The sequence below is a fragment of the Sebastes umbrosus genome, chromosome 8 (genome assembly GCF_015220745.1).
Source record: "Sebastes umbrosus isolate fSebUmb1 chromosome 8, fSebUmb1.pri, whole genome shotgun sequence".
Lineage (NCBI taxonomy): Eukaryota > Metazoa > Chordata > Actinopteri > Perciformes > Sebastidae > Sebastes > Sebastes umbrosus.
The window spans coordinates 3554384-3615331 of NC_051276.1; the positions used below are offsets into that span (position 1 = coordinate 3554384).

General features: G+C 41.2%; 3 protein-coding genes across 4 annotated transcripts; all 3 read right to left on the reverse strand.

Moving 5' to 3' along the window:
* Nucleotides 1-1070: 1070 nt before the first annotated feature.
* On the reverse strand, nt 1071-5768 carry bmp10 (bone morphogenetic protein 10). Its single transcript, XM_037776771.1, has 2 exons — nt 4745-5768; nt 1071-3380 (listed from the first exon to the last, which is right to left on the reverse strand). Exons 1-2 carry the CDS (start codon nt 5151-5153, stop codon nt 2299-2301), a joined length of 1491 nt encoding a protein of 496 aa, XP_037632699.1. The 5' UTR covers nt 5154-5768; the 3' UTR covers nt 1071-2298.
* A 4571-nt stretch (nt 5769-10339) lies between these two features.
* arhgap25 (Rho GTPase activating protein 25) lies at nt 10340-26909 on the reverse strand. 2 transcript variants are annotated; one of them, XM_037776768.1, is made up of 11 exons: nt 26527-26909; nt 22314-22516; nt 20015-20102; nt 19684-19797; nt 17455-17659; nt 14620-14755; nt 14452-14525; nt 14077-14198; nt 13407-13561; nt 11937-12484; nt 10340-11096 (listed from the first exon to the last, which is right to left on the reverse strand). In XM_037776768.1, exons 1-11 carry the CDS (start codon nt 26588-26590, stop codon nt 10895-10897), a joined length of 1911 nt encoding a protein of 636 aa, XP_037632696.1. In that variant the 5' UTR covers nt 26591-26909; the 3' UTR covers nt 10340-10894. The 2 variants fall into 2 exon arrangements, with proteins under 2 accessions (XP_037632696.1, XP_037632694.1); XM_037776766.1 differs by having other exon boundaries at nt 22314-22537.
* Nucleotides 26910-34602: 7693 nt separating this feature from the next.
* cds2 (CDP-diacylglycerol synthase (phosphatidate cytidylyltransferase) 2) lies at nt 34603-56621 on the reverse strand. The gene is made up of 13 exons (XM_037776774.1): nt 56400-56621; nt 48593-48735; nt 45194-45290; nt 43292-43389; nt 42650-42789; nt 41276-41334; nt 39608-39690; nt 39265-39352; nt 38936-39004; nt 38117-38269; nt 36909-37028; nt 36686-36789; nt 34603-35403 (listed from the first exon to the last, which is right to left on the reverse strand). Exons 1-13 carry the CDS (start codon nt 56469-56471, stop codon nt 35268-35270), a joined length of 1362 nt encoding a protein of 453 aa, XP_037632702.1. The 5' UTR covers nt 56472-56621; the 3' UTR covers nt 34603-35267.
* Nucleotides 56622-60948: the final 4327 nt, after the last annotated feature.

Here is a 60948-nt window from a genome sequence, read left to right on the forward strand (position 1 = left end):
AGCTGTGTAATAAAACTCAACAATTCTCTGCCAATTGCCTGACAACCTCAAGACAAGACTCTAGGGAGGCTGATAACCCCCCAAATACAAATTGTTGTTGTTGTTTTTTAACTTAACTTTTCATGCGGATTAATCACTTTTTTTGGCAATGCTAGCCTAGCTGTTTCCTCCTGCTCCTAGACTTTATGCTAAGCTAAGCTAACTGTCTCCAGGCTGTTTCGGAGAGCGGTATTGATCTCCTCATCTAACTCTTGGCGAAAAAAGATAATGAGCATACTTCTCAATATGTCCAACTGTATCTGTAACCATTTTGTGAAGTAGCCTGGCATTTACAACTAATACTCACCTGCCTGCCACAATCCAATCTTTACAGTACTATCCATGTTTTGCGTTCTGTATCTTCGCCTTTGATTTTCAGAGCACAGACATCTCATTCATAGAACACTAGTGTGACACACATTCTTAATCAAAAAGAAATATTGTAAAGTTTTCTGTATCCTTTATTTATCTTCAATGTACGTTGGTACATGAAATGAACATCACAATGCTTTTTGCGCTCTGGTTTAACATCTATTGAAAACTAAGTGAAAACAGAAAGAGATACTGGAGACCAGATCTTTGTTAGTTTTTTGTTCACATTTTCTCTTCACAAACAGGTTTTCCATCACAGCTGTCTGCATCTGCTAGCTGTCAGTGTGAGCAGTAGGCCATCTATTTTGTTCATTAGCAGGCCTTCCACTCAGTTTCCCATGGTTCTTTGTTTGTGTGTCGTGTATAAACTATGACCTGTGAGCTGATACTGTCGGACTAAATGATCTGAATGTCAGCAATGCATTGTATCATTGGTCTAGCAGCTTCTTCTTAATATAATGTAAAGGAAAGTTGACAGACCATGATGCTTTGATTGATGATTGCAAATGTGGAAGATAGATCATGTACAATTAACTGGCAAAAACAACACCAGTGTGGCATCTTAGCTCCAAATATTTACGTTCATCTTGACGAGATGACATTTTGATGGGGTGGAAACTTTCTGAAACAGTAAGGATCAGTTAAGGAGACTTTGCATGTAGAATTTTTTAAGTAATTGTTCTTTATTGTTTAAGAAACTGTTACCATTTCTCTTCCCAACAGAATTAATGTTGTGCTGCAAATGCATTGTCATGGATACAAAACCTGCGCTACAGTAATTAACTTACAAATGTACATATATACTTATCTACGCTGTTGTAAAAAAAATTAATAAATTAGAACAATAAATAGTCTTTTATTTGACACAAGCAACAGAGGTATCGAAAGGCTTTTAAACAAAGAAACTGTATTTCTGAAACTGTATTTCCTTTGAGTTGTATCCATAAGGAGAATGTGACAAGGTGACCCCTTTTCCACTCTTGAGTTTGGCCATCAGATAATAACTGTCCAAAAAGGCCATTTTTACCATAAAAGTGATGGATGACTCAACTGAGGAGGTGCTAGGTCAGGGAGTTGAGTCAGTTAAGATTGTTTGTTGCCTAGGAATGTGGACAACCCCTGCCCCCTTGTCCTGTCCAACTCCCCCATCCCACCACCACCAAAGATGCCCAGAATGCCGTGCAGTTCTCCAAGCCTGAGTGGTGGCATACATGTTTCTCAACCCCCCACACCTTGCTATCGCTGTAGCTCGGGGGAGTGGAAAAGAAGCATGTGAAGTGGGAAACAGGATTGGGATAGATAACCCTGCCACTAGGACCCCTGCATAGCGCCTACGTATCAGGAGGCGGCAGGAGGCAGGAGGTGGGCCTGGAGAGTTCATGTCTTGTCAGGTTGCCTCATGGGGGTTATTTCACTGAGCCAGGACACAAGAAGTGCTGATTAGTGTTTGCATCGAGTGGGGAGGCCAGAGATAAGTGGAGAGGAAGACAGATGTCAGGGGGAAGGAGAGGGAGGGGGACAACTGGCCCACTGGTTCCCACCAGGCCGCACACACCGTAGGATGTGCTTGGTTTGGTCCTTTGGGAAATCTTGTGCCTTTTCATTCTTGTGGGTATGAGGACACACCTTGGCATCACCGTTGGCAAAATGTTGACTGTAGATCAGCCGCACACTATCGTTCCACTGTCTGAATTTGGAGTGCACATAGTTTCATGAATAAATAATATGCACTTACAGTCTCACTGAGTAACCCTTACAGAGATTCCAACGATTGTCCCTTTGCTGAAGACAGTTTTGGCTAACCTCCTTTTTCAGCTTACTGGTAGTTCTGTGTCTTTCCTCTTATTGTAAGACTTTATGAAACGTTAAACTCTCTCAAAACATGGACTATCTGCAGCCACACTCAGCCACCACCATACCCTCAAACTTGTACTTGTAGGTGACCACGCCTGTGTCATCCAAGTACAGCAGGGAGATGGGGTCCAGCTTGGTGGGCACGCAACAAGCTCGCGCAGCCTTCTGAGGACTGTTGATGTTGATCAGTGTCTGGACAATGGCATGCTTGGTGGGCGTGACGTGCTTCGTTAGTGGGAAGGAACAAATGCCAGTGCACTCAAAGGCGTCGTAACCAGTGGGTGCCAGGATCCAACTGTCCCATCCAATATCTTTGAACTCTACGAACAGAGATTGTTTCTTGCAGTGGTTTCCCTTGGCATTGCGGCGAATGCGGGATGCTGTGTCGTAGATCAGATTGGAGCGCATTTGGATGAGGTCCTCTTCATCTGGCTCTGCGTCTTCATCTCCCTCATCCCCGTCCCTCCCCAGGTCCCCCCACAGACCATTCAGGCCCATCCCCAAGTCATTCTGGAGAACCATGTCAGAGGTTTCGTGGTCAATCATCTCGTTCAGCTCACGCTTGTCATCACGGTGATCACTACTTGGGTCATCAGAGAAAACAATCAGCAGAGGTTTGTGTTTTTCCTCAGGGCTGGTGTCAATCTTCATGTCCCCTTCAGGTGGATTCCTGTCTTTGCTGTCCTCTGTCATACCTTGACCATTATCTTCATTAGCCATGCTGGCAATGTGAACTTCCAACCGGTGCGTGGTGCCATGGTCAGATTTGCGCCAGAGCTGAACAGCAGCAGTGAGATCAAAGGCCTCCCAGCCGTTATCGGTGCCGTAGACCTGGCGTGAAGCCAACTCCACCAGCTCTATCCGCTCTCCTCCCCCTCTGAATCCATCGCCTCTCACAGGGTTCTCATCAGTCGTGTTGTCATCTCTGACAGGCGACTCCAGCTCGTAGATAGTGACCTTGCGGTCGACACCAGCATAGAGATGGCGGTCAGTCTGGACAAGGGTGTAGAGGCGAAGCTCGGCCGTTGTGATGCGTTCATGATGGGGAACTGACACATTGAAGAGGAGAGGGTGATGCCTCACTCCTCCAACACCCACAACACTGGGAGATGAATCTGGGGAAGAGAAATAAATGGTCAAAGTTGGACTTCTGTATATTTTGTATAATCTTTATAATGAGGTTTTCAGTTGAGTTCTGCAACGTATCCAAACCCTATCTTAACCTAACCCTATTGAGGATTGCCTTTGGGGTCTGAAATGCAGATAAATTGTCAGGCCATCCGCCACTTTGGCAGGCAGGGAACACGCTGGGGATTGGAGCAGAGAATAGGTTCCTACTTGTCTGATTCTGTTGCATCTCATGCCTCTGTGACTACTGATTCCTCTTCAATGCTTTCTGACTGTTATGCATGCACAGTGACGCATACGCATGCCGTATCATTCAGTTTGTTTGGGACCGGAGCCATGGCAGAGAGAAAGAAAAGCACTCAACAGCATGGCGCTACTACTACTACACCTGGGCGAAGGTAAATTACAATGTTATCATGATGTGTTCAAATGTAATCTTGTAAAATGTAGTTTTTTGGCGAGGAACTTGAATAAATCCAGTTGATAGAGAGGGAATTATGACCTATCTAAATTCATAACACTAACATTAGCTCTAAGCAGCTTATAATACATAATTAAAACTACTGATGCCAAGATTTTTTTTAATCAAAGCAAATATTTAAATAATTATAATCATTTGAATTGTTTTTACTCAAATAACCACTATAGATGACAAAAACAAAATACAGTAAAGTACCGTGTACAGTACCCTCACAGCCCCGAAAAATAGGGCTCTCACAGAAGCTACGGTGTAATTCAAAACTCTGGAATTTACCATGCATATAATGTTTTTTTTATGTAAAATATATCGAACATTGAATGACATCAGAATCTAAAATGTTATTTGTTTATTTAGCGCAGAGATTTCAAAAGTGGCAGATGAAATTTCTGAGTGGCAGACAAAAACAAATACTTGCCTTCCACAGTAGCAGGAAGTGAAAAAAAAGTTAATTTCAGACCCTGATTGCATCCCCAATTTCATCCTTCATTGGGAAACATCTATTATCTTTTTTGCAAGCTGTTCCATTTCAAAGTAGGAATAGCATTTTGATATGATCATTATTCACCTTGCACAGAGAAGTAACAACAAACATCATCATGAATAAGGATTTGATTTAAACAACTACATTTTGGTTTAGCTACAGTCTACTTAAAAACTGGACACAAGAATACTGTCGTTCTCAGTTTCATTACTTATATTCTTTGGCATTGCAGACCAGAGTGTGATGAGGAAAATGCATAATATTTAAATAAAATGTCATAAAAATATTCAATAAACATGGCACCAACTAAAGAAGAAAGCGTAGTTCTCATTTTTAATCAATCTATATGCTCAACAGGGACATCATCATATGGAGCAGAGGATCTTTACCTTCATTTTTGAAGCTGCGGATGATGTTGGCGGTGGGCATGGCAGTGCGGTCATTAGCAAAACGGTTGTAGAGCTCCATCATGTACTCAGGTGGCTCTTCTCTTGTGCTTCCAGGAGGCATGGCAAGAGGACCCAAGCCAGACAGGTTGAAAGTCTGCAGAAACTGTTCCTTCAGGCTCTCCAGCAAGCTCTGCATGTTCATGTTGTTGTCCTGCTCCAGCAGCGATGGATCCACCACCCCCCCATGCCCGTCTCCCAGCCCCGGAGCGGGGCGATGCCTCTGATGGGTGTTTGTGGAGATCGGGCTGCTCTGTCCACAGAGCCCCTGGAGAATCAGGATGGAAAACAGAACGAGCAAAGTCCTGGAGCTGCAGATGGTTTCCAGTTGAGAGACCCAAATGCTCGCCATGGGAAAAACAATCTATTGTATGCCCTCTGGGGTTGTCTATGGATGAGCTGATGCAACAGTAAGACAAAATGATTTGTAATCTCTGAACGCCTTAATCCAAAGGTTAATTGAAATTGTGGTCAGTGCATCTGTAGCCAAAGAGAGTTTTGTATCCCAGTAGACAGTAGTGTTGTTGACCAGTGTGAGCCTCTCTGGAGGAGTGTGTGTTCCTGCTGCTCTCTTCCAGATCTCACAGCATTTATTCTCATGCACACCTTTTGATGTCCTTTGCGACAGGGCTGCAGTTCCGGTGACAGGGTGGCCTAGGCTTGGCTTCGTCCAGCCGAGTCATCTCTGTTGTGTCCTCTCCTCTGTCTGTCTCTCTCTTTCTGTGTGCTCTGCTCTCTTCTTTCCCTTTCTGTCCCTTATCTATGATATGGTGGGCTCTGCATTGCTCAGTGCTTATGGTCTCTTAGCTGGTGTGTGTGCGTGCGTGCCTGCCTTCAACTTTGTGTGATGCACATGAGCGTGTGTTATCTCACAACTTCCTTAATGAGGATTTTGTAAACACTGTCCTGTAGCCTCTTCCTTGTGGAAGCGCTATTTTGTTTGGGTGGGTGCTCCGGGGTTTGATATTCTTCATTTGTTTATTTGCTTTGTAAATGGTGGAGTTCCGCGAGCTGCCGTCTAGGCTCCATTGACCATTTATTTTTGACAAAACGCACCGAGGCTCTGTTGATATCATTGAATGTAACAGGATATATCTATTAGACAACACTCGTCCAAATGAAATTGAAATGCAATGAGGTGTGAGGCCTTAATGATCAAGGAGGAAAGATGCTGAGCTGAGTCTGGAGGTTATTTCAAGTAGCTCATGAGGAGTAGTTTAAGACAATCATTCATGTTCATTCAACAAAATGCAATCACCCCCTCTGTTTTGCATGCTAAAATGTTCTGTGTGTGTACTACCTCTTCTGGTAAATTGACACTGCATCTGAAATGGGTTATCTGGGCACAAGAGGCTCCTTAAAATGCAAGAGCAAGGACGTACAAGGGAATAAGAATAGGGGGTACCATTAGGGGTACACAGAGCTTTATAGAGACATGTTTATGGATCAGACTGTCTGGCACTGCTACCAACATGGAGTCAAGAGGCTGGTCGGATGTTTTCTGACCAGATTAATAATGACTCACTCCCCTGAATAACCGCTCCGTTCGTCACCTGAACCTTCGTCCCACTACGCAACTGTCCCTCATTCCTGAGCTTCTTTGTGTGACCCTGCAGATACACTCCTGATTGCGGCGCGTCACAGAGATGGGAAGGAATGAGCTTTTTCCTGCCTCCGCCACTCATCTGCCAGGCTGACAGTTGACAGACAATGCTGTTATCTGTCACCCTGTTAAACTGCTGCCGCAACAGACTATCACATCTTCCTGATGGCCGTAAGAAGGCTTGATAATGGCAATGTCCTTTTGCACGCACACACACACACACACCCACACTCACACACACACAGTCAGTCCCATCCATATGGTCTGTATTACGGACCTGAAGCGTAACAATTGTGGATTTATGAAGGCCTGAGTTGCTATTTTGGGATTGAACCTTCCAACAGACATTTTGTGCAGATACCAAATATCCGAATCTGCGTTTCCCCCACAGTGGTGTGTGTTTTTTAGGATGGGCAATGTATGGAAAACTAACCACTCCCAGATTATACCACCATCACGACAAAACATATTGTAAAATCAATGCAAGTTATGAGTTTTTTTAGTAATCCAATGTACTACTGATCAGTCAAAATTGTGTATATTTAAAGCAGTATTAAGTGATTGTAGTGGAACAACATTAACATGTTAGTACCCCCATATTATGACAAATGTGTGAGCAAAATGTTTGTGAAGGTTCTCAGTCATCCAGGTCATGGTATCTGAGGGAGGGTTAAATCAGCAGCAACTGAACTTGGTTTAGGTTCTTCAAGAACGTAAGTCCAGTTGCTGCTGATTTAACCCTCCCTCGGGTGTGAGCAAAAGGTTGCCTATATCCAGCAGACACAGAGAAATGTTAGCTTTCCTTTGGAGTCGTGTTTCTGGCTGCCCAACACATTAACGTCCAATATTCAGTCTATGTATCAGGGCGTCTGTGGCTCAGAGGGTAGAGCAGGTTGTCCACCAATCGGAAGGTCGGTGGTTCGATCCCCGGCTGCTCCGGGTCACATGTCGATGTGTCCTTGAGCAAGACACTTAACCCCAAATTGCTCCCGGAGGCATAGCCATCGGTGTGTGAATGAGTATTTAGATTAAATCCTGATGGGCAAAGTTGGCACCTTAGTAGCCTCTGCCATCAGTGTATGAATGGGTGAATACTGACATGTAGTGTAAAGCGCTTTGAGTGGTCGGAAGACTAGAAAAGCGCTATATAAGTCCAAGTCCATTTACCATTTACCATGTATGTGCCGGGTGATTCTCTGTTGGTTTTTGTCACTACAAGCGACCCTTCACATTAAACGGGTCATTCCTGTTGTGCAGCAACATTTCAGCCTCGTGACTCATGAAAAATTTGATAGATATTTTCATCTTTTTTGTATTATATAAGAATAGTGACATATTTAACTGTCAGGAAAACATATTGGCCAATCTCAGGCACTCAAATAATAATCCTTATGGGTAGACTGGTTTATATTGGTCTATAGACCTAACAGTGTGGAAGATTTGGAGCTAAGTTAGCAATATCTCTGAGAGTGATCCAGATTTAGCTCGCTAACCTTCTACACATAAACAGAACTTTTATAACTATATCAAATGTGTTTTTAATGTTTTTAATTGGACCAACGTTCTTCATAATTTAGCCGAACAGGGTGGAACTGAGAGTGTAACAAACAGATTAACATCATGAAACATGGGAAAAAAGACATGCTCACCCTACTTTAGTCCTTTGAGTTCCCTACAAAAAAATATGTCACATTAATTAAAGAATATTTTGCATATTTTATAATTGTATGGCTTATAGGTGTACTTTACACTGGGGACATGGTAAAATTGAGCACATGTATAAAAAAAAACTTAGTAAAGTAAAAAATATTATTTTTAAAAAAGTCATAATATAGCAGGTCTAAAAATGTAGTGAAAAAAATTCATAGTATGGTATGTCGAAAAATGTAGTGATAAAAGTAATAGTATAGTATGTCGAAAAATTTCCTGAAAAAAAGTCATAATATAGTTTGTCAAAAACTTTCGTGAAAAAAAGTCATAGTTTAGCATGTCGAAACATTTAGTGAAAAAAAGTCATAGTATAGTATGTTGAAGAATTTCATAAAAAAAAAGTCATAGTATAGTATGTCGAAAAATATTTTAGTAATTTAATGTGCATTATTCTTTGTTTATGTTATAAAGAACACCTTGATCTGTAATTTAAGCCATTTGTTATAAATATTTGTCACATTTTAAAGAAAATATGAGGAAGTAATTCATGGGGACACAAATGTTGCTGCATAACAGTTATTTGTTAATATAAAAAAAGTATTGATTAGTGCAGCTTGAATGAAACAAACTGCATTCTCTGTGGTGAATTATAGTGAATTATCTGATTGTTTCTCCTTCTTGCAGCATAGTTCTCTGGATGGCAATGTTGTTCAGTCAGTCCGTTGGACCAGACTATATCAACAACTACTACATGGATTGTCATAAACGTTTGACATTCATGGTCAATTTCGACAATTTCACCATGTCCAATACTTCATTTTATAACCAAATGCCTGCAAAACTGTTCCCATCAGCCCTAGCTGCACTTTGTGTTTAGCGCTACTTAGCAAATGTTAGCACGCTTACACCTTAAAGTTTAAACTAAGATGGTTCAACTATACTTGTTAAATATCAGCATGTTAGTATGGTCAGTGTGAGCATGTTAGCATGCTGACATTAACATTTAGTGCAGCACTATTGTGCTTAACCACAGCCTCGCAGAGACTTTTTCAGAGTCCAGTGTGTAGCATTTCGGGAGATCTATTAGCAGAATATAATATAATATTCATATCAATGTTTTCATTAGTGTATAATCACCTGAAATTAAGAATCGTGGACAATAGCCCAGAATGGGGCGGCTGTGGCTCAGAGGGTAGAGCAGGTCGTCCACCACTCGGAAGGTCGTTGGTTTGATCCCCGGTCACATGTCGATGTGTCCTTGAGCAAGACACTTAACCCCAAGTTGCTCCCGAAGGCTGTGCCATCGGTGTGTGAATGTGTGTGTGAATGGGTGAATGCTGACATGTAGTGTAAAGAGCTTTGAGTGGTCAGAAGATTAGAAAGGAGCTATATAAATGCAAGTTCATTTACCATTTACATACCAACCACAAACTCAACACTCTAGAGGGGGCCTTTCATGTTTTTACGTTACCTTAAAGCTGAAGTAGGCAAGATTGGAGCAAATATGATTAAAAAAAGTTATTTCTATAAAACGGTCGCTATATCGTGACAGTAACCTGAAAGAAAACATGTTCCTCTGTGTCCTCCAGTTTTCTCTGGTGCTCCTAACGGCATCTGCCAAGATTTCACAGACCGGAGGAAAACAAACAGTAAGAGCTGATCTGAGGTCTGCTGTCCATCTGCTGTCTATGAGAGCCGGCTGTCAATCACTCGTGAACTCCGACCAAACGGTCAAACTAGGCAGCACTGATCAAATATGAATCAATATTATGTTACGTTAATGTCTATTTCTCTCCTCAGATGTTTTCAGAATCATCTTGTAGTGTGACGGTTTAGCTATAGAATGAGAACTCTGGTGAAGGAACGCCAAGTTCGGGTCACATGACCGGAGCACAGCCAATAGGAACGCTCTCTCAATGAAATGATCTGTGATTGGTCAAAGTCTCCTGTCACGGGCTAGATTTTTTAAAGCCTGAAAACAGAGCCATGAGGAGGTGCAGAAGTCTAGTTATCTCTCAGAACACTTGAATTACAATATGCTGAAAGGTTATTATGGAGTTTTTGCCCAATGATACCAAAAATATACTGCCTACTGAAGCTTTACTGTAGCTCTCTGACATGTTTGGAAAGAGAGGGGTGAGCGGAGGGTAAATCAGTTGGTTGCAATCTGCAACTTCACTGCTAGATGCCACTAATCCTACACACTGATCCTTAAGTTAATAAATGCCTGAAGTATCAGTTTAACCCTTCCAGCGGTTTCTGCAATCATGCACAATGTCCACTGCTTTCAGGTCTGCATCTCTTTATTTATGTCCCTGACAGTTCCTTTTTCTTCCATGATCTCAGCACTTTTATTGCATTTTTATTATTGCTGTTTTATTTATTTACCACTGAAATGAAACATCAAAAATAATGGACTAGTCACTCTGCATATGACACATAGTATTTGTACTGTCCACCATTAACTTTAATTCAGTCTAGTTGACTTCAGATCAGAGGGTTCAGTCTAAGCTGATCGGCCTTGCATTTCATGGACACACCAGATCAAGGTTGTTCGTATACAGTGACATGACACCTGCAGTAGGGAGGAACAAACTTTAGTTGTGTAAAGTCATTCATGTGAATAGTGATATATTAAAGCCTATTTAAATCAGACTTTCCTCACAGACACAAACAAATGACCTCTATATCTTGAGGTCCAAACAGAGCTCAAATGGAACCGATCCAGTGTCATCCCTCTGGAGGACAATAGTATTTTCCATAACCAGTTCATGTGAAATTAGCTCTGTTGAGGTTAACAGAGTCATAAATCTATTTACTAGTGAGTCTGAAAATGACTGTTAGGTGGGATCTTGGGGCTTTTTGATGAGGAACTGCTGAAAGTCTTTTTGCAGCTCCACGTTGCGTCTCAGGGCCTCGTCTCGGCTGCGCTCTGCATTTCTCAGGCAGATCTCCAGAGCGGCCACTCGGCGGCGATCTGTCTCCTGGGCAAACTGGAGCTCCGCCACTGAGGCCTTCAGCTCCTTGTTCTCCTGCTGCAGACTAGAAGAGACAGCGAAAGACACAGAGACTTCAGACGTACAGTAAAAGGTCCAAAAAGTATTCTGGAAACAATCCATGTCATATACACTTTGTCACTGCAAAAACAAATGAATCAAGTCCAAAGAGACGCCTGTCACTGTCTAATTTTGAGTTCTAAACTTACATTTTGCCAGTAGAGGGAGATTACTACACTTGTTTTCAACTTGTTTCAGAGTTTCCTGGAAGTGTCATTTCTTTGATTCTATTCCAGTGATCTGCTTTTATCTGTCAAGATATGACTCTCATTTCTACTATATAACCAAAACAAGAAATGCTGCACTTGGAACAAACGTATTCACTTTTTTCTCATGTTTATTGAAAAAATGAGACTGAATATAAAACCAAATTAGTTGTCAAAACACGTATTTTTTGCAATCCTTTTGTGTTTCTTGGTGTTTGAATTGAAGGTCTGCTTGCTCCTCCTTGGGTTCTACAAATACCCTCTCAGTTACAAAAACCTTTAAAAATCTTTAGGATAATGTTACACTGAATACCCAGCACAGTCTCACGGCAGTTCGTGAAATAGTCACGAAATTTAATCTATTTGTTTTGTGTACAAAGACACAAATTTCCATTTCAATTTTCTTTCAACAACGTATTTTTTTTGCGAATTTTCTACAAATGTCCAGCAACACGTGATGCACACATAATTTTTACGTCACGTTTTCATCAGATAACATTGTGAAAACTAACTTTATACAAAAAAAAAAACTATTTTATGGATGATGTACCACATGTAATGGTCGGTGAGGGGCTGTCTGGTGTGTAGCCAGTTAGTTGTGAATCCTCAGCTGAACTCACCTGTCTACAAGCTGCTGGCTGTCTTTCTTCTGCTCAGTCTTGCTGTTGACCTGCTGGACTGAACCGCTCACCGTCAGGTTCCCCACACTCTTTTGATGAGACAGCACTCCGGGAGCAGGCCGGGAGACGCTGTCAGGTTTTTGGGGGCTAGCAGTAGAAGAACCTGTGTTGTCACTTCCTCTTCGGACTGTTAACCTATCCTCTGCCTCTTTGTTACTGATCTGAGACCCCCCGAACAATGAACCCTGGCTCCGGAGGTCCAGGATTTTAAAAATGTCCTCAGACAGCGTCCCGCTTTTCTCCTCCACGCTCTCCTGGATGTGACTCCACCGGCTGAGGGCATCGGCCTTGGCTGCCATCCCGGTGAGGGGGCAGTTGAAGGCGGGCAGGGTCTGAGTGCGTTTGCGGGGACTTCCCAACCAGTCGTCTGTGGAGGGCGAGCGAGACTCGTGGAGCATGTTGTGGGGGCTGCGGTTCCCTCTGTCTGGACCTGGACTGTCATTGTCCTCCTCCTCTTCTGGAGACTCAGACAGAGATGCATCACCCATCTGAGACAAACACATAACGGAAGATTAATAACGGATATACATCTTTTATGTACAAATGTTATTTTAGAGTCAGAGGGAAGAAATGGAGGCAGAAACTTCAGATGAAGAACAACCATTAACTGAACCAAAGTAGCTTGGAAAATATGAATGACATAGAAATAAATGTGGTCATATAGATGAATATGCAATATTATGTTTTAGTTCTTTTATAGTGTTTGTGATGTCGGAACGTCATCATTCATGCAAATTCATGGAGAACCATCATCAAAGGACCATTGTTGACCAAATGTTCCTGTGTAAAGTTTTAAGTATAATATGTTCAAATGAAATGCAATTTATCTTACTGGGAAATTATTTATTTTTTTAATTATAAACTAATAAATAATCTCTGGGATTTAGGGCATGGATTTCCTTTGGTTTAATGAAGCTACAAAGCCATCATCCACTTGAGACCATATTAAAGCTTCAGCAAGCAGAATATTTTTGGCATCATTGGGCAAAAATTCCAAAATAACCTTTCAGCATATTGTAATTCAAGTGTTCTGAGAGAAAACTAGACTTCTGCTCCTCCTCATGGCTCTGTTTTCAAGCTTTAAAAAATCTAGCCTGTGACAGGAGACTTGGGCCAATCACAGGTCATTTGAGAGAAAACGTTCCTATTGGCTGTTCATTCAACGGAGGCAGCTGTCAATCACTTGCAAACTCCGATCAAACTAGGAAGTGCTGATCAAATATGAATTAATATTAATTTTGTCAACAAATTGACCCATTTTACAGAATTAGCACTGTTTGCCTTATAGCCAACATTCATAATTTGATACACGGCAACTTCTTACTAATGTGAATCATTTTGGATATTCTGGTACGTGTTCTTTTTTTTCCCACTTTTCCAGAGGCTTAATGTGTGGTCAACTGCTCGTACCTCTGCAGATTCCCAGCCCACAAAGCTTCGGGGAGTGTTCTTCTGGCTTTCAGCCTTTTTTGAGGGAGGGGAGGGAAGCACGTCTTTGGAGAGAGGAAACAGAGTCTCATGCTGTCTGATCATCACTGTCATCAGCTTCTGGATCTGAGGAGTCGCTGCGAAGAAAAACAAACACAGACGTGAAAAGATTACGATCATTTGAAATGATTGTGTTCTCAATTCACTTTCTTCAGTCTTTTGAAAATTCACTTGAAATTAATTATTCTTTTTCATTGCGCTTTTCTGTTATTATTTTGTTATTATGTACAGTTGACACACATTAATGTAGTAATTAAAGAGATAGTAGGTAAAGTTTATGGAATGATTGTACCACGTAGTACAAGGGTATCTAAATGAGACATGTCTTCCTAACTTGGTCTTTTTTTGTACTAAATATAGTGTCTAAAAAAGAGAAGGATGTAGTCATGGCGCAGTATTACCACATAAAAAAATTAGCAATCACACAACGTTTGGATTCAGGGTGTTTTCCAGATGTTGAGCAATATAGTTTTCACAGGAAATACAGAGAAATACAACCCTGTTTTGGACCAGAATGTCAGTCACATCCGCATAATTTCGACACAGATCTGCACACATGTTGGTTGAGGACACATCGGCGGCGCGTTCTCACCCTTCATCACAGTGATGGGGTCTTCTATCTGAGGTTTGAGCAGGTTGATCCCCATCACTGTAGCCAAGTTCTCCACATTCATCTTGTTCACCTTGGACTGCAGCTGCACCTCAAACAAAAACCTGCAAAGCAAAAAGACGTGATCAGCATAGTTAACAGACACAGGTCAGGATGTGTTGGAGATGGCAACTGATCTCAGAACAGCATTCGGCTGATGGTTTTAACTTGAGATCTGGTAGATGTACAGTAAAGTGCCTTGCTCAGGGACAGCGAACTAGTATCTTTCCAATTATAGGATGTCCTCTTTAACCACAAAGGGATCATGTTTTTTCTCTGGAATGTCCCATAATGCTTTGCGCTCCAGCTTCTACTCACCGGCAGACATAACTGAGGAGGTTGTAGTTGATTCTGGGGAGAAGAGCGATTTGTTTCTCCAACTTTTCCCAACCCTGAGAGGACACATGAACGAGAGATGTCAAAATGTCACACGGCCTCTCCTGCATGTACACACATATGCATGTATGTATGTATGCATAAATGTACCTGTGAGCTGCTGGAGTCCAGCATGATGTTGGTGCAATCCAGGAAGTCTTGGTACTGAGTCCAGGGCACCACAGGCTCAGGAAGCTCGCGCAGGTACAGCTTGAGCAGTGACGCCACCGTGTGGACATCTGTGTCACTGCAGGCAATGACACAATGAACATCTACTTAACAGCATAAATGACATTCAAACCTTAAACACAGAACGCAATGTTAGACCAGTGTATAATGTTGCCGGTACATGAGTTGCCATGTATTTTATAACAATTAGAACCTGCCCACTACATCATAGACATGCAGTTTGCTTGGTTACATGCTGTTTATGGGAAGCCTTTCACCTGGCTTAAAGGGACAGTGCAACCCAAAATAACCTTACTTGTAGTGCTATTTATCAATATAGATTGTTTTGGTGTGAGTTGCCGAGTGTTGGAGATATCGGCCGGATGCTCGGCTTGTGGTGCTCAAAGGGCCAGCTTCCTTTAGGAACTATTTTGTTTCTACCGAACTACACCGTTCGGTACTACACTAACTGTATCACAGCGCAGAAGGGAGCGTGCATCTACTCATGGTCGAGAGGCTTGTGCTCGCGACAACGCAAAATGTAAACACTAACAGCGTCCTCCTCGGCTGAGCTGTAACATTAGCTAGCTCAGTGGTAATAGGTGAGCTAGCGGTATCGGTTAGCTATAAACTACAGTAGCCTCTCATCCATGAGTAGATGCCATATATAACGACGATGGATGACATGACAGCTCTCCAAAAGTGAAGCCAAAACATCTCAATCGCCCCCCCCTGGTGGCTGGCTGCAGTATAGGTCATAAAGCCCGCCCCCAGATGGTACATAAGCCAAACTAAAAAGTAAAATCAATTTTTCCCTAAGATGGTTTCTCTCATTTTAGGTAGTTCCTATCATGTATGTTCAAGTATTAATTTGCTTGATAAGTTTTGTTTGAATTAGTTATTTGATGCTATAAAAAGGGGGTGAGACGCCATGACCGACAGCTGTGAGTCTGTCTCGCTGACAAGCTGCTCGGCTTGTAATTGGTTCACTACAGCGCAGACTGTGGCTCCAAATGATGTCTAAATCTCAAGATGGCAGCTCCTGTGTCATGGGTATTTTGGCTTCACTTCTGTACAGTGGGAGGAAGTGGAAACGTGTCTTTCGTCTTTATATACAGTCTATGGTAGATGCACGCTTCCTTCTGCGCGGTGATACAGTTGGCGGGTGTAGTTCGGTAGAAATAGTTCCTATAAAACTGCTCACAACAAGCAGAGTGCTATCTAGTTCCATTGTATTCGAGAGAAGGCAGACATCTCTACAGCCGATATCTCCAATACTGGATAGCTCACACCAAAACAATCTAGACTGGTAAATAGCACTACAGGTAAGAGAAAAAATATGTATTTTTCATTTTGGGTTGAACTGTCCCTTTAAATCTATTACAATAATGTTCACTGGATTCTACCCATACATGTATAAATAAGTTGCTGTTATAATTTTAACATTGTGTATTTTGTATTGGCTGTGGGCTTTAAAGCTGCAGTGGGTAGAAATGGAGGAAATATGATTTAAACAATTTATTTTTATAATGACAGTAGTGCATGAGACAGGTAATCTGAACAAAAATCATGTTCCTCTGTGTCCTCCGGTGCTCCTAATGGAATCTGCAAGATTTCACAGAACGGAGGAAAACAACCAGTCAGAGCTGATCTGGAGTCTGCCATGTTGAGATCAAGTTGAGAAAATACCAAGCACCGCCCACCAGCTGGAGCACAGCCAATAGAAATGCTCAATAGAAACACTCTCTCGGAGATGACCTGTGATTGGTCAAAGTCCCCCATCACAGACTAGATTTTCTAAACAGAGCCATGAGGAGGAGCAGAAGTCTCTCAGAACACTTGAATTACAATATGCTGAAAGGTTATTATGAAATATTTGCCCAATGGTGCCAAAAATTGTTGCCTACTGAAGCTTTAATTGTTAATTCAAAGACTTTTTTCCCACCTTGACCAGACTCATAAATAGCGTATACATGGGGCTGTAGTATAAACAAGGTCTTTACCAAGTCCTCTAGGGATTCTGCTGTTCTTGGGGGTGCTGGGCCTCTGGGCCTAGTTTTAGCTGGTGCAGCAGGCTTTGATTCAGCTTTGTTGTTTGGCCAAGAATACAATTTGAGGGGAAAAATCTAAACTTTGTGTACTTCGTTTTATCAGAAATTTGACATAAAGCATCTTTTAGTAGCCCTTGCTGGCAGACAAACATGTTAGGTGTATTTTAATGTTTTAATCAACAGTGCTCTGTCAGGAGAGATTGTGATGTTGAGTAATACAGGCTTCCTCCTGTGTACCCACCAGAACAGGATGTGGTACCGCCTTCAGCTCTGAGCAGACAGAAATCTATCAGACGCTCTGCATCTCTCTCATCTCTCCTTGTTCTCACAGAGACAAGAAAAAAGCTGATGCTGATTGATTGAGGTTTTTGTCTCCTTATATAGCAGTGACCTTCTTAAAGCTCGTACGTTTACCAGCCAGGTTTAAAAAGGGCTTCAAATTATTTCCAAGGACATTTTTGGCCCTGTTTTTGTGATATGTGCCACTGCCACTTCATAACCATTTTGAACTCAGCATTTCTTGTGTATTACAATAACCAGAATAACCCTATTTCATACACAGTATATGCCACACACTGAAACCTACCTGCGTGGAATCAGATCAACATGTCTTGGAGTCAGGTTAGGTGCTTCCAATAAACAATAATAATAGAAGTAATAGAAATCATGACTCATTTATATGAAATGATTCAACAGGCTCCAGTCAGTACAGAGGGAGCCGTGTTACCTGGGGAAGGAGGGCCTCTCTCCTGCATCGAAGGCGTCTCTGAACTGTTTGACAGCATTGTCCTGACCCGGGAGGCGGAAGATGCCCTCCTCATTCAGGCCGTGTTCTTTGATGAACTCCACACACTTCTGCACCAGGGTCGGCACCATGTGAGGCCCAAACCGTTGCTCATATGTTACCGTGTCCATGAGACTCTTTCCAAACACTGCAGACAGACAGACAGAGAGGTAAGACATGACATCTTGGACCAGTCACGTTCATACAGTATAATCACAAAAACATTTGACACATTCAAATGAATACCATTATTGTCCCTTTCCACATGGTCTTTATAGTAATTGTAGGGTGGTACCTGTGCTTTAAACACATCATTTGTTCGAGTGAAAATATTCTTTATTTTTTTTACTTTAAAGTAATATTTTAATATTTTGAGAAACAGCATATTCTCTTGCTGAGAGTTACAACTACAGCCAGTCGCTGGTTATCTTAGCATAAAGACTGGAAACAGCTGGCCTGGCTCGGTCCAAAGGTAAAAAAAAAACAACTGCTAGCACAGTCTGGCACATTCGGCCCCGACACCCTCCCACTCTGTGGTGGAGGGATCTCCGTTTGTAGTCACACTCACAGCTCAATGAAGCTCCTTCTTTAAGGTGGAAGATAGAAATACAGCGGCAAGCTTCGAGACGAACTTCAGAAATTTCAGAATCAGAAATACTTAGAGATCCCCGGGGGGAAATTGAGTTATGTTTTGCTATATATATCATAAGAAAATATAAATAAGAAATATGTATAACAACAGTGCAAATAATAATGCCGAAAAAATAGGATCTATCTATGCAAATAATATAAATGCATGCATAAATAAAAATGCAAGAATACTATAAATAAATAAGAATATTAGTTTAAATGCACTAATAAATATTTGCAGTGTTAATGCCAGATTAAACCAGATTATTGCACAGCTGAATTATTGCACTAAATTATTTTACTGTTAAATCAGTATTGCACAGTTGAAGATATAATAAATTATAGGGTTATAGCTGCTGTTAGGGGTAAACAAAATTATACATATATGTTGTATATATATATATACAACACTATAATCAAATGAACATGTCTACCTTTTTTTGACTAGACAAGGGTATATTTGATCCTAAATACAATCTATTTACTTTAAGTTGATGACGTCTGTATGACAATAAAGTAGAATAAATTAAATGTCTATCTTAGTTTGAGCAGTTTACGAGTAAATGTTTGTACCGATAGTCACATGGAACTGACATTGGAGAGTGTTCCATGATGAACACAAAACGGCGTTGCACGTCGTCACTAAGGTCAGCTGGTTAAGTCGGCATCGATGCAGACTCGCTGGTGGAGGGTTTCATAACCCCCTTCCACTCCTTGCTAATTGGTTTGGGATGACACTTAATATGACGAACCCTCTGCGTGAATGTGCAAACGGAGTGGACGTGGGTAGGGAGAGGTGGGTGGAGGGGGTGGACTGGAAATGGGCCTATTTCTTAGCAGCGAGCAGAGACTTCCTGGCTTCCTTCTGTTTAACCTGAGCTAAGCTAAGCTAACCAGCTGCTTTAGAGGTGCTGTGAGGCAGATTTTTTTTTTTACGACTAACACATTGTTCGGACAGAGCCAGGCCACTTGATTCGACTATCATCAGGTCATTAAATAGGCGTTATCAGTCGTTATAAGCACCATAGATCGTCCCCGACCTCCACCCCTTATGGAGTTTCACACTGTCTATGCTAGAGCGCCTCACTTCCACTTCTACTCCTGTCATAATTACTGCAGTCGCTAGAGGTCGCTGTCCTGTTCTTCTTTCTGATCTACAATGTGAATAGATGATAAAACCTACTAGTGGGTGTAGTAGGCCCCTACTGACCCACATCTATGGGGCTTACAGCGCTGGATAATGCCTATTTAATTGCCTGACAACAGTCTAATCGGCTGGCAAGGCTAGCTGTGTCCCCGATTCCAGTCTTAATGCTAAGCTAAGCTAACCGACTGCTGGCTGCTGCTACATATTTAGTGTACAGCCACGAGAGTGGTATCAATCTTCTCATCTAACTCTCGGCAAGAAAGTGAACAAATGTACATCCCAAAATGTCCAACTATACAGTATTCATGTAATTTCTCGAAAAGTCTTGTCAAATACGATAGCTGCAGTGTCATACATGAGCTCAGTTTCCATAACAATATAAGGTTTTACTGAACCTCCACTCGTTGGCATTCCGATGACCCTGCGCAGAGTGCGGACCCACTCCTCCATGTCACTCTGGGAGTTTGCCATGAGTACATACGGACATCGCTCTCTGTCTCTGTTTGTACCTGTGAAATGTATTGTTGGAAAAAAGGCATCTTAGCAGAGCAGAACCTTTAGTAGGACAGATACATGTCAGAACATGTGAAATCTATAGAAAGATTTCCAGAGAAGACCACCATAGACAGTTCTGATGTGTCACTGCTGCACACAAAACCGCCTCCAGGTGCCACACAATGGTTAAAGTCACTTCTGCTCCCGTTTCAGGGTCGATTTCATGCTTACGTGGTATGATCTCGAAGAGGTACTTCCCGGCATCATCTGAGTTCGTGGGGACTTCATTAACTTTACTGAACCGCAGCTGGATGACTCCCTGGAGTCGGCCAAAGAACAGGGACACAACCACACACAGAAAAAAGCACATTAGTGTCATGTCCAAACTAGAAGTCAAGAACCAACCACTGATATTAATGTTTACATTCATTCATTCATAGTATCATAGTAAAGGCCGTAGCAGGTATTCCAACTGCAGGTGTAGCACAGTTTCTTTTATTCTGGCCATATTGTATCACGGGCGCGTTTGCAGATGTACAACAAACTGAAAAAAATCTATTATCATTTCACTTAGAGTCCACGCATGTTTATGAGTTCCCTGTTTACATTACAGCATATACAGTACGGGACAGTATATCTCCCAGTTCACCATGTGGTGTAGCCCACTTCCTCTGTCTCCACCCACAGTCCTTTATTTCTGTTTTAAAACCAAGACCAAAAATGGAAATGACTCTTAGAGTTTTGGATAGATCTGTCAATCAATTAAAATATTTTATCGCGATTAATCGCATGATTGTCCATAGTTAATTGAAAATGAATCACACTCTTTTATCTGTTCAAAATGTACCTTAAAGGGAGATTTGTCAAGTATTTAATACTCTCATCAACATGGGAGTGGGCAAACATGCTTGCTTTATGCAAATGTATGTATATATTTATTATGGGAAATCAATTAACAACACAAAACAATGACAGATATTGTCCAGAAACCCTCACAGGTACTGCATTTATCATAAGAAAATATGCTCAAATTATAACATGGCAAACTGCAGCCCAACAGACAACAACAGCTGTCAGTGTGTCAGTGTGCTGACGTCACTATGACTTGCCCCAAACTGCATGTGATTATCATAAAGTGGGCATGTCTGTAAAGGGGAGACTTGTGGGTACCCATAGAACCCATTTTCATTCACATATCTTGAGGTCAGAGGTCAACGGAATCCTTTCGAAATGGCCAGGCCAGTTTTTCCTCACCAAAATTTAGCGTAAGTTTGAAAGCGTTATTTAGCTTCCTTTGCAACAAGCTAGTATGAAATGGTTGGTAACGATGGATTCCTTATGTTTTATAGTTTAATATGATATCAGTATTCTTTCCTCTTTATACTCTAGGTTTAAAACCGAGCCCACTACAACCTCCGAAAGATCGAATATGTTAACGCGTTGAAGAAATTAGTGGCGTTAAAACAAATTTGCATTACCTCGTTATTATCGTGTTAACTTTGACAGCCCTACTTTTGGAGTTCGGTATCCCTGAACGGGAATATGGTCATTTTTTTGTCATGAATGCTACTCTTCCTTCATGTTTCACTATCACTCATTTCTAAACAGGAAGTAAATCGGAAGGTAGGGAGAAAAGCGAAACATGTAATCAAACTTATTTTTTGGGATATTTTACACATAAATATGGTCTACAAATTTGGCCACACTCCCTGCATACATGGTTATAGCGATTAGGGGTTTAGTGTAGCCACCCCTGAAATGTCAGCTAGTAATGACATCATGAGAGAGTAATAGTCTAATTGTCTAAACACCATTTTTTTGGAAGTTTGTGCACACTTTGCATGACATGTAAGGAGATCTTATATCTTGTGTTTGTCCCACATAGATAGATCTACAGCATGATAACAAAAACTGTAAGGTCTTGGTTGGCTGACATCAAGAGCGTAAACCAGTTAATTAGATAGAACTGTAACAAAAAAGGTGACATTGCCTTTGAAATTAAGATTTTATACTAGGCAAGGATAAAAAAAATATTATTTTTTTACTGCTTCTCCATTGGAATCTCCATGGTGATATAGTTACTTACAATTCATTCATATTCCTTATCTTTTTACCTTTCAAATGAGACCATATGTATGCATATAATCCTTATGGTTCATTTTGGGTAGTTATTTCAAAGGCTTTGAATGGCAGCGGGCCTCTCTTGTGAGACTTTAACCACCATTTGTTTTGTTCACAGGAAGTGTGCAAAGTTAGCCACACAGCTAGAGTGTTTGTGGTGTTGATTGGAAATTATAAATGACACATTTCCTATGAATTTTATGAATTAATCTATGAATATACAAGACATTTAATACAAACAATGCTAACTTTACATTACTAAATGTAGTTGTTAGATCATCACTGAATGTAAAAGAAGTAGAACATGTATTAGTTTTGGAAATGATGTGCACATGTGTTTTATGCCAACAAAGGACAAGAAGAAGACAGATTACATCATAATGTATGGGCTAAACTAACAGTGTCTCACCTGGACAGTGGTCTCCTTGTCATCCTTGTGGTAGGTCAGAGTGCTTCCTCTCAGCACAAAGTAACGCTGCTGCCAGTTCTTGACTAAAGACCTCTGCTGTTTCTTGAGCCAGCCGGCCTTCAGCGGCCTCTCCATGGACCTGGTGGAGCGCGGCGAGCCCGGGCTGGGGCCTCCCTCTCCAGGTATCACACTCCTGGATCGCGCTGCCAAACACCACAAGAAAGCTGTCGGTGAAAGTGTCATGAACAACAATCCCCCGACTTGCTGTGTCACAGCCGGAGCTGTGAAACATTACCAAAACATCAGCGCTCTACTCGACTGGAGCGGAGGACTTCCTCTTTCTGACATGACTATGCATCAGCCTATCAAGTTTGAGAGACCTGCACACTGTAGCCTATTTTTGTTCCCCCACCTATACAGTTTCAGGCTGAAAGGAAACTGCTGGTCTGAGCTGACCGTGTTTCCTGTGGAAGGGGCACGAATGCAGCTGTGATTGTTCTACATAAATAACACAGCATGGTCTGCAAGGGACCGGCCGTTACACAATAAGCTAGAAAGATCAAGTTCTGTTTAGATTTAAGTTGAACTGAAACTGATACAAAAATCCTATTTGGGTTTTTTCTAAGAATGTCACCCTTGACTGATACTTGTCACCCTTGAGTTGTGTAACTGTAAGAGGCCATGAAGGTTTAACGGAGTGATGAAAGAACAGAGGCAGAGGTGTACGTGGCCCAGGGAAGACGGAGTCAGACAGAGACGGTCCGAGTAACACGCAGCACTGTGGACTGCAGAGATAGCTGATTGAGATTGAGTCCACATGCTCAGTTTGTTCTTAAATTCACCGTGTCCTGTTGTGCAAGATGATAGAGGGGAAGAGAAGAAGCAGGGCCAAACCGGGGTAAACAGGAAACTGCCACATCATCGCCGGAGGGCTGGCGACACTTTGATGGTCTCCACCTAGAGCTTTGAGAGTCTTTGGTCTAATTTTAATAGCGTCACCCTCCCTTGATTAGTGGAAAGTTAAAGTGCTGTTGAGGAACCTTGAGCCCACACACAGAGTCAGATGTCACACCACACCCTCAGCCGGCAAACACACAGCTCCTTCCAACTGGCCTCAGTACGTGATGAGCCTACAGTCCTACAGCACCACAAAGACGTGGGCAGCGGCCACCACCAAGATGTATTTACATCAAGTGAGTACAGGGGACAATGATATTCAGAGTCTCCTACTGACTGTGCAATCACTTATTGATGACAGGATCAAGATTTGTATGTACTTCCGAAGCAGGACTAGTCAGACATGACAGAATTAAAGGTACTAAATGCGAGACGATAAATGTCTCGTACTACATCACCAACACTAGCTAGCTAGCTAACTTAGCTATGTTCCACGCACAAAGGAAATCTTACCTGATGTGTTTTATCCAGCGACTCCTGTTCTTTTTAGCTTAAGCGAGAGACGTCACTTACTTGACTTTTGCATGTGTAGTGTTTCTAAGTACGTATTTTCACAGTCTGATACTTCAACAGTTTTACAACAAACTGCGACTTTCTTGACTTGCAAAATTATGTTTTAAATTGACAACATCATACGTGTGAATCATTGTGCATTAATTTTAGTCTCTTGTCGTTGACTACCGTACATATTTTTTCCGAAATAATGGTGGTCAACCGGATGAGGTGGGACTTCGCCTCTCTATTGCCTCCGCATGGCTCTCAACATGGCGACGGCCGAGCCGGTGGCTCGCAACTAACAGTGCTAACAGCGAAAACAACGGCAACAATGCTGGCAGCGCTAACCATGGGGGAACCGGAGGGGGGGTGCTACGCTTCCGCTGTAACCGCCGTATGAGAGCAGTGCTTAGCGGTGGCCGTTAGCTAGCCAGTGGGGCACGCTCACATGCACAAACATGCACTAAAAGGCCCGCGCGGCCGGCCTGGCGATGTAAACAAAGCAGATAGAAGCTCAGATTTTAACAAGCATAAAGAGAGAGAGCGACTTCATTCTCTGCTCAGGTAGACATTGCTCCTCTATATCTTTACATAGCAAATAGCTGGTTGCTGGTACCACCGTTACATATCTACCTGTTTCCAGTCTTCATGTTAAGCCGCTAAATGTAGTTTCATTTTTAGTGTAGCCTACAGGCATGAGAGTGGAATCAATCTTCTTATCTAACTCTCGACAAGAAAGCAAATAAGCGTATTTCCCAAAACGTCAAACTATCTCTTTAATGCTGCATGAAATAGCAGATGAGTGGAATCCACTGCATCAGGAAGTGTCAGTGTCACTTGACTGGTTTGCGGATGTCCTTTCAGATCTGTATGAAAGGCCATATGCAGTATGATTGTGCACACACATGCATTGTACACGTCATATTTACACACACACACACTCACATATATGTGGGCACAGTTCCAGAAATTCAGAGCTCTGCAGAAACTGAGCTCTTGCATCAATTTCCTGTTGAAACCTGCATCACTCCAGTTTCAGTGAATAAAATTTGTCATGGTCCACAAAACATCCCAAGGTAAAAGAATCATGAAGGGGGGTCACAAGCTTTTAGGAACTTGCTGAAGCAAGAGCGTGACAGTAACAGCGGCTGAAAGTCAGTCAACATGAAGCAGATAAAATAAATGTGCTACAGGCAGCAACTTCCTTCCACAGTGCTGAACAACCAGTACCACTGATTGTGAAAATGATTAGCGAAAATGATGCACGCTGTGAACAATAGCAGCGCTGTACTGCAGAGAATTTATCCAGTCTCTGCTTGTGTGCAAACCTCCTTTTATTTGAATGTTGCAACTGTTGTGCCATCTGAGCCTGAGAGGAAACAAGGCATGGTATTGCACTGATTCCAGCGATATGCAAACAATGGTAAGCAAGGTATTAGTAAGTCTAGACCGCTGTGCCGTCATGACTGCGCATAGTATTGCATGCATCGTTGGTCAACGACTTGTTGCAATATTGCTACTGTTAGGTGACTTAAAGGGGAACACCACCTAAATGAAGAATTTCAACATGTTATTTCCATGGCATAAAGTTCAATCAATATTTGTGAACGTGAGCTACTCTTTCTCTCTCAAAGCCAGAAACCAGAGAAGTAAGTCTCAAACTTGTGATGTCATCAAGTATAAACTCTGGAGCCGCTCCATAGACAATGAATGGGAGACTGATTTTGTGGACCCATTAAATGTTTTGTTTTTTTTATACCCAAATGAGCTTTACTCTAGAGTAGTGCTCTCAGTTGTGAAACAGAAAATGTCCCCACACCCTCAGAACATCCCCCTGTGTGCTCTCAGAGTCATCTATAACATATTTCCCACACTTTATACTTGAGAGAGTTGTTCATGTTCAATAATGTTTTTGGACTGTCTTAGACTTTAGGAATAACATCAAGGCTGCAACTAATGATTATTTTCATTGTTGATTAGTCTGTCGAATATGTTCTCGATTTTAATCGATGCGTTGTTTGGTGTATAAAATGTCAGAAAATGGTGAAAAAAGTCAATCAGTGTTTTCTCCAAAGCCCAAGATGACGTCCTTAAATGTCTTGTTTTGTCCACAACTTAAATATATTCAGATTACTGTCATAGAGGAGTAAAGAAACCAGAAAATATTCACATCGAAGAAGCTGGAATCAGAGAATTTTGACTTCTTTTTTTCTTAAAAAAATTACTCAAACCGATTAATCGATTATCAAAGTAGTTGGCGATTCCTTAAACAGTTGAGAAAAGCACTTTATAGTTTTAAATGTCAAGTTATGTTTTAATATATGATACAATTAATCCTATATTGGATGACAGTGGTTTGTGTAAAGAAAAACTGTCCAATAATACCACACTGGTTACCATCAGCACATAGCCTGCAACTACCAACATGCTCAAAAAACCCCACTAATAAAACAAAATGCAGATTCAGTTACCTACTTAATTTTTTTTTCTATAATAAAACACCTGTTTTCACAATTATTCTGTATATACAATGAATTTATATGCAAAGAAATACTATTCTTGACAATAAGGAGAAACACATTCTTTTTTTAAAGTGCACTGTGCTATGTGTGTATATATATCATTTTACGCTGTACCATCTCTGAATTGATGGAAAATGAGGAACAGTTAAATGTCCAAACTGTAAAGTGGCTAAAATGTGAAGTGGTAAAGTGCAGCATCCACCCTGCTGATAGTGAACGCAGCACGGCCAATGGCTTACCTATGCGAGCTGTCTCAGCCTTGAAGGTGCTGAAGTCCCAGTTGCGAGGTAGTTTGAGAGACATCGTCCTTAAGTCGTACCACAGAGGTCAACGTTGCATTTCACACATACACCACGCCGGAGCACATACACACACAGATTGATACACACTCAAACAACACAATCACACAAACTGGAGATATCGCAGATCACACTTCCTACTTCCTGTGTGTTAATGTTTCTTCTTCTTTTTTTTTCAGCCCTTCTAAACGCGTCCCTTCATGTTGCCTTTACTTCCATGTTCATACTTGTTCTGATAGAGGTCTGTATAAATGGCTTCCAGGCTGATTCACTAAAAGATGCATGGCTCCAGGCTTCATGTATCACTAGTGGGGACTTTTCAAATGACTAACGTTCACTGGTGTCACAAGAAAAAAAACACGGGTGTGTTCTAAAGGAAATGGTTTTCACATCTTGGTTTGGCTCCTTCAGTCAGCATGTCGCTTCACAGCTCAGAGTGCCATAAGACTGCAGCAGACTTATATGGTGATTGCAATGTTTCCCTAGCCTTAAATAAATAAACACTATTATATAGGATATCAGGTCTATAGTGTAAGGAGATTACAGAAGCTGTGAAAGGCAAGAGAGAATGTTTTTTTTCTTTTTCTGGTGATCAATTTTCTAAGTGTGATCTAATTATTTTTCTCTCCTGTGTTTATGACTTACAGACGTAGGCAAAGTTGTTGGTAACGTTCCGTTAAAGAGAGAAAAACCCACAATGGTCACTGAAATAACTTGAAACTGACAAAAGTAATAATAAATAAAAATTAACTGAAAATTAACTAATGAAAATCAGATATTGTTTTTGAATTGTGGTTCAACAGAATCATTTTAAAAAACAAACTGATGAAACTGGCCTAGACAAAAATGATGGTAGCCCTAGAAAAGATTGAAAGTAATTTGACCATAGGGACATATTAAACTAAGGTGTGTCCTGTAATTAGCATCACAGGTGTCTTCAAACTTGTAATCAGTCAGTCTGCCTATTTAAAGGGTGAAAAGTAGTCACTGTGCTGTTTGGTGTCATGGTGTGTACCACACTGAACATGGACCACAGAAAGCTAAGGAGAGAGTTGTCTCAGGAGATCAGAAAGAACATTATAGACCTTCATGTTAAAGGTAAAGGCTATAAGACCATCTCCAAGCAGCTTGACGTTCCTGTGACTACAGCTGCACATATTATTCAGAAGTTTAAGGTCCATGGGACTGTAGCCAACCTCCCTGGACGTGGCCGCAAGAGGAAAATTGATGACATATTGAAGAGACGGATAATACGAATGGTAACCAAAGAGCCCAGAACAACTTCCAAAGAGATTAGAGGTGAACTCCAAGGTCAAGGTACATCAGTGTCAGAGCGCACCATCCGTCACTGTTTGAGCCAAAGTGGACTTAATGGAAGACAACCGAGGAGGACGCCAAATCATAAAAAAGCGAGACTGGAATTTTCCAAAATGCATATTGACAAGCCACAAAGCTTCTGGGAGAATGTCCTTTGGACAGATGAGACAAAACTGGAGCTTTTTGGCAAGTCACATCAGCTCTATGTTCACAGACGAAGAGATGAAGCATCCAAAGAAAAGAACACTGTACCTAATGTGAAACATGGAGGAGGCTCGGTTATGTTATGGGGCTGCTTTGTTGCATCTGGCACAGGGTGTCTTGAATCTGTGCAGGGTGCAATGAAATCTCAAGACTATCAAGGCATTCTGGAGCGAAATGTGCTGCCCAGTGTCAGAAAGCTTGGTCTCAGTTGCAGGTCATGGGTCCTCAAACAGGATAATGACCCAAAACACAGCTAAAAACACCCAAGAATGGCTAAGAACAAAACATTGGACTATTCTGAAGTGGCCTTCTATGAGCCCGGATCTAAATCCTATTGAACATCTGTGGAAGGAGCTGAAACATGCTGTCTGGAGAAGGCACCCTTCAAACCTGAGACAGCTGGAGCAGTTTGCTCACGAGGAGTGGGCCAACATACCTGTCGACAGGTGCAGAAGTTTCATTGAGAGTTACAGAAATCACTTGATTGCAGTGATTGCCTCAAAAGGTTGTGCAACAAAATATTAAGTTAATGTTACCATCATTTTTGTCTAGGCCAGTTTCATTAGTTTGTTTTTTTAAATGATTCTGCTGAACCATAATTCAAAAACAATATCTGATTTTCATTAGTTAATTTTCAGTGAATTTTTATTTATTATTACTTTTGTCAGTTTCAAGTTATTTCAGTGACCATTGTGGGTTTTTCTCTCTTTAACGGAATGTTACCAACAACTTTGCCTACGTCTGTAAGAACAGGCGAAAACAAAAATGTTTAGCCAGGACAATCTTTTTTGTTTTTCTGTGAAACTGGTTGAAATTTTTTTTTCGAAAAGTATTATTTTTTCCTGTATGAAAACTAGTGAAAAAAACATTTTAATGTTTTTTTTTGCATCTGTGTGAAAACAGGCAGATTTTTCAAAGATACTTTTTTTTTCTCTCTGCCTCTTATGCCCAGTTCAGACTACACGATATAAGCCCGAATATAGCCCGACACGGCCGTCGTAGTGTGTCAACTCGGATCGGGAATGATAAATGAGTATCGTGTGTGAAAATCGATCATTTTATCTCGTGTAGTGTGTCATAGTACACGACAACCGACGCCGCGTCTAGGATGCCTCACGACGTCCCGACAGAAAGTCTAGCATGTTTGATTTTTTTGTTTTTGCTTTTGCTCACAGCTGTAAACCGAAGGACATAGCTACTTATTATGCAGAATGTTGTCATCGGACCTTCCCAGCGCAACTGCTGCCAGTACCCGGTGAGCCCGTATATTAAGACGGCGTTGCCGGGAGAGTGTGTGTTGTCGGAACAGGGGACCGACATGTATTCTGTCTTTGTCATTGTGTCGCGGCCAAGTCACGACAATAATTTATGACTCTCCATCGTCTAATCTGACATAGTGACCATCGTAACTGTCAAAAATATCGTGTAGTCTGATCCTGGCATTAGTGGAAACAGATGAAAGAAAAAAAGACAATATTGACCATTTCACGGTTGTTAACGTATACAGTCCAAATGTGTCTCAGTAAGAAAACCTGAATGCTTAGTCCTACTTAGAACATTACAACAACAAACACAACAGCAAACACTTCAAAGAAATCAGCCTAAAAAAAAAATCACCTGTTTTCATTAAAAGGACTATTTGTAACTTTCAGAAATGCTTGTTAACAGCGACACCTGTGGCTGTTAAGTCAACGAAAGTCAGCGTCGGGTTCGCGTTTGCTCGCTCTAAATGGACATGAACGAGCATCGATCAAAACATTGGGGCGACACACGTCAGCTAAAACCACAATATCACTCTATATATTTATACGCTTAAAAAGTTACAAACAGTCCCTTTAAAATGCAAAGAAAAAAACTAACTTAGAAAAATCGGCCTAAAAATGCTTTTTTTTTATTACTTGTTTTCACACAGGAAAAAAAAGTAACCTGAAATATTTTTCCACCTGTTTCACAGAAAAAAAAGAAACTTGGAAAGATTATCCTGGCAAAACATTTTTTTTCACCTGTTCTTGAGTCATAAACACAGGAGAGAAAATAATTATGATCAGACTTAGAAAATAGATCACCAGGAAAAAAAATCTCACTTGCCTTTCAAGGCTTCCGTAGAATGGACTAGATATCTATTTCAAAATGGGGAAGAAGACCAAGAGGGAAGAAACCAGTCACGTAGCACATTTTTTTTATACCTTTAATTTTCTTTGAACCAAGGCAAAGCACATTTCAGCATCAAAGAGTACAACTTTTCTCTAGACAAAAGTACAACTCAACACAAACCATTGCACAGTTTAAGAATAATATACTGAAATCATACAGCTTTATAAGATAATCTATAACCACAAAATAAAATGTCCACAAAGGGGAGCCTACAGCATGTGGGACAGTCACAACTCCCATACATTCCTTTTAGACGGTCCTGGCTGGGCAAGATGCACAACAGCAAAGTGGCACTGTGTTGATTCAAAATGGCACAGAGGTGTTTCCTGGGTGCCATGAAACAAAAAGGTTTTTTTTAATATTGGTGTGTTTATCACTTATATTCTGCCTCCGTGTGAGCAAATCTTATTGGTACTGGAATGTATCAAACAGCAGTAACTAAGGGTCAAACCTTTCTGCTCAGATGCAGCATCAGTGTTACACTTGATCAGCCGACCACAGGAGCTCCAGCTCTCTCTAGTGGCCGACTGGAACACCAGACAGAGAAATGGCAGTACAGAGCTGCAGGGCTAAAACCTCCAACATCAAACCATCGCGGCAGTCAGTGAAGCCAGAGAAATAGGAGATATCTTTGAATGTTGAGACACCAGTCCTCACCTTGCTTTCTGGAGACTCCCTGTCTACTCTAAAGGGAGACGATGCAATACATTGCTACAAGTGTCTGCGTTGCTTAAGCGTGCACCGCGACACAGAAGTTGACACACGACAGCTACCAGGGAAGAACCTAGAAAAACACCCAACTGCACTGAAGTCACAGCAAGAAAAAGACAGAGAGAAAAATACTGTTCTGCTATCTCAATACTCTCTCCTATATGGCAATAATAATACTTTAAATATTCCTCTAACCAAAAATACTAAAGAACACTCAACATGTTTCTAGACATCTTCTTAAATGTACAATATAGTAACTTTGAAAATGTTTTTCTTACAGTAAATAAAATAAATACTTTAAGAAGTTAAGCGTAAGACCGGTTGGTTATCGCACAAGTCGAAGCAAAGACAAGAAATGACATCAATAAAAATACGAATGGAGCGACAATCAAATAAGGAGCTGTGAATGTAAAGTCATGCTTGGTTTATACAGCAGTTCATTCTATCTGAAAATGTCTATAAATTGATTCCCATGATGAAGCACAAGCACATTTTGGGTTACAAAATGTGCGTCCTTTGCTCAAAAATATATAGAAATGTTTGAGGACAGAATCTGATGAGAGGAAATGTAAGGTGGCAAACTATTTCCAAGATTATTTCCCAAATAGTTTGCCGCCAGACAGAATCTGATGAGAGGAAATGTAAGGTGACAAACTATTTCCAAGACTATTTCCCAAATAGTTTACCACCGTACAGAATCTGATGAGAGGAAATGTAAGGTGGCAAACTATTTCCAAAATGACCCTGATACGGTGACGCTGTCATTCACTGTACACAGATGATAGCACGTTTATAAGCTGTTATATGATCACCACCTAGATTCTGACCTTCACATCCCTGCTACACTGACTACTGTATGGTTGTTCATATTGCTGTTTTGTCCTATAACAACTAGCACAGAAATAGTTGTGCCTGGGTTACATTGACACTTAGTACTTCATCAAACCCCCAGAGTTCATTTAGCTTTCACTGATGAGGGTAAATCAATTCTTGATTCTGATTGGATGGAAACAAAATTATGAATACGTACAAACATGATGGACAGCGTGAGGTGATTGGTTGACGAGTATGGAAGGCTAATTAGAGTTGGACCCACATACACTGAATACACTGTTATGTTTGCTGCACTTCTGTAGCAATGCCATTTCTCCAAAACAACCTATAAACGTGTGACTAATGACCATGTGCGGATTTAATTTGCATCATCAACTATTTAAGCATTTTGGAATCTTTTGGAAATTTAAAGTACGAGCCAAATTGACTTTACCTTTCCTAAACAATATCAACAAAAAGTTTTACAAATCTTCCTCCAGTCTTTAAATGCAAGTACATTTGTTGTCCACCAGTTGCATATAAGTTATAAATAACTCACTCAGTCTGAGTTTGAATGGAGTCAATGGCTCAAGACTTTCAAAGTACAACAAAAATATTTTAAAAATAAAACCTTATTCAACCGTATAAAAATGAACAGAGCAGACTGTGTCGGCAGTTTTAAAGGAGTACTCCAGCAATTTAGTGTCTTAGTGAAGTCCCCCAACTTTGCTAGACCGAATAAAAGAAGAATCATCGGAGGCCGAGATATTCTGACTTCTAGCAAAGAATGTGTATCACCAAGAAGTGAAAGTCAATTGATCGTTCCATTGCAACATCAGCGCCCAGCAGCAAAGCTACACTTCCGCCATTTTGGACTGAAAGCGGCTACCGGACGACAGTAAAACGTCCACTTACAAAGTGCCGTACGAAAGTAAAACAAAATGATTTCTATTCTATTGAAATATTATAAATATAAGCTTTTTCAGTCCAAAACAACACCAGAATGTCATCTATTTGCTTCTAGTCCCCAGTATAATGCTTGTTCCAACATTTCCCATAATGCAACATGGTCACATCTTTCATTAGATCCTCCCTGGCTGTTAAACACAGGCTTTCTGTTAAAATGTTAACAGTTTTCACAAGCACTTCTCGTGACAAGTAAACTCATCCTTATGCGAAAAATGGGTGGAGTGCCCCTTTAACGGATGCTAACACACAACTACAGACAGAATTCATTCACAATGCTTAAAGGTGCAGTGTGTAGGATCTGACGGCATCTAGTGGTGAGGTTGCAGATTGCAATTTAACTGAAATTTCTCCCGTGTGCCAAGCGTGTAGGAGAACTACGATGGCCCTATCTAGAGCCAATGGCTGCTCTTTGGGCTACTGTAGAAACACGGCGGCCCGCTCCGTATGTAGATATAAGCGGCTCATTCTAAGGTAACAAAAACATAATTCTTATTTTCAGGTATACTTATTATATTTCATTTCTGCCAATAGATCCCATTAAATGCTACACACTGTTCCTTTAAAAAAAGAAAAAAAGAAAAACAGAAACAGAAAGGAACTCATCACTGGAGAATCTTTTATATTTTAACCACCAAATGAAGCAAACATTTGCCAGTAGTATAAATATCACAGAATCCTACTGCAGCAGTGCTCAGTGTGTACAGCAGCTGAGTGTATTGGCAAACAACCTGAACATCAGATGCATGAGCTCACACTTGGAACAACTGCTGTCACACATACAGGTCAAGTCAACCAGTGATAGACATATATATATAGTCTGTCTTTCTGCTCTGAAGCTGTGAACACGGTGAGGTTTACAACACACAGAAGCAGATATTGGCAGCGTAGAAACCGTTTTTGTGCCGTTTTACTTGTACTGTCCAATCCCAACAATGTCACAAACAGAAGCCATAACGCAACAATCCCACCACCTTACTGTACATGTGTAAAAACCAGAACAGCTCCTTGTTAGAGATTAAAAAAAACAAACATGATTTTGTTCCATCTCTGAGAGCCTTTCTGCTTTTGCCATGAAACAACAAGCAGGTATGGGGACATTGTGACTATTATGCTGACAGGGGTGCTGATGTCCGTCGCACTGCTGACCTTGAAGGTCCCATATCGTGCTCATTTTCAGGTTTATACTTGTATTTTGTGTTTCTACTAGAACATGTTTACATGCTGTAATGTTCAAAACACACATTATTTTCCTCGTACGGTCTGCCTGAATATACCTGTATTTACCCTCTGTCTGAAACGCTCCGTTTTAGTGCATTTCAATGGAACTGCATCGGAATTGCATTGCTAGGCAACAGTTTGGGTCCATGTTTACTTCCTGTCAGCTGATGTTTTTAACATACACTGCAACCAGGAATAAACTGGGACACATTTATAATGTTTACATTTAAAACTGTGTAATGGTCTAAATATTGTATATTTGTGACATCACAAATGGACAGAAATCCTGACGGCTTGTTTCAAATGCGCAATTTCTGAATACGGGCTGTGTGTATTTCTCCGTATATTGAGCGTTTTGATAGTTTAACAGTATTTATATAGCACTTAAATCTGCTTTATAATGTAACAGACCTGAAAATCCCACTTTTTACAATATGGGACCTTTAATAAAACGCTATTTTGTATGGAGCATTGCTAACTGCAACTTTACAGCAGAAAACAAACAAATAGTTTGGCATTACCAACTCACAGACTGGATCCTGTCAAACACTTCAGGATGGCTCAGCCATTCGTCTTCGGACATGACCTGCTTGATAATACGTGATATTATGATGTCGATGATGTCGATGATTTGGCGGCTTTTGTTTTTTTTAATGAAAAAAATGGCAGCAAGAACACAGAAAAAAGACACACACACACACACGTAAAATGCATGTGACAGATGGCAAAGGTGAATTCAGTCTGAATAAAACAGACACAACATTAAGATATAATAGAACATACCAAATATAAAAACCATCTATGTATAAATAGAAACAATCACAACAAAGAAAAATTAAATTTGGGGAAGGGGGGGTGCAGCTGGGGTAACGATACAGTGAGGGTTGAGAGCAGTGCATTAAAACTAAAAACAAAAGTACAATAAAAATATTAACACACATTAATAGGTATATAGAGGATATCCTGTGTGCAGGTAGAAATGTACAGCTGACCAACACTTTGTTCGACAGTGTGAATAGATACAAGTTGGCTAATGGAAAATGTGTAACAGTACAGTAAATCACTAACTCAACCTGAAAACACTGAAACATGATTTACAGACACACCTGTCTCTCATACCCAAATGACATGGAATGACCCAAGGCTGTAGTTTTTTTTTTTTCTCTGATGTGTTTTGGCTCACACAAAGCACTGCCAGTCTCCCAGAGCTCCGGGGGGCTGCATGGGGCCCCTCGGGTGCTGCCCTCCTCTATGGTCTCCCTCTCAGGGCGAGCCGGTGCGGGTGCCGGGTGGCTCTAGGCGGCGGCCTCCTCCAGCGCTGGCAGCAGGCCCTTCTCTGTCAGGTGAGCCTTCAGGGAGTTGAAGATGTGGATCTGCTGATCGGCACGGAGGGCCAGGAGCTGCACGATCACCTTGCTGGGGTTGGGGCCCCTGAGAGGAGGGAGAAGATAATCGTACATCCTCAATCCAAAATGAACTCAACAGAATTGACCTTTTATTAAAGTGACAGTTGGCAGAATATTTTTGGAATCATCGGGTAAAAATTCCATAATAACTTTTCAGCATATTGAACTTCAAGTGTTCTGAGAGAAAACTAGACTTCTGCTCCTCCTCATGGCTCTGTTTCCAGTAGGGATGCACCAATACTGTGCTCATGTACTCGTACTCCGATACAACGGCACCGATACAACTTTACGGCAGCCCTCACTTTCATTGCGCCACTTGGTTTTCCTTGCACCCTCTGACTCGCGTGTGTTAGACTCCTTGGTCCGAGGCAGCTGTCAATCACTCACAAACTCCGATCAAACGGTCAAACTAGGCAGCGCTGATCAAATATGAATTCATATTCTGTTACTGTAATGCCTATTTCTCGCATACAATGTTTTCAGAAACATCTTGTAGTGTACTGTTTAGCTGTAAAATAAGAAAGTACAATACACTACAAGATGTTTGTGAAACATTTAATGCGAGAAATAGGCATTACAATGGATTCCTTAGGTTTTCTAGTTTCATAGGATGCCAGTATCTTCACTCTAGCTTTAAAACTGAGCCCCCTACAACCTAAAAATTTCAAGTTGTGTTAAAGCGTGAAAGAAATTAGTGGCGTTAAAACAAATTTGCACTTACGTGTTATTATCGCATTAACTTTGACGGCCCTAGTAAATAATTGTCGTATCCACACTTTTTTGTTTTATAGTAAGCATCAAATAGGGTTATGTAAGAACAAACAGGCTGATTGTAAGTTTTTCCTTAAAATGAAATACTGTAATACTGAGGCTAACTACCCTGCAATACCTGGGACCTGTAAGCTTTAGCTGCATCAATACATTGCACTGGTTGAGCATGTCATGTATGTAGCCCTCAGATGCATATTTAACAGCCCCTGCAGGGAACTCATTTTCATATACGTCGGCTGGAGACATTAAAAACTCGACAAGAGACGGTGTTAACTCACTGAGTTGATGGTATTTAGAAAGCTAGCTGGTAAAATATGCCACCGACAGTTGTGATTTCAAACGAAAAACAACGGTAGTCGGCAAGAAATGAGAAGCTGCTGTCGTCTACTCATCTGAAATCAAGGACCCATTGTTTAAGAAATGGCTGCTAACTTTGATGATAAAATCTGCCACTCTTACTATTGTAAACTGCTAATTAACATATTCAACATATTAACATATTCAAGTGTCATCATTTCATATAGACGTGTGTTTACCTGATGAAGCTAGCGATGTAGACGTTAACAAATGTCGCCATGAGGTACTGGCAGTCGAATCTGTCCATGATGCCACCGTGACCCGGGATAGTGTTGGCAAAATCCTGAAAGAACAAAGGACAGTACGTGTGCTTGGACTGCTCCTCTGAACATTCTAAAAAAACAGAGCAAAGTCCACAGACATCAACGGATGCAAGCGAATACAGGCGTCCGTCATCCCTACCTTGATCTTGAAGGCTCTTTTGAAGCCGCTGGCAAAGAAGCCACCGAAAGGTCCCATGATGGAGGCGAATGAGGAGAGAGCGATGCTGTGGATCTGGAACGGATAGAGACGCACTGAGGTCTGTGGAAACAAGAAGGGAGTGTTAAGACCAAAACAAATACGAGCAGTTATCAACATTCAACCAGCATTTCAATGTGAGCCTGCCCAATAACGGACTAGGGCCGTCAAAGTTAAAGCGATAATAACGTGTTAGCTCAAATATGTTTTAACGCCAATAATTTCTTTAATGCATTAACGGAACATGCAATTTTTAGGTTGTAACAGCTCAGTTGTAAAGCTAGAGTGACGATACTGGCATAATATGAAACTAGTAAACCTAAGTAATCCATTGGTACCAACCATGTCATATTAGCTTGTCGCGAAGGAGGCTAAATAACGCTCCAAACTTGCGCTAAATTGTGACGAGGAAAAACTGGCATGGGCATTTTCAAAATGGGTCCCTTGACCTTTGACCTCCAGATATGTGAATGAAAATGGGTTCTATGGGTACCCACGAGTCTCCCCTTTACAGACATGCCCACTTTATGATAATCACATGCAGTTTGGGGCAAGTCATAGTCAAGTCAGCACACTGACACACTGACAGCTGTTGTTGCCTGTTGGGCTGCAGTTTGCCATGTTATGATTTGAGCATATTGTTTTATGCTATATGCAGTACCTGTGAGGGTTTCTGGACAATATTTGTCATTGTTTTGTGTTGTTAATTGATTTCCAATAATAAATATATACATACATTTGCATAAAGCAGCATATTTTCCCACTCCCATGTTGATAAAAGGGTTAAATACTTGACAAATCTCCCTTTAAGGTGTATATAAATATATATATTTTTTTTCTTTACAAAAACACATATTACAGTATGTTTTTGTACACCTTTACAGAGGTGCTGTATTATATCAGTTAGGCATTGTCCACCTCCGAAATGTTGGACAGGATGCTGCACAAATACACTATGCTATGAAAATCTTGGACTCCTCTTAAGACATATTGGCAACACATAGTGGCTTTTGCAATAATACTTATTTCATTCTTTCATGTTCACATTAGTCCGTATGTGACTTGTGGAGCTGTAATGCAAAGAGAGACACAGTAAAGCCAAAAAAGATGATAGAGAGAGAGAGAGCAGGAGGAGTGCAGGTGAGTCTCACCCATCCCGTGAAAGACTCCAGGACGCTGGGCAGGGTGTAGTCCTGGAGCTGGAAAAGCTCCGGCGGCTCACAGTCCACCTGGAAACTATTGGAGTCGTTGTTGAATTCCACCGGGCACACAAAGTAGCGGTAGCCGGCCATCACATAGGAGAGCTGGGAGGAGAACAAGCTTCAGTTACTCTGCAGTCACATCATCGGCCTGCTGGCTCTTATTTCACTCAAATGTTGACAGACTGAAGAGGAAGAAAAGCAGCAACACTGCTGCCAGAAGTAGAATAGTTTAAATCGACAGCGTTTTAGTTCACATTTATTATAACTCAGAGATTACATGAATGCTTCATTTTTATGTTGCACACCTCAATGAAAAAACAGATCATCACTACCTAAATAGTTGTTAGAGATCTTGAGGGAAATGAATATCTCTTAATAACTCAGGAGAGATGGAAATACCTTACCTACCTTAGCTTTTAATGGTTACACAGACTTATATCTAAGCCTGTTGTTTTGTCATATTTTAATATGTGTGTGTATCGAAAAATCAATATTTCTGACAACACTATTATGTAGAACATAGAAACCTGTCTGATACCTAGGTCATAGGGCATCAGTCCGACATCTCCAGGTATAACACTAGTGCCTGGAGGGAGGACCGGCGGCTAGTGAACAAAATAGTGCTGCTTTGAACATTAACTTTGTAAACAGCCTATAACCTATACCTCTCAAACTTCCTCAAAACATGTCAACGCTATGGTGGGGATCAACACACATCAAATGCAGAATTGTCTATAGAGGCATGAGATAAAAAAAACAACATCTTACCATGATGCCAAACACAATGGTGGCGAACAATCCACCGATGAATCCCTCCCATGTCTTCTTAGGTGACAGCTGAAGAGGACACGGTCAAGTTGTGGATAACAGGTTAATATACCAACATGTACCACACACAATACTGTTAATGTGTCCATGACAGAAGTCAATACCCAGACCTCTTAAACACTGATTATGTTTGACCTACCCTGGCATTACAACCAAAAACTGGAGGAGAGAATAATCTTCAAATATGAACTTAACGATCTTCAAACACTGGATAACTGGTGCTTGCATTAATAGTTTCTAAAGCTACGAATAACAGTGGTACAACCAACCTTGATGAGAGGGGTGCGGCCGAAGAAGAAACCAAACATGTAGGCCATAATGTCATTACAGATCACACAGGAAATCGGCACAATGAACCTGTTCAGATGAGAAGAATTTGCGTGAGACTCATATATGAGACCGAGTGAAAAAAATGTGTTATGAAACAAGACGTGTGGTCAGGCAATTTGAAAAATAAATTAATTTTACTAGCTAATTCTCCTACATGACAACATAGAAAATTAATTGGATTTCAACATAATTTGACTCCTGGAGTAGACATCAGAGAGGAGAAGACATTCTACTGCTTGAATATACAGCCTATGTAAAGGAAATAAAGGACTGTTTACTTACCAGATCATCCCCTCAAACAGGTTGTGAATGATAAGGTGAGACTGAGTCACCACAATCAGCAGAGTCACATGGGTCCATCCAAACTGTGGAGACAATACAACAAGATTAGCCGAGTATGTTTACACTAGGATGCGTTTTAATTAAACCCTAACTCCTCACGACTGTAAGTCTTTATTCTCAATATTTATTGACAGACTGGACATATAGTAAGAACACATTATTTGCTGGTGATACACCACCCACAGTGAACACTGACTGCACAGAGATGAGTTTTGGCTAAAGCGTGACCAAATAATAGCTTCATTAAATCCAAAATGAGATTACAAAATGTGGGTGGAGGCATGGTCTCCTCCTCTGAACATTAAGAACTAGCTGCACTCCTCACTTACAAACAGTCAAATATTGTGGGCATACTCAACTGACGGGTGTGAATGTTATTGTAGCTGTAAAACTACCTGTACTCTGACTTTGTTAGATTAGTGTGAACGCTCCCTACCGTACGGACCGTGCCCAAGTCCACTTGAAAAGGTGGTCTTTGAATAGACAGGCAGACGCGAGGGCTTGTCTGCCTCGCAGCATGGAAACGGCTTCTGTGCTCTACTGTATTCTGTCGGTACAACTGTATTTTATTAAAGTATATCTTATCTATAGGCTACATACAGTATATACAGACTAGGCACCCGAAGTGCTTCATTATCATACTGTCGGTGATGTGATGGTGTTTTTGTTCCGCTGCTTTGCATGGAGCTGCCACACGCCCGTCCGAGCGACCGCCCGCTCTCTCTCTCTCTCTTCTCTGGTTCTCTGTACCCCTCCTGTTGCCTGGCAAAGGCAGCGGTGCCGGCGGTGCACGGTGGTCCCCGGGGGGGACCGCCTAATAACCTTTTATTTTTATGTTAATAAAATGTACCCGATTCCATGAATATGTAGGATATTACTACTGACATTCCTGTTATATTACATCACAACGGCTGCTGTATTAGCCGGGTGTTACTACGTGTTTATTTGCATATAGAGCGGGGAAGTGAGATCGGATCACAAGTGGCCACTGGAGACGCATGTGGAGACGCACTCTAATGCCAGGTGTGAACAGACGTACTTAAAGTTGTCCACTTGTGTTCGGATCACTCAGGACGCATGTTAATGCCAGGTCTGAACAGGGGCCTTTGACTTAGAACTCAGCTGGTCCGTTGCTTGTAAACATACATAGTTTACATAGTAAAAAATAAATCTCTCATCTACTTTATACTAACGTGTGTAGAGTGATGCCAGCCTCCCTGGTCTCTTCGGTCCTTTTAGTGAGGCGATTAGGTGCTGAACAGCTGAGTTGCGGTCCATAAGTGGTGATTGTAAACAATACCCAGGTAAGATGGCGTACAGTTATCCTATTAGATATGGCGTAATGTCGCATCTACTGTTTTATACGTAAGGATTGGATGCCCTTTGAGTTACCAAGCAACAATTCCCCTGTAGCAAATTATCTGGTTAACACAACCAACTGAAGACAGTTGGAATGACTGTCTGCCAGACATTTCCATTAGAGCAATCGCTGGCCCACTTCTCCATACACTCGAGGGCCCGTGTTTTAGCTATCCTCATCAATAACCCAGTAGCCTGGAGGCTGGAGGCTGGAGGCTGGAGGCCAGGAGGAGGCATGGTGCCACTTACCATGTAGAACTGTAGGCGGTAGTGCTTTTTCACCAAACTTAGCACAAACATGCAGAAACCTGCAACAACATGACAAAACACCGTGTGAATTACTTAACAGGGACATAATGGAGGGCTGCAGCGCCTGAAAGAAGAGGGAGATTAATTAAGTCAGAGTACCCGGTCATCTTTGGTCAAACTCAACTAAATTTAGCTTGACCTATTTCAGACAAAGCCCGGAGGTAATGTGCAGTGATGTGAGTAGGTGAGGATTGCTGGAGCTTTTTATACTGTTTTTCAAGACTGAGGTGATGAGAGGATGTCACAAAGCAAAGAATGTGTGAGACACAAAGTGCTTTTACTGGGAGAAAGGAAGTCATACTGTAGACCCTAGGTAGCTGGTTGCTTAAAGGTTTTACATTGACATTTACTCCTTTCCAGTTCAGATGCAACATCTACAGTATCTGAAAAATAAGTCCTGCACAACATTTTCTGGCACTTCGAGGTATGACACTATAATCTTCAAAGCCTCTCTGCTCGGAGATGTGAGAAAGCCGGGTCATTCAGTTTCACCTTGAATCTAGTAGACAAGAAGCAGAAACATTCAGGGTGCTTCCTTCCTCACCACATCCTGTTTGGCATCAGCCAGCAGCTGCAGTGGAACTGAATTACTAACGGACAACCTGCAAGTACAGGAAGTGGGACTTCTTCCAGTTTGCATGTCTAACCTTAATGTACACAAAGTTATCAAGCTTGATGTTCCACGAGCCTACGAGATCCTGATGCCATCTTGTCCTTTGCGATCAATTTAACCAGCAGATGACAGTCTAAACACTAACCTCTCGTATTAAATATATGGCTCTTTGCTGTGTGAAACAGCCCCTCTTCTCTCTCACCCTTAAGATTAGTAATTTCATTTGATAAAATGGAAATGCCTTTGGTCCTGAGCACATTCACTAACTACTAGGTCACCCTGCGGCATCTTTGCATTAGGCCACAATCAAAGTTTCTAGTAGAAAGTAATCAGTAGAAAACCTATGTGTGGCTAATTTTGTTTGGTAATAGTGGTAAGAGGTTTTTTGGTACCCCACGTTATAGGTCCAAAATGGCGGCAGGGCTACCGCAGCGCCATCTAACAGCTGTTGTCAAAAAAGCACCAGAGCTTCGTCTCTTTGCTTCTATACTCTTTGGTATAACGGACATGACACAAGCCAATATTGAATGACCTGGATGAATGAATATTTTTATGGCCCACTGGCGTGATTCTGTGACACAACTACAAAATGAAAAGAGAACTCAGTCCACATTGCAGGAAGTTATTCTCTCCAACACACCGACAAGGTCAGACATTATTACAGGCTTTATTTGCAGCTGGGGTCTCTACTGTGTTAGTACCTGTGAGGTAGAGGGCAAAGGAGATAAAGCGGTGGTATTTGCTGAGGATGCGAAGCGGCTCCTCTCTTTGCACCAGCGTGAAGAAGTAGTCCGTCACGGTCTCACCGTAGAAGAAGTAGTTCACACATAGCAGGAAGTACCTGTGGGGGTGGTGGAGCACATGTACACGTCTCACGGCTTTATGACAGCAGCTACATCAGACTCTGCATTCAGTATGCCTGCAGAAAAACCAGTGAGCTCATGCGAGTAAACTCCGCTCGCTGACTCACTTCCCTGCATGACAAAAATTAGAAGGCCGAATGTTTTGCCGGTCCAAATGACTAACTGGACGTGGGATGCAGTTTAGATTTTTCAGGCACATGGCATAGTGAATGTCAGGACTCTGCTATCTATCACACTATACTGTACACCGCTATTGCTAATCAAATCAAACAGCTCTGATGATCCACTGATTGGCTTAACAATCTACAATCTACTCAAAATGTAATCAGGTCAGAAAACAAACCTCAGGAAGTCTGCAACAAAATAAAACACCAGACAACACAATAAGAAAGAAGCAAGCGAGGATATTCGCCGCGTTCACAACACCTCTATAAAAATGTGCGATAAAAGTGTGCAGTTGTGTTTGCGTGCGTTCCTCACCAGCTCAACGTCCTGAACCAGGGCAGGTGGTAGGAGTGGTACACGCTGTAGCCGATGGTGATGATTTCCTGGAAGCACTTGATCTGAACACAGAGGACCTGCACGGAGAAACACCAGGCGTCACCAGGGACCGAACTACTGGAGCATCACAACTGTGTGTGTGTGAATATGTCCTACGTCCTGGTGTCCTAGTGACACAAAATGGCTGACAGGCCTATTTTTAAGGGAATTCCCAGATGACAGGAGCGCCGATACTGTGTGCTATTAAAGAGCCTGGATCAGCATTTATCCAGGAGATTACGTTTTTCATCAGTGTGCTTAAGTTCAACTGAACGTGCTGCAGAGAGAAATTACTGTATGAACCCTGATACACTGTACGACTCATTGAGAAAATGAACCGTGCCTAGGGCTAGGTCAAAGTTAACGTGATAATAACACGTTAACGCAAATTCGTTTTAACACCACTAATTTCTTTAATGCATTAAACACAACTTCCAACTTTTAGTTTGTAGCGGATTCAGTTTAACAGATACTGGCATCATATGAAACTAGAAAAACCTGAAGAATCCACTGGTAATCTAACCATGTCATGCTAGCTTGTTGTGAAGGAGGCTAAATAACGCTCCAAACATACGCTAAATTTTGGCGAGGAAAAACCGGCATGGTCTTTTACAAAGAGGTCCCTTGACCTCTGACCTCAAGATATGTGAATGTAAATGGGTTCTATGGGTACCCACGAGTCTCCCCTTTACAGACATACCCACTTTATGATAATCACATGCAGTTTGGGGCAAGTCATAGTCAAGTCAGCACACTGACACACTGACAGCTGTTGTTGCCTGTTGGGCTGCAGTTATGATTTGAGCACATTTGTTATGCTAAATGCAGTACCTGTGAGGGTTTCTGGGCAATATTTGTCAGTGTCTTGTGTTATTAATTGATTTCCATTAATAAATATATACATACATTTGCATAAAGCAGCATATTTGCCCACTCCCATGTTGATAAGAGTATTAAATACTTGACAAATCTCCCTTTAAGGTACATTTTGAACAGATAAAAAATGGGTGATTAATTTGCGATTAACTATGGACAGTCATGCCATTAAATATTCAATTAAATAATTAATATTTAATTGATTGACAGCCATAGTAAATTCCTGAGGCCATGGCTCATTATATTTGTTACTCGTTATGTTTTACACTTTTTGTCACCGCTTTCACTCTACTGAAGCAACAGACTTTCTGTGAGGTAACTTAGGGGCGCTTTCACAAGCAAATATGTAGTCCGCTTTAATCAACCCCTGGTGCGGTTCGTTTGGGCAGTTGTAAACACAGCAATCGTACTCTGGTGCGGACCAAAACAACCGGCCCGAGGCGAGGTGGTCTCGGATCATTTCCAAGCAAACCAGAAGGCAGGCTGCCTTTTATGGGCATTTGTTGAGATGGACACAAGTAAACGAGCGGGAGAGGACTGACAGCTGATGTTCGCTTGACATCTGGGCCGACGACAACACACAGAATACGCTAAATAAAGTCCACAAAAATAGTGATGTTTATAAAGTCATTGGAGATAAACTGGAGAAGTGATTTGTGCGTACAGTAGATCAGTGCCAAGTCAACATGAAAAAACTATCAAAGTCCGCGATTAAAAAGTGGCAGCTAGAAAGACGAAAAAGATAAATTCGCTCTGTACACGCCCCTCAGCAACTTATTATTTTTCATTTATTTGGTCCGCTTTAATTCGTGCACTGTGACACTGAACCAGACTAAATACAAAACTAACCAAAAGTATCAGTTTCCCTCTTGATTCGGACTAGCCAAACGGACTGTGGCTTGTGAAAGCGCCCCAAGAGGTGTGCGAGCTTTTGCACAAACACCAACACGCATTCTTTGTACTCACAATCATCATAAGCACCATGGGGCCCAGGTAGATGATGAAGAAGAAGAAGGAGATCATGGCCAGTGTGAGGATACCCCGGACCCACCAGTTCTTCCATCTGAAGGAAAACACACCCACACTTTCAGTTTGCCTTTCAAAGTCCTTTTAGAACTGAACTAAACAGGTTAATACACATAACCATTTGGCTATTTAATTTAACAGTAGAAGACTGAAAAACATTAAAAGAGCCTGCTGTCTTGTGTGAGACAATGGGCACAGATATCGTGATGTAAGGTGGCAGGTGTGCATTAAAATTGCATGACAGGATACCTCAAGCAGAGTTTCATTGTTTGATCCTTCAAGACGCCTTGATGTACACACGTAGGCAAAATTGTTGGTACCCTTCCGTTAAAGAAAGAAAAACCCACAATGGTCACTGAAATAACTTGAAACTGACAAAAGTAATAATAAATAAAAAATTCACTGAAAATTAACTAATGAAAATCAGACATTGTTTTTGAATTGTGGTTCAACAGAATCATTTTAAAAAACAAACTAATGAAACTGGCCTGGACAAAAATGATGGTACCCCTAGAAAAGATGTAAAATAATTTGACCATAGGGACATGTTAAACTAAGGTGTGTCCTGTAATTAGCATCACAGGTGTCTTCAAACTTGTAATCAGTCAGTCTGCCTATTTAAAGGGTCAAAAGAAGTCACTGTGCTGTTTGGTATCATGGTGTGTACCACACTGAACATGGACCACAGAAAGCTAAGGAGAGAGTTGTCTCGGGAGGTTAGAAGGACAATTATAGACCTTCATGTTAAAGGTAAAGGCTATAAGACCATCTCCAAGCAGCTTGATGTTCCTGTGACTACAGTTGCACATATTATTCAGAAGTTTAAGGTCCATGGGACTGTAGCCAACCTCCCTGGACGTGGCCGCAAGAGGAAAATTGGTGACAAATTGAAGAGACGGATACTACGAATGGTAACCAAAGAGCCCAGAACAGCTTCCAAAGAGATTAGAGGTGAACTCCAAGGTCAAGGTACATCAGTGTCAGATCGCATCATCCGTCGCTGTTTGAGCCAAAGTAGACTTAATGGAAGACAACCGAGGAGGACGCAAATCATAAAAAAGCGAGACTGGAATTTGCCAAAATGCATATTGACAAGCCACAAAGCTTCTGGGAGAATGTCCTTTGGACAGATGAGACAAAACTGGAGCTTTTTGGCAAGTCACATCAGCTCTATGTTCACAGATGCAAAAATGAAGCATCCAAAGAAAAGAACACTGTACCTAATGTGAAACATGGAGGAAGCTCGGTTATGTTATGGGGCTGCTTTGCTGCATCTGGCACAGAGTGTCTTGAATCTGTGCAGGTGCAATGAAATCTCAAGACTATCAAGGCATTCTGGAGCGAAATGTGCTGCCCAGTGTCAGAAAGCTTGGTCTCAGTTGCAGGTCATGGGTCCTCAAACAGGATAATGACCCAAAACACAGCTAAAAACACCCAAGAATGGCTAAGAACAAAACATTGGACTATTCTGAAGTGGCCTTCTATGAGCCCGGATCTAAATCCTATTGAACATCTGTGGAAGGAGCTGAAACATGCAGTCTGGAGAAGGCACCCTTCAAACCTGAGACAGCTGGAGCAGTTTGCTCACGAGGAGTGGGCCAAAATACCTGTCGACAGGTGCAGAAGTCTCATTGAGAGTTACAGAAATCACTTGTTTGCAGTGATTGCCTCGAAAGGTTGTACAACTAAATATTAAGTTAAGGGTACCATCATTTTTGTCCAGGTCAGTTTCATTAGTTTGTTTTTTTAAAATGATTCTGTTGAACCAAAATTCAAAAACAATATCTAATTTTCATTAGTTCATTTTCAGTGAATTTTTATTTATTATTACTTTTGTCAGTTTCAAGTTATTTCAGTGACCATTGTGGGTTTTTCTTTCTTTAACGGAAGGGTACCAACAATTTTGCCTACGTGTGTATATTATCCCTTATCTGTGTGGTGACTGTTAACTATCCATATTGCATCGTGTTAAAACAACAGTGCAACTGTGTCTCATCTCATACAGGGACATCCCAAGTTTGATATCATAATGTTGCTGCCAGGAATAGAGAGGCGAAGTCCATCCACTTCCGGTGTCCCCCATGGGACCTTATTTCGGAAGAAATATGTCCAGTAGTCAACGGTGGGGGACAAATCATGTTTTGATCCCGTTTGAATTGCGCCATGAATCACACATATGATGTTTGTCAATTAAAAGATCATTTTGCAAGTTAGGAAAATCTCAGTTTGTCGTAGGTTTGTCGTGGTATCATTTCGTTTTGTGTGAAACCGCTCAGTGAACTACATCTCTCGTCTCGCACAACATACGTCACCAACGCTAGCTAGCTAGCTAGCTAACTTAGCGATGTTCCACGCTCAAATGAAACAATATCTTAATATCCGATGTGTTTTATCCAGCGGCTCCTGGTCTTTTTATCGGCCGGGAAGCGAAAGAACGAGCGAGACCTGTTGCTGGTGTGAGTACATCCCAGTACGAAACACACAGGCATCGTAGCTTCAGAGAGAGAGACGTCACTTACGCGATTTTTGGTTGTGTAGTCTTTTCTAATTACGTATCTTCACAGTCTGATACTTCAACAGTTTGAAACGTATGATTCATGGCGCAATTCAAACAGGTTCAACAAGGCAAAAGTGAGCATGGCTCACATATCCAAGCTCACCGCTTGACCCCTACTAAAGTAGGGCCAAAGGTTTTGCCCTTTCGGAACTAATGGAATTAGTCTATTGAGCACAATGTAGCATTTATTAGCTCACCTTCCTCAAGTCCAGGGTGCCCAACATTTTTGAAATTTCTGAAAAGTCTCCCATCAAGGGCTAGATTTTGCCTGAAAACAGAGCCATGAGGAGGTGCAGAAGTCTAGTTTTCTCTCAGAACACTTGAATTACAATATGCTGAAAGGTTATTATGGAATTTTTGCCCAATGATGCCAAAAATATACTGCCTACTGAAGCTTTAACTACTGTTCATATTTTTCCCGAAATAAGTCCCATGGGGGTCTACTGGAAGGGGAGGGACACTGCCGCTCTATACAGGTTCAAGAGTTCAGTGATTCACATCTGCTGTTCAAAGAAAAACCAGGGGCCTCTTGTTTAGATTGGTAGCTCTGTACAAAACAATGTAGTGACTCACGAACAACTCAGAATACAGAATACAGAGTGGTTCCTTAGATAAAAGGTGTGTAACGTCCATAACTATTTTTATATTCTATGCTGGCCATCATCTATTCAGGGAAAGATGACTGAGCATGCTCAACACCCTGCTTCACAGTCATATTTTCAAATACTGTAAAGACATTTTTCATTACTGCAGACAAGACTCAGCAATAACGGTGATGGTACCTTGAGGAGAGTCCAGACAGGGCCTTGTTAAGAACCTCGGGGGTGTCATCAGCGGGGACTGGCACCTCTGGCATCCCTGAGTCCGCCTTGGCCTCGCCATCTGACGCCCCATCTTTTTCCACCTTCTGCTCGCTGTCTGAACCCTGACAAAAAAACAGACAGAGGAGAAATAAGACACTGACATTCAGCTAAGATATGGTGCTGTAACGATAGGAAAACAGATGCAACCACAGAATCCCAAGAAACATAAGTGGCTTTTCAAGCCTCGTCCACACTGGGAACGTCAGGAGCGCGTGGCGGCTGCGTTACCTGTTGTTTTTTATTTCAGCGTCCGTGTTAACAGGTTAGAGCAGCCACACTGCCTGCGTGAGACGCACGTCTCATGCACGTCTCAGCCGCGTCTCTTCTAGAGATTCAAGGTCTCGCCTATTTTTGACGCGAGCCGCGTGGTTCACAGCAACAACAGACAGTGAAAGTGATCTATTGACTGTATATTGACATCATATCAGCAAGATTACTATAGTTTCGATGTCTCTATCTGTAGAAAATGTTACAGAGATGAAAAAAAGTAAAGACTTATTTCAAAATTTATATCAAAATTTCCTGCTTTCATTTCAAAATAAAAGCCCTCAAGCATTTTTTTATATGGACAGAATTCCTTAATTTGTTAACACAAGGCTTTTATTTTGAAATATGTGCAGCACATTGATGTGGAACATGCAGTGACTTGGAGTGCTCCATAAATGAATATAGTGCCACGTGACGCAGCCGACGCAAGCGACGCAGGCGAAAGTTCCTGCGGTCGAAAAGGGGCTTTAGATTCCGGTTGAATGTAGCAGTTTAAGAATATCTCTCAACTATTCCCCAAATGTTTTATGTTTTTTTTCTTTTGGCAATTATCCAATAATATGATATATGACTGCATTTACATATTTCCAGCAACAGAGGGCCTGTGCAGATAAATGAATGCAGTCAAACTAGAGGTAAATACTCTTTACAGGACGACTTCCAGAGGGATGTCCTCTCTCAAACTAAAACACATGATATGGTATCTAGGTTAGAGGGAACTTGCTATTTTTTGCTCTTCAGAGCACAAACACACAACTCATCTTATACCATTTCCCCCGGCGCTTTATTGCAAAAACAGCTCCCCACAGCAAAAATGTCAGCTGAGAAATTTCCTCAAAACACAATTTTCATTGTTTAACTAAAACTTCATCCGGAACCAACTGTCATCTGACTTTCTGAGCTGTATACAGTAATTAATCATGACATCATAATGGAGTCAAACAGTGTCACTACAGAAGTAGAGATGAGAATGAATGCAAAAAGAAGCAGCCAGGCCTACATTGATTCTATAAACATTAAAATGCAAAGTCAGTTAGACCATATCAGTTTACAATGTGAGCAGTAATCTTACACTATAGACATCTTATCAAAGTACTTTCATCAATATTTCCTTGGTCTACAATCGGGCTGTAATCACCAGCTTGGCGTACATCAACGTTGCGTAAGTACGGAACTCTATGAACCTATTAAATGTTGAAACACTATTAAATAAAATGGGGGAAAAAACATGATAATAGATTACTATTTGAACTTGAATTTACTTCCATTAGTTTAGCCAATTTTAATAATAGACTGTATCCAAAAGTACCTAAAATGGTAACAGATATATTTGAATTACATTTCCCTGCCAATAGCACTAATGCACCCATTTATAGTAAATTAAACTACTTTTCCTTACAAAATGGCTTATATAGAAGCAGATTGGTCAGAATGTAAAGGCTCTGTAAAGCCACACAGGTGTTTTCAGTTCTGGCTGATCACACTCAGGTTGAAGTTGGGTGAAGCTACGCTGGGGTTTTTGAGGTCACCAAACTTTATTTACCTCAAAGAGTGATAAAAGTGTAAGCTGTTCCTCTCTGACAGGCACAACAAAACAGTAGAATGACCGTTGGCTAAGCTCTGCCCACCATTTGCTCCACCAAGCTTTCCATTCTCACAGGGCGCCTGTGTAGTTTACAACATCAACAACAAACTCTTAATGGAAAACTCTGTCTCTAGCTAACTTTTTAATGTTTCCAGCTGACTCCTTTTAAAACAAGAACCCTGCACAAGTATGCACTTGATGGCTAAGTACATGGTACTGTGCAAGAGGCTGAGGCTAACGCCTTCTTTCCACATAGCTCTGTGTGCATATGTAAGTCAACCGGAAGTTCAGTCATTCCTACAGGAACCTCCTTGATCACCGATGTGTTTGCGAAACTCCTTCCTTTTTTTTCTCGTCCGTAATTTGCCTCGAGTACGTTGTAATAAATTAACTGTGAAAAGTTCAACGCGCATATTTAGCAGTGTAAATATGCCGTCGAACTTCTCTCTTAGAAAAGTGAATAAATGTGACTCGTCTAGACTGGACGGTGAAAAACAGACAGACAACTCATAGATATAAAAAACACTGTTTTATATTTATGCAGTAACTTCTCTTCCATATCTGCGTTGATGTTTCTATCCTTCCGTAAAGAGATGCATTTCCTTGTGTTGAACACTAGGGGGAATAATCTGTATACTCTACGGACACAAAATAAAACTTTGTGGAAACGAGGCGTAAAGCTTTGTTTATACTCCTGAACAGACGTGGACAGCTGCGGACACCACGGACTAGGGATGTTAATAATGAACCATTTAACCGTTAACCTACATTAAGCATTTTAACCGATTAATGCTATCGGTTAAACGGTTAAAATATATATTAATAACTAATTTAAAAAGCTGAGAAAAACACAGAGGAGCGGCTCGTCTCTTTAAGGAGAAAAGCTGGTCCACCTTAAGAGCCCACCTTAAGAGCCCACCTTAAGAGGCGGAGCCGGAGTTGCAAGATACAGGAAGTTGGCTCCGGTCTATGGCTCGCTTGAGCAGAGCGGGTTGTAGCCTCGTAGCATTTATCCACCGACAAATAAAGTGTACACACACCGTCTGCTACACCTACGATCACAGCTAGAACGCCAACGACAAACCCACACTCCCAGCCGCCACACACATATGGTCTGTCGGACACTCGTAAAAGTTACGCCGCAATGACAGAGCGGCGGCGAGCATGAAGCTACCAGCAGAGCTACAGATGCTAACGTAGCACAAAAATACTCTGTGTGTGGGACAATCCCTATCGTTAATCTATCGTTAATCTATCGTTAATCCGGGCAGACAGAGACAAATCTGCTAAACTAAACTAAATGTGCGTTGGAGACTTTTACTGGGAACATGGCTGCAAGTTAACTATCGTGACGGTGAACTGGAGACTCAGTTGTCTGTTGTACTCATACACTGCAGCTGGCGCACCGCTGCATGCGAGACACTAATCTTGTCGGTTAACGGCCAATAATCGGTTAACAAGGGTCGGTTATCTGTTAAGAATTTTTTTCAAAATTAGCATCCCTACCACGGACGCATAGTAGTTCTGTTTATACTGTCCGCTCGGAGAACACACTCCACACATGCGCAGTAGATGAACTTCACCGAGTGCACATAAATTAGGTAAATAGATTATTTAGTTTCTTTCTTTCAGGGGATGGGCCTACAATGGTCACTGGCGGTCGGGAGAGAGGTTTAGCAAACGGTCATTAAGTCACACAGTCCTGGGAAAAGGTCTTATTTGCCAAAATAATTCAAAACACCTGTTTGGGTGGACCATAGATGTGTAATGCCTTTAATGCCCTGCTGGTCAAAACAAGTCCAAGTCCTTTCAACACTCTATGTATACCTGATCCCTGATTATGCACTCAAACAAATATTGATATGTAATTGTTGCCCAAACAGCAGCAGCTTCATCATATCAGAGTAGACATACAGTATTAAGCAAAGAGCAGCAGGACTGCCAGTGCAGGGGTATGTGTGGGAGGCTAAACACTGCGCCAAATCATCTCCATCCATATTGTTGATTTCTCACAACCATCTGTTCACTGACAGAGGCCTGTTCAAAACACACTGATCTCTGCCTCTCCATGGTAACAACAATCAAGGGATGGACGACATCAGACGGTGACAGTTACACACAGTTACGGCTCGTCTGATGAAAACAGAGGTTTCTTCAGGTCAGTCTGTCCCCCCCCCCCCCCACAGATCTCTGTGTTGATGGTGACCAAATGAGGCTCCAAGTTCTCCTCTCACATTCACACAGCAGAAGGTCGGCTTGCTGTGACACCCACTCAGTCTAACGCTTTAACAAATAGACACTACTACATTACTGCAGCTGGATATTTTCTATATTAATAAAATACCTTTGTTGCTTTTCGCCTTCCACCATGCCAGTTATGTTTTTGTTGTATTCCTTTACTAGCTCATACTCAATCTGCACTCTACACTCAGCTTTAAAGTATGATGGTGCAGTGGCATTGTCCAATTCTTTAAAGGTGCTCAATATGAAATCCAGAGCATATTTATAGCCTCCGCACGGCTCTCAACATGGCGACGGCTGAGCCGGCAGCTCACAACTAACAGTGCTAACAACGCTAACAGTGCAAACAACTGGAGCCGATCCCAGCTGACATTGGGCAAAGGCAGGGTACACCCTGGACAGGTCGCCAGACTATCACAGGGCTGACACATAAAAACAGACCCAAAACCATTCAATATATCAATAATCACAATGATTGTTGAAAAATAAAGTTACATGGAAAATATGCTGCTATAGCGTAAGAAAGACGTCAATAAAGCTAGAAATGTTTCTCATTATAAAGAAAACCTTTCCTTCATGGCAATAACACCCTCCTATACTGATTCAGGTGGCTCTTTAAAGCAGTGATTCTTAAAGCGGGGTCCGGGGACCCCCAGGGGTTCGTGGAATTATGCCAGGGGGTCCACGAAATGATTTGCTATAAATTATAAAATTGTGCTGGTACAAATGGTACAAATTGTAGTGAGCATATGCTGAATCGCTATTCTGATTGTGAGGGGGGGTAAGGGGTCTCTGGCCCCAAAATGTTTGAGCACCCCTGCCTTAGAGAGATTTAACGTTGAGGCTGAGGATCACATTTTAACAGCAGCAACAGTCAGTGTGTGTCCACCTTTGTTACAGTGTCCCTTCTCTCTGGATCAACTCAGCTAAAAGAAGCCCAAACTGTACATTTTCAAAGATTTGGAAAAATCCATTGATTCTTCTTCAAATTACATGAAACACTCTTACGAGATGCACTGTCGATAGTTCAACACACCAACTGAATGCAGAAGCAGGCAAAGAAAACATGCACACATACAGCCCCATCCTCCGCCTGCTGGTTACTATGGAGACAATATCCGTCACTCAGGATGCTCGAGTTAAAAATAGGCGCTCATTTCACAGAAACACTCCTCCCCTTCGGTGCTTTCTGGTGGTCAGCTTCAACACCGAGTGTCTCCCGTTTTGTTTATCTCCAATTCATTAGAAAAAAAGCTAAATCTGCATGTTGTGAAAGGATGAGCACATTTATGTTCCGAGGTCTTTACTGGGATTTGTAGACAAGTAAACCCAGAGGAGGGTGGGTCCCTCAGAAATAAAGCAAAAAAGAAAAGAGGAGGTTTGTGATTTCTCAGCTGTGAGTTCATTAGGCACAAATATTTTAGAGCAACTGTTTTAAAATGTTTTGAATAGCTAAAGACCACACGTGTGTCCAGATGCTCATTTAGAATGAGACTTCCTGACATCGCCTGAAAGAACACACAATGTCTATAATTAGAAACCAGATGATGCACCAAGCAGATATCCACAAACAGATGCAGATGAATCTCGAGGCATCCTTAATGTTTATATAGTTTGATCACAGTTTGCTTCATTCATAAAACTGTGAACTGAATTTCACTCTACTCTTATTTATGCAAACCGCCAGGAAAAGCACTAAACTAATGTCCTCCTCATTTCATAAACAAACGTCATTTTTCTAAAGCTGATCCAGATAAAAAAAAAAAAGGTCATAGCAGAGCCAGAATAGATTTAACCTTTTTACTAATTTTTATTCCCCACCTTCTACTTGGTATGATCACTATGTTGCTGTGCCAGAACAGCTGTATGTCCTGCAGTAATTCACTTTATCTTGTGGACGATTGTTGTGTGATATTGCTTGTGGTCCTTCCTGACCTAAGGCACATGGCAATTTACTATTTGCCTGAATTTCCACATCTACATTGGACACTTGTGGCACACAATTACCATGGTTTCAACATCTGCACTTGCATTTTGCCCAGTTTACCCACACTAAATAAATCCTAGTGCTGCTAGCATTTGTACTTAGGTGGAGGGGTGGGTCGGTGTCAAGCTAACATGGCGTTCTTTTAAGCCAGGGTGTTGTCTTTACACAGGATTTAGCTGGCCAGATTCTGCTATATACTGGTATTGATTCTACTATTCTGTTTTAGATTACCTCACAGATTAATAAAGATAGAGTTAAATTAATCTAAAAAAATACTGGATGGATTTTCTACATTGGTAGATGATACAAACTGAATAAACCAGATCATATTGAAGATATAAATGATGTCATCAGTGTCAGTATCTTTTGTTTCAATGATTACAGAGAGACATGAGTTGATTAAATCAGTTTGACAGTCAACACCTCTTTAGAAGTGTAGGAATATAACCTAAATGGTACTACACCTAATAGAGGAAAGTAATTAAACTGATTGTATAACCTCACCACACTAGTACCACAACAGGCAGCTTCTTTGGAGTACTCACTGCTGAACTGCTCTAATACACACCACAGCCAAAAGACACAGAGTAATAAACAACACATAAAGACAAATCATAGCACTTTGTGTGACCTCACTAGTATATTACCATTCCCCTGATATGGCCTATGTGGTTTGTTGTAGGGATGTGGCTAAAGCCTCGACTACTTTCCCATCTGCTTTTAGCTGTTCTTCAATGATCATGTCCTCTCGTCCTAGACAGACATGTCCCCACATCCATCACCACGCCCCTCTGCTGGCTCTGACTCTTCTATTAGATAATGCCTTTATTTCCCCTCCAGTTTGAAGACAACAGGATCCTGTGATTATGACATCTTGCCAGACGGCAGAACGCCTGAAGCTGTTGTTGTTATTGTTGTAGCAGCCAGACCAGCTAAGCTAATGTTAGACTGACAGGGACCATGTCTTAGAGCCCTGGATGATTAAACGATCTAACAGTAAACAGTTGACTTTAGCTAACTACTAATAACAGATTGAGAGCAGAGACAGTCTTCACCAGTGTTTCACTGAAGGATTTCTCAACGCGTCTGTAGACCTGGTGAGAGATCAAACCGTGTAACGTGATGTGGCTACTAGCTGCAGAACATCTCCCCCAGACATCAACCAGATTGTTCACAATTCACTATTAATCTGCTCAGCATAGAATAAAGACATCTGATCAAGTATAACTGAATTGTTTTTCCTAAACAAGAAGAGATACTCTATACTTCGGCATATAAACGATGAAGACAGCAGAGTTCATTTAGATAACATTGTAACTTGTGTGTTTGGTTCTCGTGTTAGAGTCCACCCAGGAAGACGCTGAGCAGCATCAACCAATCACGTCTAAAATGAGAGCAGTTTGGCGGATGATTTGTATTTAGTGTGGCGCATTTCAGAGGCTTTTTAATAACAGCTGCTATTCTGTAAAGTACACGACTGTGCCCAGAGGAAAGCAACAACAACATGACGGATTTAAATAGATTGTGACATGACTGTTCCTGTCGCTACACGAGCTACAGGATAATGCCTGAGGACGATCCAGTAGCTAGCTAGCGTTAGCATCGCTTGCTAGCGGTGGATGATGTGACCGACTCACTAACGTTACCTTGTCCTCTGACGGCTGCTGCTGTAGCGTCGGATCGCTGTCTTTGGCTCCACGGTGCCGGAGCTCAGTCATGTTAGCAGATAGCAGCCCAACGACTACAGAGAAGCTCCTGTGTCTCCGAGACACTCACTTGCTATTTGGACTGACAGATCTGTGAAGCTTGAAGCTGATTGTACACAGCAACACTTTTCATAAGATCAACCCGATCGATGTCAGATCCGCACGAAGTACTAATAAATACAACTTCCTGTTTTCAAAATAAAGTCCACAAGAAAGGAGCTGCTTATGCAAGGTGACATAAATCCTGGGATGATTTTGACTGATTATAGACTGTTACAGATTTCTAAATGATACTGAAGTTGACATGGGGGATTTTAATGGTTACTTTCACTGTTTGACTATAAATCCAGCAATCTAGTTTCCTGCATGTTTTAGTTCCAGATGTGTTCTCACAGCTGGACCAGTTCTGAACTTAACAGAGCAGCAGACACACATCTACCTGAACAGGGCTGGCATGAAAGTGTGCCGTTCTTACCGGGGTTTTTTTACAAGCGCTAACATCCTTTTGTCCAATATGCAGTCAATTAACACATTTCTAAAATGCTTACATTTTATTTACATACAACCTTACCCAATACCAAAATGACAGATTTTTCTGGTCTTATTTACAAATGCTTGAACACAGCATACCAGAACTGATATTGAGTCAGGTTTGCTGCATTTTGATAGAGTTAGTTTACGTAGAGAATGTTTCTTTTTTGCATTTTGAAATGTAGAGTTGGTATTTAATGAACAAAATGTGGTTTTGAACAGAAAATTATGGAAACGATTTGGCTAATTTTGTGACATATGTGTGTTGCTGTGTTAAAAAGGGACTGTTTGTAACTTCTTACACGTATAAATCAGCCGGGTCTCCGTCCCATGCTCGCTCGCATATTCGCTCGCGTGTCGCTAGGCTGTTCAGACAAGACTCCAACACAAACTACACGGAAGCACCAAAACCGCAAAGTTCTATCTAGTGAAGCCCGTCTGTTAAACAGTGTTGGCCGCGGTCGGAGGACGCGGGGGAAACCGTAGCTTTGGTCTCCAGGGCCGGAGTCTCTGCTGTACTCTGCTCCTCTGCTCATCTGCCTGCCTGCCTTCACTCACAGCTCGCTCCACCTCACGTGCATGCGCGCAAACTCCACACTGCAGAAGAGTTCGTAGCTCCGAGAATATCTAGTAAATGTACAGTGGACGTTTGTGCAGAAATAAATGCTGCAGCTCCTCCAGACCAACAGAGGTTTCCCGTGTCTTGTGAAGTGACGGGGCCCCGCAGCGAGAAACGTTATCATCTCCGACCAAAACTCCGGTGTCTCCCCTGTTCCCTCCGGCCGCGGTCGGGAGGCTGAGGCAGGAAAAGCCAACACTAGGATCAGCATTGATTCATGGAGAGACCTTCGTCTGGTCAGCTAACATTACTGCCAAGCAGCTGAAATATAGAGTGATATTGTGCTTTTAGCTGTTTTGAGCGATGCTCGTTCATGTCTATTTAGAGCGAGCAAGCGCGAGACCGACGCTGACTTTCGTTGACTTAACGGCCACAGGTGTCGCTGTTAACAAGCATTTCTGATTCTTACAAACAGTCCCTTTAAGAGTTTTTAGAAAAAGCTTCTCAAGTATAGGTAAACACTTGTTAGCAATTGAAAAAAAAAAAAAAAACTATAACTGGATGGATCAGATGTCAAAAAGTGAATACAAAAATAAGTTACCATTCAGAGTGATGAAGGACTGATTAACACTGTCTTCTAGGCTACAGGCTACAGCATGTAGAGTATGCTGTGCCCTCAGGTAGAAGACTGGCTAAATCAGTTACATCAAACATCAAGTTTGAAAAGAAACAAGAAAATTATACAGATATTAAACGTGTGTTGGTTAGGATTGCAAAATTGCCAAGTGGCAATGTGTGCTTTTATTTTGAAGGTATAGCTGCCTAGTGTTTCGTTGTATTGTGGCTAACTTGATGTTGGTATCAGAGCCCTCTGACGTCATGAGAAGTGTGGGCTATATTCAAGACTAATACAGTGTAATGTGTTGGGAGTGCTACAATTTTACATAATCTGAAAAACTATACAGCTTTAGCTATATGTGTGGTAAGGACGACGGAACCTGCAATTTGCATAATGAGGCAGAAATGCATAAAGAAGAAATGCATTTCAAGAATTGTAAAAAGAAATGTATTAAGAAAAGATTATAGAAATATATAAGTTTGGGGAAATAAATAAGGGGTGAAATACGAGGGGAAATTGTGCATAAATAAATAAATACATTAATTTGAAAACAAATATAAAAACAAAATGAATAAATTAATTAATAAATAAATGCAACAATAAATAAATAAATGCAAAAATAAAATTAAAATTAAACTGAGGAGTAAATAAATAAGGGAAATAATAAAAGATAAATAAATAAAGAAGCAAATTAAAACAGAAATATCAATTTATGTCACATTTTATTAATGAATGAATGGCTACATTTATTTTTAATATATAATTTTTGCTATATTTAATGACACATTTATTTATTTATCGAGTCATTTATTTTTGATTTCGGCAGGTTCCGTCCTCCATAGTGTGTAGTGTGTAGCCTATTTCTTCATTACAATAACAGTGGCTCCCTGGTGATGTTCAGACCCAGTGAGCCTTTGAGCATTTCTTGGCCTAATGAGGCCTTCTTAAATTTTACTATTGCTATTGATACACACATTTCCTCATACATTGTGTTTCACACTCTTTCACTCACACTGTAAATATGATGACAGAGTGTATAACAGTAACCTCTTCACTTTTCCATTAACCTCCCCAACTACAATACACTTTGTGAGATCTTCAAACAGCAAAAATGCTCCTTCCTCTCAATATGGTGTGTGTCCTTTTCATTCAAATATATATGGAAAAAATATTGTAATATTTTAGGGGACCATTTGTTAGATTAGCAAGCGTATGTTATTATCAGTTCAATGTAAGCGAATATCTGTCAGTCAAGATTCTCTGGAGACGAAAGCCGGGTTTCCACCAAAAGTGACTTTTAATCCCTGGAACTTATTTTCCAGGAACTAAAAGGTTCCTTCAGCCCACTGTTGTCTGCATTTCCACCGCGGTCTAAAGACCTGCAAAGAAATTAGATTATATTAAATTCTTAACATAAAACCATAGAAAAAATTAACGTTAGGTTTTGTCTCACTGCGACGATATTTACTGCTGCATATTTACTGATGCTCGTTGGATGTAATGAATGAAATGCAGCGGAGGAAAATTAAACTAATGGTTAACTGATGGTTATTTGTTTGTGTTTAAGAACTTAACCGCTGTGAAAAAATCAGAAATGAACTTTTCTTTCTCTCATTCACGGCACCACCGCGTTGTCTACCTCTTCTAACGTTACCGCTCGCCCTCGCAATCTCTCTCTCTTTTTGCTCTCTGTCTTTTTTTTTTAATGAGTCGGGAGGCCAACAGCAGAGCCTAACTTTACTTTAATGTTATCAAACAAAGACAAACGCCCTCCCCTCATCTTAGAATGGTTCTAAATTCAATATCAGAGTACTTCCTTGTTTATGAATGAAGCGGTACACCAGTTGAAGCAGTGGTGCTCATCCCTGCAAACTCCACCCTGAAAGCTCTAGCACTTTCAGAAAGTACTAGAGGTGTAAAAAGGTCCCATAAAATGTCCCTGGAACTTAATTTAGAGCTCCTCAAAAGGTTCTTAGTTCCGAGTGGAAAGGTACTGTGGTGGAAACAGGGCTTATGGTAGTGGGACTGGTTAACTGTAATTTGCACCTCTAACACCAAGTGGCAGCAAAACTCACTATAATTGTTGGTGTGTGTGTGCGTGTATGTGTGTGTGTGTGTGTGTGTGTGTGTGTGTGTCTGTTCTGTGGCCTGACAGCAGCCAGCATTTATAAATACTTAATGCCCTACCGCTGTTGCAGCAGAAGTGAAAGGGAGGTGAGCATCGCAGCCCAAATACAACAGTTCAATAGGTTCTGACATCACACTGTGGTGTGTTCACTGTCTCTGTAGTCAGTGATGAATGGTGATAATAACATAATAACAGGGCTGATCACTGGAACAAGCACCAATGAAAGAGAACACAGCAATCTAAGACAGGAATCTACAACATTTGAGACTAATATTAGTTGAACATATTTTTTCATCACAATGCACCACTGCCTGATTTTCTGTAATTTTTTTTTTTCAAAATGAATTGCTAATATTACTGGTATGAATGCGACTGGTGCACACTGAATCATGACTCAGCAGGTCTTTACAGCATCATGGATAAGAGGCTGTGCAGGTGGTGTTCAAAGCATTCAAAATGACAGATTACGGACTAAATAAAACTGTTAATATACTCTGCTTCTGTTCACTTACTTCCATGAGGCATCATTTTCTTTTTTGTTTAATTTCTTTAAATCATATTAAATGTCTTTTCATATTGTTTTGTCTTTCTTTCAATGTTTTGGTAACACTTTATAATAACCAATTAACCTTAGTTAATAATTATTTTACCG

Excerpts from the sequence above, each read along its gene's own strand:
- arhgap25 (XM_037776766.1), bottom strand. The coding sequence starts at position 26,590 with ATGTCTCTCAAACTACCTCGCAACTGGGACTTCAGCACCTTCAAGGCT. Across the intron at positions 20,103-22,313 it reads ACAAGGAGACCACTGTCCAG|GGAGTCATCCAGCTGCGGTT; the intron begins GTGAGACACTGT and ends GGCCGACTCCAG. Across the intron at positions 12,485-13,406 it reads TGGGCTGGGAATCTGCAGAG|ATGGGTGATGCATCTCTGTC; the intron begins GTACGAGCAGTT and ends TGTTTGTCTCAG.
- cds2 (XM_037776774.1), bottom strand. The coding sequence starts at position 56,471 with ATGACTGAGCTCCGGCACCGTGGAGCCAAAGACAGCGATCCGACGCTA. Across the intron at positions 45,291-48,592 it reads CTGTCTGGACTCTCCTCAAG|ATGGAAGAACTGGTGGGTCC; the intron begins GTACCATCACCG and ends GTTTTCCTTCAG. Across the intron at positions 37,029-38,116 it reads TGGAGTCTTTCACGGGATGG|ACCTCAGTGCGTCTCTATCC; the intron begins GTGAGACTCACC and ends TTGTTTCCACAG.
- bmp10 (XM_037776771.1), bottom strand. The coding sequence starts at position 5,153 with ATGGCGAGCATTTGGGTCTCTCAACTGGAAACCATCTGCAGCTCCAGG. Across the intron at positions 3,381-4,744 it reads CCGCAGCTTCAAAAATGAAG|ATTCATCTCCCAGTGTTGTG; the intron begins GTAAAGATCCTC and ends TCTCTTCCCCAG.